Source organism: Bidens hawaiensis, unplaced genomic scaffold (assembly GCF_021521415.1).
Source record: "Bidens hawaiensis isolate Kalapana, Puna unplaced genomic scaffold, B.hawaiensis_p1.1 tig00006781_1, whole genome shotgun sequence".
In the NCBI taxonomy this organism is placed as follows: Eukaryota; Viridiplantae; Streptophyta; class Magnoliopsida; order Asterales; family Asteraceae; genus Bidens; species Bidens hawaiensis.
This window is the reverse complement of record NW_027491463.1, coordinates 621,978-694,066: the sequence shown is the minus strand read 5'-3', so window position 1 is coordinate 694,066 and position 72,089 is coordinate 621,978. Positions and strand designations below refer to the sequence as shown.

The 72,089-nt window shown below is 35.9% G+C and overlaps 3 protein-coding genes and 2 pseudogenes across 3 annotated transcripts in view; 2 read left to right on the top strand and 3 right to left on the bottom strand.

Annotated features, from left to right (window-relative positions):
* Window positions 1–621, top strand: part of LOC143633546 (NAC domain-containing protein 43-like) — a 1,473-nt gene extending 852 nt beyond the window's left edge. The window contains exons 2-3 of the mRNA XM_077101826.1: window positions 1–36; window positions 121–621. The exon at window positions 1–36 is cut by the window's left edge and continues 245 nt beyond it. Coding sequence (XP_076957941.1) covers window positions 1–36; window positions 121–621 — 537 coding nt within the window. The remainder of the gene's footprint in view (window positions 37–120) is intronic.
* A 14,240-nt stretch (window positions 622–14,861) lies between these two features.
* On the top strand, window positions 14,862–15,843 carry LOC143633545 (cytosolic sulfotransferase 18 pseudogene; annotated as a pseudogene).
* Window positions 15,844–22,308: 6,465 nt separating this feature from the next.
* LOC143633544 (uncharacterized protein At3g28850-like) lies at window positions 22,309–23,172 on the bottom strand. The gene has a single exon (XM_077101824.1). It carries the CDS (start codon window positions 23,170–23,172, stop codon window positions 22,315–22,317), a length of 858 nt encoding a protein of 285 aa, XP_076957939.1. The 3' UTR covers window positions 22,309–22,314.
* An 11,244-nt stretch (window positions 23,173–34,416) lies between these two features.
* On the bottom strand, window positions 34,417–35,974 carry LOC143633560 (growth-regulating factor 8-like). Its single transcript, XM_077101837.1, has 3 exons — window positions 35,752–35,974; window positions 35,144–35,354; window positions 34,417–35,052 (listed from the first exon to the last, which is right to left on the bottom strand). Exons 1-3 carry the CDS (start codon window positions 35,972–35,974, stop codon window positions 34,509–34,511), a joined length of 978 nt encoding a protein of 325 aa, XP_076957952.1. The 3' UTR covers window positions 34,417–34,508.
* Window positions 35,975–49,715: 13,741 nt separating this feature from the next.
* On the bottom strand, window positions 49,716–51,156 carry LOC143633543 (protein CANDIDATE G-PROTEIN COUPLED RECEPTOR 7 pseudogene; annotated as a pseudogene).
* Between the last annotated feature and the right edge of the window lie 20,933 nt (window positions 51,157–72,089).

Here is a 72,089-nt window from a genome sequence, read left to right as displayed (position 1 = left end):
GATGATAACACAATTACCACCCAAGACTATACTTATGTAAGTTACCGTCATATAAATTTAATGGTTTACCTTTAAAACCACTTTTTATAAACAAAAGCAACAAACTTGTTCTTGATTTAGGCTTTAAACTCATGTGACTCTACTCAAGAAGATGGGTGGGTTGTATGCCGTGTGTTCAAAAAGAAAAACTACCATAAATCAGTTGATTCAATAGCTCAAATGCAATCTTTAAAGAAAGATGGAAGTGTTCATCAATTTCTAGCGTACATAAATGATATATCCTGCAAGCAAGAAATTCATTCACTTGACAATAACATGCAACAAGTCATGAATCCGATCAACGACAGATTCCTTCACATGCCAAGACTTGAACCGCCTAGAGATCATGAACATCTCGACAGTTGGGCTGATGTCGATCGACTTGTGGCCTCCCAGCTCAATGGCCAGCCGCCATCTCGACAGTATGGTTGCTACGATGAACCAAACGAAGACGTATGTTTCCCACTTGACCATGATGATCAAGAACCGCCACAGTCAGCATCAATGATGGATCTTTGGAGCTTTGCACAATCTTCCTCACAGTCATCATCTCCTAATCCATTTTACCATTTATCGGTATAGTCCAAATTTATCGAAAAGTTTAAAACATTAATTTAGGGAAAACACATGTGAAATAAACACTTAAATATGGAAGTATAAAAATAAGTAGAAAAGTACGTGTGGTTTGAATATAGTGTGTTTATTTAGGTAGGTTGTTGATGTTGATCTCAATTTCAAGTGTATCATTGTATTGTGATTGATGTATACATATGTATATATAGGCAAGATATAGAATGAAAACTCACTTGAGATGTGAAAACTCGCCAAAACCCTATGTAACATCGTTTTTTTTTTCTTTGTTACATGTAATATATGTTGTAACATTTAATACAAAACATCGAAACATTAAAAAAAATTGTTTTGCTATTTTTTAACATTTTTTTACTAATTTTTTTATATGTTTTTAGGAGAGAGAAAAAAGTTATATTTATGTTAACATTTTTTATTAACTTTAATTATGTACCACAAGATTTAATCTTTAATTAAAAACATGTGGTTGAGAATGGGTTTTTAGAATTTTCACAACTCAAGTGGGTTTTTATTGTAACCTAACCCTATATATATATATATATATATATATATATTAGGCAAAGTATAGAATGAAAACCCATTTGAGTTGTGAAAACCCGCAAAAACCCTATGTAACATCGTTTTTTTTTTTTTACATGTAATATATGTTGTAACATTTAATACAAAACATCGAAACATTAAAAAAAATTGTTTTGCTATTTTTTTAACATTTTTTTACTAATTTTTTTATATGTTTTTAGGAAAGAGAAAAAATTATATTTATGTTAACATTTTTTATTAATTTTAATTGTAGACTACAAGATTTAATCTTTAATTAAAAACATGTTGTTGAAAATGGGTTTCTAGAGTTTTCACAACTCAAGTTGGTTTTTATTTTAACCTAACCCTATATATATATATATATATATCAAAACTTCTCGTCATAGATACTCTATCTTTACTTAGTTGAATATTTTATTTGAAGTTAAGTCTTATCTGCTTGCGGTCCGCGCATATAAGGTATATATGTGTGAACTCTCGAATTGACAAAAGTGAAATTGCACTAATTTAGACGTTATTTTATTAATTTCGTGAAAATAACGTTAAAAGTGGCGGAAGGTTAATCAGGCATCATGTGGTGGCGTTGATAGTCGAAAGACGAGGGTACATGCACCAATCGACCGGTGTCCCGATGGTTGTGTGCTATGTACCTTAGTCCAAGACTTTAATGCAAAACTACTATCGAGTCGGGGGTCTCACCGGAAGCAGCCTCTCTATTCCCACAGGGTAGAGGTACGTAAGGCTGTCTACATCTTACCCTCCTCAGACCCTACCATAGCTTTGCTATTGGTGGGATATACTGAGTACGATGATGATAATGATTTTTTTTTTAAATATATAATCATGAAGTATCATTCAATATATAACATCAATATGTTTGTGAAGATATAAAAGGATATGACATTACTTTCTTGTTTAGGGTAGTCACCATCACTAACTCGTTTGTGTTGTTCAGTTTGGTAAACTTTTGTGATGTTAATTAACTGTTCGACGTTGTTTGTAAAACACAGACACGTTTCTTTTTCTATCCTACTCCATTTCTACCCTTGTATATATGTTTATATGTATATATACTTATACATGCCTATATGTGTGGATTATCATAATTGCGCCTTGTGTCATCATGCACATGGCTTAATTATAAGCATGGCAAAGGTGGCCTTTTGAGAACTTGTCCGTATGTATGAACTATGCAGTAATCATATAACAATTTAACATATATATATAGATATATATGGTTGATGATGTGCATGATAGATATGTATTTATAATAAAGTAATAAACTATTCAGTTGGCTGTGTTAGATTGATCGGTCCCATTTGAAAAAGTGATAGAAGATGAGTACGATGGTCCAACCGACTAACCAACAAGATAATGCATGAATGTAACTGTCGAAAAGTTGGTACGTTGAGAGATTGAAAGCTACAACACCTTTTCATATTACAAAAAAGAACGCATCCAATAATATCATAACTTTACAGTTAAGCAATGATCTTAAAAAGAGTAGTTACAGGAATAGGTAAGGTGATTCGATATACAGTAGTAAAAGCAAATTCAAGCATTCAAGCAAGATTCACCAATTTAGATAGCAGGTGGAGCGAATATTTCAATTTTGTAGGATGCTGGAAAATTTCTAAATAGACATTTTTGAACCAAAACTCTTCAAATTAATAGGCAAAGATAAAAAAACACAACCAACATAACAAATAAAATTTCGACACATAATTCACTTGGGTACCTCTAGGCACCAAGATAACCAATTTCATGCATAAGTGAGTTGACACCTCTTTATAATGAACAATTAATGTCTCAATGAAGCTACACATTGTGTATATATAACGTGAATAACGCTACACAAAAAATTTATCTTCATATTGGCACTAGAATATATGTACACGCACGACAACTATGGTTTCAAATTGTTGAGTATCCATAATAATTTACCAGGTGATAATTCAAACCAGGATTGAAAGAAGGGATATATATTAAGATCATTGAAGGTTTATCACATGCAAATTTGTTGAGGTCTGGTCCTACAGGCTTGTATTGATGCATGGAAAGCTAACAAGCATAAATGTTTATTGATCAGGGAAGGGTGCTGTGTGTTTAGTTATTGTCATTTGAGTGTGATTACATAGCTTTTACTGTTTAGAGAAGAAGTCCACCACAACTACCACCTCTATATATGGAAGTCACAAGGGGGTATGAATGTCTACCAATTATAATTGATGATTATGTACAGATATTAATTAGTTTTTATTATGCTAGATTTGTGTTCAAATGAACCCATTCACTTTTTCGTTTTGTATGTTACGTGTAGTATCGAAAAACGAAACAAACCCATAGAGTTTTCAAATCTGAACCCAATAAAAATCATGTAAGGCCCCGAGCCCGGGTGCCCTACTTTAATGTTGGATTTACTCATAAACTCAGTTTGTTACAGCGGAAGTCTATACAAATCGCAGCGGAAAATTTAAACTTTTATATAACAACCTTATTCTCTAACTATTCTTCAATATGGATAGTCTCGTATACGCCTCAAGTTTGCCACGTCACCAATAATATCTGCATGCATACTAAAAGTCAGCTACACGCTAAGTGAATTCTAGCATTTTTTCTTTTAATTACATTTCGAATTATAACTAAATCACATTCTTTATTTATACGTGACGTAACACTCGTCTATAACTAGTCCTGCACGTACTTGCTCATAATTGAGCCTTCTATTCTTACTCATAATCGACCATATCAAATTAAAAGGATTTGCCATCCTAACTTGCTGTGCGTGCATGAGGCCCGAAGGCTCTACGCACGAACATGCAATCATTCATTCACATCAATATCCATATTATTATTCTACGCATGTATTTGATAGGACTTGTCCCCTACCTTCTTTCTGTTCTATCCACTGACTTTTACCCGTACAATTAGTATCCATAGCTGGACCATACATTCACACAACATATATCCATGCATTTGAATTTATCATGCCATGCAATCGTGCTACATATACACACATAACTAATAGCTACTGTACTTAGTATTCACAACTAGACCACCTATTCATTGTATCCATAACTGAACCAGCCATTCATTGTATCCATAGTTGGACCACCTATTCGTTGTATCCATAACTGAACCACCTATTCATTGTATTCATAACTGAACCAGCTATTCATTGTATCCATAACTGGACCACCTATTCATTATATCCATAACTGAACCACATAATCATTGTATCCATAACTTGACCACCTTACCATAGTATCCATAACTGGACCATATTATACATATTATTCTAATCAATCAATTCGTTGTATCTATAACTAAACCACATTACTATCACAACACGTGCCCAAACACAATATAGGCTTTTAGTCCTTTATTGTATTCGTGCTTGTGCTTTCCCGTTTATAGAACTCTGTTGTTTCCACAATTAAAGCATCTGTCTATCGCGTACGTATCTGCATATCGCTCACGAGTACTCGTGATGTGGACAAATATAAGGTACTACGCCCCCCCTAGTGTCCACATCATGACTTACTCACGTTCATAATACATTCTTAACATTCGTAGTTAAATAATTTTATTACTAATCTACGCATTTACTTTCTCTTTTACACATATCCCGTTCGTCTTTATCTTCTTTCTTGAGTACATATGCATACAGCCCCAAAACGTTTTAAAGGAAAAGGGGGGCTAGAACTCACCTGTAGACGATTCCTTTCTGATTTAATCATAATGCCTTTCTTCGACGGAGCTCGACTAACTGTTAATAACGTACACATATTAATCCTCTACATTTGTTTACTACTTATATTCTTAAGTTAACGGAGTTAACTTTTAAGTTAGTTGAACCGACATGTAACCTTCTTAAACCGATCTTATTAATTTATTATACTTGACTTTATTTATTATTTATATTATACTTACATTTATTATATTTGTTTCCTTATTTTCAATTCACGTTCTTATTATTACATTATATTCATTTATATATTTTACCAGTCGCTTTTCGCTCATACCTTCCTTGCAATTCTTTCCATTGATATAACGAGTTTTTGTTCAAGTGTTACTGAGCGGGTCCCATAAGTCGTTGGTTTAGTACAGGGCAGGTTACGGGTTCTAGACAAGTTGGGTCTTGCTGAACTATGTAAACACCGATTTATTATTATTATTTACATTTTGTCAACTCTTTGATTATTGTTATTATTGCTGGATTTGTTTGGATTTCCCTTATGTCGGTTTCGTGTTCGTTTCTCAAAAATCCTTTGTTCATTTATAATTGTCTTAACTGTCTTAATGAAAATAGAATGAAATGAGAAGGAAACGAAAGGATGATTTAATCTTAAAGTATAACGTTTACCTTTAGATGCGATTAACTAGATCTTGAATGAACGGAATTGGATTTGGAATGTTTGGTGTACAGGGGGTTTGTGTGTATGGGTGTGATAATGATTGGAAGAATGATGACTGAGTGATGAGGATAAGGATGGACTTAGGGTTTTAGGGTTTAAATAGGCAAAGCCCAAAGGCTTTTAGGTCCAAAATATGTCTAAGTCCATTAACCACAATAATCTTATCTTATCTTATTATTTAATTTTTTTAATTGACGTATCTCGACGACAACTAAAATAACCCGGAATATTTATTTATTTATTTAACGAAACTAGGACGTTACAAGTCTTCCTTCCTTAAAAGGTTCCGTCCCCGAACCTGCTTAATCATTGTAAAACGAACGCTCCTTGCATTCACTCCCTTTCTTGAACCGTACTAACCTTCTAGCTCACCGGTTTACCCTTCTTTCTCCCGAACTTGTAGTCACCAAGTGATGTTCACGAGTGTTAGCTGTTTAAGGTAGCTTGCCCATGAAGCCCTCGATGATATGCCTCTTGTCTTAACTTAACAAGTCTCATCTCGTCTCTTTAAGAGGCATCGTATTATACTATCCTAATTCTACCGCTTACTTTAAATTCTAAGGTCACGCATCACGTGACTGCCATTCACAAGAATTCATTCATATCATAATTCCATCCATAAACATCACATTCAAACATGATTCTAAATTTTAAACTTAACAGTAAGCACGAAATCTTTAAATTCAAACATAACATAATACTTAAACAAAATAACTCATTCTTCTAGAATGCTCCCTCTTCTACTGTGATCAGGTAACCAGTGAGCTCTAGGCATCCTTCTTACCTCCATTTCCTGTCTTCGGCTTCTTACATTCCTTCGCTTCATGACCACCAGCTCCACAATTGAAACATTTATGGTTGTTCTTTCATTCCCAGGAGAAATGTCCCGTTTTCCCGCATCTGTAGCACGCGTTTGAACCAGCCTTGCACTCTCCAAGATGCATTTTGCCACACACCTTGCATTCCTCTTTCCCCTCTGTCCGATGTCTCTTTTCCCCCGCTTTATCCACATCATCTATAAGCCGTTTAGCGGGAGCGGTTCCTTTCTTTTCTTTCTTCTCTTCCACCGCCACCTCATTCACTGCCACGTCATTATAAACCATTTCCGCAAGCTCGACCGCAGAATCAAAAGTATATATTCGCCTTGACCAGTGTGCGGACATTCTGTGGGAGTCCTCTGATGTAACACTTGATTCTCTTTGCTTCGGTATTCACCATTTCAGGCACTAGTCTTGACATTCGGTTAAACTCAGTAGTGCACTCCCGGTGTGTCATCTTTCCCGCTTTCAAGTTCAGGAACTTCATCTCCGCTCTCTCGACCTCAGTATCAGCACAAAACTTTTTCATTACCATCTCCTTCAAATCTTCCCACTTCATGGCCTTAATTTTAGCAGCAGTCTTTCTTTGCTAAAAGGTTTCCCACTAGAACATAGCTTCATCACCAAATGACTGAGTAGCGAAGCCCACAGCTTGGTTGGGACGGCACTCGCTAATGCGAATAACCTTATCCATTGCGGTTATCCACTGAAGAGTAGCGATTGCGTCACCAGTACCAGTTAGCTTAGGTGGGTCACAATCTTTGAAGGTTCTGTAGTTGCAACCACCTCGGCCCCGCTTACCACCATTAACCTCCACAAGAGGAGCTTCACTTGATGCCTCATCCTCAGTCTCGGTATCCTTCTTACTATTCTCACCAGTCTTCTCATCAGTCTCAGTACGGCTTCAAGTAGTCTTGTCTGATTGGAGATTCTTCACTACAGCAGCAACAGCTTGAGTAATCGCGGCTTGAATAGTAGGATCTAGCTGATACTCTTCTTCTCTCACAGTCATACTTCTTTCTACACTGGGCTCAGTAGTCGGTTCTTCGGAGGGTACTCGGTTAGCACGTGGCCCACCATAGCGTCCCTTGCGTCCTCCATGTCTAGCAGTCTTAGCACAAGCCATCTATTCTAAAAGAAAAAACACAGACATCATCACGCGAGAAACTATTTAGTACAAGGATAGTAAGGCTGCAGGTAATAACAGTGGCCAGCTGGGATTAGCTGCTTACATTACTTTCCGTGTCCTATACACTTCCTTTCGTGAGTCTACTTGTGCTTGGTTCTACTTAAAGCAGTTAGAAAATCAAGCCTTTCAAATATAAGCAAGCAATCTTACATCTAACAATTTCATATAAGTTGCTTACTTTTCCCTACGTTATACGTAAGGAAGTTTAGGTATTTAGCTTGCTTGAGTGGCATACAGCTATCCATAACGTCTTTCTTCTTTGCTCCCATTCTCTGTTTGAGTCTAAGCATGTAAGGATGCTTAAATCTCTCAAACTTTTGATCTGATACCAACTTGTAAGGCCCCGAGCCCGTGCCCTACTTTAGCGTTGGATTTACTCATAAACTCAGTTTTTTACAGCGGAAGCCTACACAAATCGCAGCGGGAAATTTAAACTTTTATATAACAACCTTATTCTCTGACTATTCTACAATATGGATAGCCTCGTATGCGCCTCAAGTTTGCCACGTCACCAATAATACCTGCATGCATACTAAAAGTCAGCTACACGCTGAGTGAGTTCTAGCACTCTTTCTTTTAATTACATTTCGAATTATAATTAAATCCCATTCTTTATTTATACGTGACGTAACACTCGTCTATAACTAGTCTCGCACGTACTTGCTCATAATTGAGCCTTCTATTCTTACTCGTAATCGACCATATCAAATTAATGGGATTTGCCATCCTAACTTGCTGCGCGTGCATGAGGCCCGAAGGCTCTACGCACGAACATGCAATCATTCATTAACATCAATATCCATATTATTATTCTACGCATGTATTTGATAGGACTTGTCCCCTACCTTCTTTCTGTTCTATCCATTAACTTTTACCCGTACAATTAGTATCCATAGCTGGACCATACATTCACACAACATATATCTATGCATTTAAATTTATCATGACATGCAAACGTACTACATATACACACATAACTAATAGCTACTGTACTTAGTATCCACAACTGGACCACCTATTCATTGTATCCATAACTGGACCAACCATTCATTGTATTCATAGCTGGACCACCTATTCGTTGTATCCATAACTAGACCACCTATTCATTGTATCCATAACTGAACCAGCTATTCATTGTATCTATAACTGGACCAGTGATTCATTGTATCCATAATTGGACCACTTATTCGTTGTATCCAAAACTGGACCACTTAATCATTGTATCCATAACTGGACCACCTTACGATAGTATCCATAAGTGGACCATATTATACATATTATTCTAATCAATCAATTTGTTGTATCTATAACGAGACCACATTACTATCACAACACGTGCCCAAATACAGTATAGGCTTTTAGTCCTCTATTGTATTCGTGCCTGTGCTTTCCCATTATAGAACTCTGTTGTTTCCTCAATTAGAGCATCTGTCTATCGCGTACGTGTCTGCATATCGCTCACGAGTACTCGTGATGTGGAAAGGTATAAGGTACTACGACCCCCCTAGTGTCCACATCATGACTTACTCACGTTCATAATACATTCTTAATATTTGTAGTTAAATAATTTTATTACTAATCTACACATTTACTTTCTCTTTTACACATATCTCGTTCGTCTTTATCTTCTTTCTTGAGTATGCATACAGCCCCAAAACGTTTTAAAGGAAAAGGGGGCTAGAACTCACCTATAGACAATTCCTTTCTGATTTAATCGTAATGCCTTTCTTCGACAGAGCTCGACTAACTGTTAACAACGTATACATATTAATCATCTACATTTGTTTACTATTTATATTCTTAAGTTAACGGAGTTAACATTTAAGTTAGTTGAACCGACATGTAACCTTCTTAAACCGATCTTATTAATTTATTATACTTGACTTTATTTATTATTTATATTATACTTACATTTATTATACTTGTTTCCATATTCTCAATTCACGTTCTTATTATTATATTATATTCATTTATATATTTTACCAGTCGCTTTTCGCTCATACCTTCCTTACAATTCTTTCGATTGATATAACAAGCTTTATGTTCAAGTGTTGCTGAGCGGGTCCCATAAATCGTTGTTTTAGTACAGGGCGGGTTACGGGTTCTAAACAAGTTGGGTCTTGGATTCTGGTTTCGTTGAGTCCTCATATCCATATTGTTCTTTATTAAAACTATGGTATATTTATTAAAGTTTTATTATTATTATTATTATTATTATTATTATATAAATACCTCCCCCAACCCTATATCTAACCTTACCCCCCCCCCCCGGTCATTCTTCTTCCTTCTTCATTCTTTTCTTAATCACGGCCATTGCCGCCGCCGGCCACCTTCATCAGCCACCACCGGCCTCACTTCCTTCAGCCAACATACATCCGGTCACCGTCCCTCTCTCTTCTCCTTCCTACACTGCCGCCGGCCTCACGGTTTCCCCGCGACCTTCACAACGGGGGTATGGGGCTGGGTTGGGTTTAATTGCTGGCTAAATGAGTCGCATACAAGAATTCGAGTCGCATAGGAGAATTCGCACGGCCATTCGCGTGAGGAAATTCGCATCGGGATGCGAATCCGACGAGTTTGCACAGTATGCGAATCAAACATTTCGCATGAAGGTTCGCTCACTAAGGTTCGCACGTGCGAATTATTCGATTCGCTTTGGATAAGTTTAGCATTAGATGCGAATTTAGTAGTTCGCATAAGGGAGATTCGCACGCCGGAATTCACACAGCCGGATTTCTCAGATCCAGTGTCTACTTCGGGTTTTGGTTTCCCACCTCCGGTTTCGCGCAGCTTTTCCATTCACCATAGACGGACATACAAGTTTGGGTTTGGGTTTGGGTTTGGGTTTGGGTTTTAAGGATTCGGTTGTTCGAGCCTCCATCTTGTAAATCTGGTTCGGGTTCTTAGTCTTGACCGAACTGTTGGGATTCGGGTCACGCTGAACTATGTTTACACCGATTTATTATTATTATTTACATGTTGTCAACTCTCTGATTATTGTTATTATTGGTGGATTTGTTTGGATTTCGCTTATGTCGGTTTCATGTTCGTTTCTCAAAAATCCTTTGTTCATTTATAAGTGTCTTAACTGTCTTAACGAAAACAGAATAAAATGAGAAGGAAACGAAAGGATGATTTAATCTTAAAATATAACGTTTACCTTTAGATGTGATTAAATAGATCTTGAGTGAACGGAATTGAATTTGGAATGTTTGGTGTATAGGTGTGATAATGATTTGAAGAATGATGATGGAGTGATAAAGATAAGGATGGATTTAGGGTTTTAGGGTTTAAATAGGCAAAGCCTAAAGGTTTTTAGACCCAAAATATGTCTAAATCCATTAACCACAATAATCTTATCCTATCTTATTATTTAATTTATTTAATTGACGTATCTCGACACGACAACTAAAATAACACGGAATATTTATTTATTTATTTAACGAAACTAGGACGTTACAAATCAATACAGAGTATAAAACAAAAATGTTTAAAGGTGGAGTGGTAAGCGTCCTTTTCTTTATTTCAAAGTCACGAATTTGGATCTCGGCTATCCCGTTATCAACCTTTTTTTCTCCATTTTCGCTTTCTTTATTTGGATTGTGTTTTTTCCCTAGTCTGTTTCACAATAAATTAGTGTTTTCCCTGTAATGATACTCTTTAAAAGAAAGTGAAGGGCAGCCGACCCTTCCAGATTTGACTAAAGAAAATTCGTGTTTTGTAATTGTAAACAGGAAAACTAGTGGATTGACCGTTCATATTCATAGTTAAGATGAATGAGATATATACTAGGGATGCCAATTAAACCTGAACCCGATTGAAAAACCTGAAGGATGAAACATTTGGGATGGGTAATGCCCGTCCATTAAGGTATGGGACGGGTTTGGGAGTACTTTTGAATTTCTTTGCGCGTTTATGACGGGTCTATGATTTGTAATATGCCGATTATCTTATTATATACCCGATTTAGCCAACAAATAATAAACCTTAAAACAAAGTGTTTGATGGAATTGCTTTTTTTACGCCCTATTTGCGGTCCGCGGATAATGTATATATGTGTGAACCCTTGGGTGTGCAAAAGTGAAATTGCACTAATTTTGATGTTATTTTACTTATCTCGTGGAAATTATGTTAAAAGTGGCGGAAGCTTAATCAAACATCATGTGGTGGCGTTGATATCCGAAAGACAAGGGTACATGCATCAATCGACCGGTGTGCCGATGGTTGAGTGTTATGTGTCTTATGTCCAAGGCTTGATACAAAACTACTATCGAACCGGAGGTCTCACCGGAAGCAGCCTCTCTACGGGGTATAGGTAAGGGTGTCTGCATCTTACCTTCCTCAGACCCTACCATAGCTTTGCTATTGCTGGGATATATTGAGTACGATAATGATGATGATGATGATGGATGGATCATATGAAACATGAAGCAAGCTTATTCGTCAAAACTTGTTAATAACAATTAGTTATTGTAATTGATTAGTTATAGTTATTTACAACATTTTATAATGCCTAAACCCCAAACCCAACCTATTGTCATCCGTAATTGATACTCAAAAGTAGTGTATTTGAAATGTAACTTGAGATGAGAAAATACGCAGCATTGTATCAGATAACGTCCATACGTGGGCTAGCAAAGTTTAAAATTAAGGAGCCAACATGCTTGGTAGTTTGTCCCCTTGGGTTTTATATATAGACATCACATATTTATGTGTGCCCGTAACTAAACTCAGATACATCCTGTCAGAACAAATTAGGAAGGTCTACTTTGACCTCTAAAGTCTAAACTAAATCATTCTTCACGCTAACCACATTTGATGTGTTGGGTGATCATCATTCTAATAATTTCTATTAAGGAAATATTAATTTCTTTTGTTGTCATTAAGTAGGTTTGTCACATTTTAGAAATTATTTAGCTGCAACCAAAAATTGTTAACTTTAAAGTATTTTTGGGTTGAGTTATAATAATGAACTTATTTAATATACACATTCAAAAATATAAAGGGAACTCCCTTTGGCCTCTACTTTGTTTCCTTCCAGAAAACAAGAAAGTAAGCATTGAAAACTCGATGCTATCACAGAATAAGGTCGAGGGATGGTGTTAGACCTACTTTAAGATAGTCAATCTCCAAGATAAAGTGAGTAAAGAGAAGAACAAGACGACTTTTGGGAAGATTAAAATGATTTTGAAAAGATTTGAAAATAACCACTACTCTACGTACCTGAACTTTATTTGCAAAAGCAAATGGAAAATGTGGATTACTCCTACTTGCATGCTTGTTGCCATGTTGGTGTAATGGTGTCAATCGTCATGAAAGAGTCACACTGCTTAAAAAATATCTGAAAATAAAGTACATTTTGTTGGCAAAATGTAAAGGACAATGTTGACTACTCTTAGTTGCATGAACGATGGAGTCAACCATCAAGGAACTGGTCAACGTCTCCACTTCTTAGTTTCTTCTAGAATTTGAAACTATCTTTAATACCTGACTGAGTCTTTCTAAAAGAGGATGTCAACCGTTCATACTGATTTTAACGTTCCAAGCCTGACTTACCCAAAATCATCATCAAGGAGGAAGTCCACCACTGTCAGAAAACCTTCCTGAGTCAGATCCCAAACCTTAAATCATAAAAGTAGTCTCAACCATCATCCTAATATCATTAGACCAAAAGGCCAATTATCCACGACCCATAATGCTTAAGTTTGGCAGGTATTATTTTGATTCTTGTGGGCCTTTCGATAGGATAGTCTATTGGGCTCCATAAAAATAGACATTTACCTAGAAGTTCAAAGCCTCCAAAAATTTCAAAGTTACTCCAGTTTTATATATCGTTTTGTTTCATGTAAACAAGCTAGAGGTTAGATTGTTAGTGGTCACGTGTAGAAAAATGTGGCCTGACAAAAACCAGACCAAAAATCATAAATCGAACGGTAATATCTGAATACCGATAAATTCCCATGGAGAAACTTTTTGAGCCCACTACTAGTTTTAAGGACCTTTTGCAAAACAGTCTATGTTTTAAAACAAGTTGTTATTTGAATGTTAAAATTTAATTTTGGGATGAAGATGGTTTACTAATAACGAAAAAATAATGAAGGGAGATGTTGATTACCATGTAAAAAATTTTCGAAGGAGTAGTTTTTGAGAAAAATAAAAATGTAGTAATTTTTTATGTAATTTTGGATTTGAAGACAAATGAAGGGATGCGAATGCTCTCACTTCTATAACCCTAAAACTTTTGTCAATTTCATCTTCTAATTTCATTTGGTTCTTTTTCCATTTAATTGTTACCTTTGATCTGAATTATGATAACCTAGTTTTTCTAGTTTTTTAATCGGAGAAATTGTCACGGTAGAATAATAATATGAGCAATTCACTAATAGAAGAAAATGTTGAAGAAGTAATAAAGCAGATGTGCTGAATAGTTATAATATCTCGTAAGCGAAAGGTTTACCTTTTTAATATCTTATGGTTAAAATAATATTAAAAAAAAAACTAAACAAATCCGCGTAATACGCGGGCTAAAATCTAGTATTTAATATACTAATATCGGTATGAATATTTCATTTTTAAACTAAATCAAACACCAAAGTTCGGTTTGCAACTTAAAATTAACAGTATATAAATATATCAAAAACTTATTAAAAGTCATAAATAAAAATTATTATTTGAAATTATTGAATTTACGTTTTTAATATGAATATTTTTTTTATTATAATTATGCTTTACATCCACGTGAAACACTGACTCTAAGTTAGCTTCCATTTTGAAAGGAATAGGAAAGGGGGGAAAACTCTAACTTAGCTTCCATTTTGAAAGGAATAGGAAAGGGGGGTAAAAAGGAAAAGAGAATAATAGAAATGAAAGGAAAACATATCCTTTCCTTTTACTCAGTTAAGTGAACTCGAAAACTCCTAAATGAATAGATTATATATACAAAGAGGAGATAGAAAAGAAATAAAAAGAAAAATGATACAACTAACCTTATGACTATTTTCTTATATTATGAAGTGGGTTGTTCATGTTGGATTATATTATAAGTCTCGTGGCTGGCATTTCAATTATAAAACTCACACTAAATCTTAATGATTATAAACCATATCAATTTATCTTAAAAATATATATTTGTTCATATTTAAAATGCATGACAATGAAAGGGTAACTAAGTGACTATGTACCACCAGCCTGTCAACGATTGCAGTGCACATTAAAAGGGATGATCCACTAGTTGATTTCACATTTTTTACATCATTTGATTTCATCATGTCAAATGAACAGGAAGACGCCGAGTATACCAAGATGTGCGAGAAGCACCAACACTTGATAGAAACGCTAGCTGAAGGTAAAGGATGGTGGACACAACATTTGCATAACTACAATGGCTTCTGGTTAAACCCTTTGATCCTCAAAACCAACCTGCTTCTGAATACCTATTTCAAATTTCAACCCACCGACATCGTCTTGGCCTCCTTCATGAAGTCCGGCACCACTTGGCTCAAAGCCCTCATGTTCTCTACCCTACACCGTGACCGCTACAGCTTCTCTAACCACCATCTGCACAAACACAGCCCACAAGGTGTCTTTCCGACACTCGACCGTGAATCCTACCCTATTACCGACTTCACCAGCTTCTCGGCTCCTCGACTTTTTTCTACCCATTTTGCTCGCACTCTGTTGCCATCTTGCATGAATGGTTGCAAGTTCGTCTATGTCTGGAGGGACCCGAAAGACGTATTCATTTCCCTGTGGCATTTCATGAGCAAACTTATACCCAAAGATCTGCCTCCCCTTTCTTTGGATGAAGCGTTTGAGCTTTTCTGCCTTGGGGTGTCGGACTACGGGCCATTCTGGGAACATGTTCTGTCATACTGGAGAGCTAGTTTGGAATGCCCGGACAAGGTTCTGTTCGAAGTACGAGGAGATGAAGAAACAGCCTGAGGAGGTGGTGAGAAGGTTGGCTGATTTCATGGGGAAGCCGATAACCGCAGAGGAAGAGGAGGAAGGGGTGGTGGTGAGGGAGATAGTTAAGTTGTGTAGCTTTGAGAATTTGAGTAATCTTGAGGTGAACAAGACGGGGGCCGAGAAGTTTGGCAAGATAGGGGAGATGGAGAATCGGGTTTTCTTTAGAAAAGGAGAGACCGGAGATTGGAAAAACTATTTGAGTGAGGAGATAAAAGAACGTATTGATGGAATCACTGCTGAGAAGTTCAAAGGTTCAGGTTTGATCTTTGATGCATCCGTTTGAGCTCATAAATAGTAATATATACTAAGAGTGTGTGTCTTTGGATTACTTTGTTATTTGCTAATTTGCAGCTTGTTTCCTTTTCTAGTTATGCCAGCATTATTTGTAATTCAATTTGGAAGATTGTAATCACATTCTTGTAATTCATTGTTTGTTTAGTTTGTTCTTATGCCAACATTCACGTATTTAATATGTATGTATGTATCAGTATGTATGAGCGTTCTTCATGTGAATCGTTCGGTTAATGAAGTCATACTACCACATCTAAGGGTGGCAAAACATACCCAAATGGGTTGTTTTTGGTCAATTTGGATAACTTTGAAAATTGAGATGGGTTATGATGGATCAAAAGAATTTTACAAGAATGTCAAGATGGGTTGGGAAAATGCTATTGACTTTTGGGTATAGGTTAGAATGAGTTTGTTTATGAGTTGAATGGACTAAAACAAGCTTTATCGAATTTTGTTTCAAACAAAACCCACGGAACCGAATAGAAACCGAGAAATCGAAACCGAAATCATTGAAACCGAACATATACCGAAACCAACTGAAATGAAAAAAAGCAAAGCCGAAGCAAAAATACTGAAAAAAAACGAACCTGATTTTTTTTTAATAAACGAGGAAGACGGGGGGGAAACATTTTAGTTATTTTATATTTTGCTTTTTTGATTTATATTTTGAGTTATTATTTTTTAATTAATTTTTTGGATATTTTTTTGAGGGATTTTTGAAACCTCTTGTATTTTAACCTTTACTTAGTTCAAGATGGGTTAACTTTACCCATCTTGACCCATACTCATCCTAAACCGAATAAAACCGAGAAATCAAAACCGAACAAAAACCGAAAACATTGAAATCGAATAGATACTAAACAAAAAAAAACAAAAATGAACCCAAAAAAACGGAACCTGAACTAAGACGAAACCGAGTTTTTTTTTTGAACGAGGACGAAGGGTAAGACATTTTAGTTATTTTAGTTTTTGCGTTTTTGATTTATATTTTGAGTTATTAATTTTTTATTAAATTTTTTGAATATTTTTTAGGGGTTTTTGAAACCCTTTACATTTTAACCTTTGCTTGGGTCAAGATGTAATACTTTACCCATCTTGGCCCATACACATCTTAACCCTCTATTTAAAAACTCATCCTGACCCATACCCGTCCTGACCCAAACCCATTCTAACCCATCACCCAAATCCAACTCAGCCCACTCAAATTGTCATCTCTAACCACATCTTTGTATTTGTGTTTCGATTACATATATGTGTTCATCCAATTTACTGATTATTGTAATCGAATCAAGCTCTCTCTCTCTCTCTCTCTCTCAGTATCATTCATCCGTCCATTATTATCTTTCAAGAGTGAATACGAGTACGATTCGATACCGAGATCTGAGCTCGTTTATCACCGTTTTACACGCTTCCGCACCGGGGCTCGGATATGTCAATTGATATCAGAGCTGGTTACCGAATTATTCAAACTAACCACTGAACCGGATTCATTACACTCTTGAATCCACCATGGACGTTAAACTATGAAGTTCATTGAATTTTTTTTTAATTATTTGAAATTATTGATGATTTGGGTAACATTTAGGTGAATACGAGTGCCATTCTATCCTGAGATCCGAGCTTGTTTATCGCCGCTCTACACGCTTCCACACCGAGGCTCGGATCTGTCAACTAATGAATATAAAACTTTCTGTAAAGTAAACAAAATTCATGTATTTATTCAACTAACCCTGGTTGAACCACCTTGTGGACTCAAATGCACGATTTGCTTGATAAAACCCAATGGGGACCATGATTTCCTATGAAAAGTCTCTAACGACAAGCGCACTAACAGAGGATCACTGTTTCATTCTGCAGCTAATTAGCTGTTTCATGGTGTCGAAGCGCATTTGACGGGCTTGTTTCTGGAACATGCCCTTGAGTTGCTCAAGCATCTCATAAGCACTTAAATCTTTTAAGCCCTTAGTGATCTCAAAGGACATGGCAGCTAGCATAATACAGACGGCTTCTACAGAGTCCTCATTATGCTTTTCAAGAGTTTTTCTGGCAGCAACTGTAGCATTTTCAGGCTCGGTTGGAACTGGTCCTTCAAGAATGTAGAGCTTATTTGCCATTACGAGAACAAGTCTCAGATTGCGGTGCCATTCGAGAAAGTTGGTGTCATTCAGCTTTTCATTCTCAAGTATGGACTTAAGAGCAAAAGAGTAGTTCTTATCAGTTGACATCTGCATAATAAGCAAAAGATAAATCATTAGTATTCTGTATTTTCGATGATTTAGTTCCTTTTTATTAATGACACAATTACAAGAATAAAATAGGAGTTTTGAGAATCTAGCTTCCAATTAGTAATGACAACTGTAGCACGCAACATTAGTAAGTAGTTAGGCAGACAGACAACGATTGCCAATGGTAAATAAGCACAACTCTCGAATATGAGACCTTTTAAAACAACACTTGGCTAAATAGTTATGTTTAGCCTCATCTATAACCTTAGTCTCTCAGACGGCTGTGGCACATAACAGAAGAGTATAGTAATAGTCGCCTTAGTATAGCTACTTTTGAAAGAGCCGGATGCGTCAACGAAACCCTTTCGCCTTGAACGGATAGGCTAAAAATCAAGTGCGATGTTGTGGCTCCAAACACTTGAATTTTCGCAGTATGCCTTAGTTGCAGCTTATAGTAGGATAGCATAGAATGTTGATATAAAATTTGGGATTTAATTTTAATATTTACCAAATAGAGAAAAATCCAATTTTATTGTATTTAATCGGGACAAAATGATGAACCCTTTCATCTCTCAGGACACTTGGTTTTAATAACCTATTAATAATAAGTTTGTCGCGATCTATATATATAACCAATTTTATTGTATTTAATCGGGACAAAATGATGAACCCTTTCATCTCTCAGGACACTTGGTTTTAATAACCTATTAATACTAAGTTTGTCGCGATCTATATATATAACCAATTTTAAGTTAATAGAAAATCTATTAAGTTATAAGATTTTGAAAATTTAGTTTAATTTGCAAAAACATAATTGGTTATTATTTGTTTTAAAACAAAATTTAACAAGTTGTAAAATTACTCCTTTTAGACCTTGTTATAAAATGATTGTTTTAATATTTTAAAACTCCTTTTAAAATATATATTGGTATGAGGTCGGTTATGATATAACATTTATAAAATACAAAGCTACAAGCAACCACAAAAGCAATAGAAATATGTAAATCTATATGGCCAAAAGTTGTTCGATCTTGCTAGAGCCTATTAGCAAGACCGAACTGGTCACGGGGTCACAACACACAAACAACCATAAGGATGAACTTGAATGCATCCAATTGTCGTCTTAAGCAACTCCCACTGACTTCGTGATTCCTGTTTAGTTTCCTTGGTCTTTGTCTTCGGATCTTCGTTTATTACACTATTTAAAAAAGAAATACAATATTTACAAAAATAAATACAATAAAGTAAAAAAACTTAACTATAAGAACTTTGAACCATCAATATAGCCAAAACCATAAAAACCAAATCAACACAAACAACCACAAAACAGGTCGTGCCAGAATTACATATTTAATAACAATTACACAAAATCGGGCAAGCCTTTTGGTCAAACAAAACAAATAAAATTTTGATCAAAATACGAAGTTTCCCTAAAATCAATTAGATCATAAACTTTAATACCACTTAAAGTTTGTGTTCTAATTTCGGTTAAAAAACCGGTACCAACTCGACGTTGTAACCAAGACTCTGATACCACTGTTGGGTTTCAATGTTGATCAGCCAAACTTTATTATCAAAAACTGATTTCGATAATAATTACTAAATTAATTAATCCAGATAATTAATATATAAAACGCATCGGAATGAAAACAAGTAATCAACACCAAAACAAAACCCGACAGGATCTGGTTACAAACAATACGAGCTCAGTAAGAAAATAATACAGAAAATAATAAACAATTTATTATACTAACTACTGATGAGAAAATTCATACCATGGTAATTGATTAACCGGTTGAGACACCGAGGGCTAAAAAGCTTTGCTATGTAACAATAATACGAGACCCGATGGTGGCGGTGCGTGGAGGTAGCCGACAGCAGCGGTAGTGGTGGCTGTACAACGGTAGTGAGTAGCAACAGCGAGAGCGATGGCTAGACAGAGGCAGCGACATTAGCAGCGATCTTCTTGCGACGGGCAAGCGCTGGCCGGCGACGGTTTTCCGACAAACAGTAGCTGGCCGGCGGCGGTGGTAGAGGAAGAGAAGAGATAGAGAGCTTTGGTGGCTAGGGTTAATCTCTTGATTAGTTTTTCATTAGGTTCACTAGTTAAAATAATAAACTAGTTAATCCAAACCGTGTCACCAGGCCCATCTCTAACTCAAAAGGCCGGCCCATGTTTATTTGAATAAACATCACTATCTCGTTATTATATGTGAATACTGGTTAACTAACTTAAGTGAGTTTCATGCTCGTTACCCAAGGTGTCACTCTCTCAGGTCATACCTTAGTCGGCTGCGTTGACTTAACTGAACCGGTCCACAATATCCAACATCCACTTCTCAGTTTCTTCTAGAATAACCCTTGCACCACTCGACCATCCACGACCCATTTTTTTTAACCACGTTTGAAACTGTCTTCAATACCTGACTGAGCCTTCCTGAAAGGGGATGTCAACTGTTCACACTGATTTTAGCACTCCAAAACTGACTTACCCAGAAACATCATCAAGGAGGAAATCCACCACTTTCAGAATCACCCAGAAACAACATCAAGGAGGAAATCCACCACTGTCAGAAAACTTCCCTGAGTCAGGTACCGAACCTTAGACCATAAGATTTTAAGTCTCAACCATCATCCTAATGTCATTTGACAAAAGGCCAATTATCCACGACCATAATGCTTAAGTTTGGCCAGTATTTTGATTCTTGTGGGCCTTTCAGTAGGATGGTCTGTTGGGCTCCATAAAAATATACGTTTACCTAGAAGTTCGAACACTTCAAAAATTTCAAAGTTACTCCAGTTTTAAATTTTGTTTGTTTCTTGTAAGCAAGCTAGAGGTTAGATTTTAAGTGGTAACGTGTAGAAAAATGTGACCCGACACGAACCAGACCAAACAATCAAAAATCGAGCGATAAACATCTGAATACCGAAAAATTCCCATGGAGTCATGGAGGAACTTTTGAGCCCGCCACTAGGCCCACTAGTTTCAAGGACCTTTTGCAAAACAGTCTATGTTTTAAAAACAAGTTGTTCTTTGAATGTTAAAATATAAATTTGGGATGAAAATGGTTCACTAATAACGAAAAAATAATGAAGGGAGATGTTTACCATGTAAAAAATTTTCGAAGGAGCAGTTTTTTTTTTTTTTGAACGGTCAACAAACATTGAATGCCTAGGTATTTCGTACGGGGTGACCCAATGGCAAAAGGCCACCGCCCGAAGGCCTACTGGTGGTAAAACCTGGATGTCCTCAGGATCGAACTGAAAATCACAAAGATCTCAGTCTTCCTTCATAGAGCCACCCATATCCCCCCAAAGTTGTGAGTGGAAATTGAACTTGAGTCTCCATTGAGAAACTCAAGCTCCCTACCACTACACCACATTGGATGGATCGAAGGAGTAGCTTTTGAGAAAAAATTAAAATACATTGTTGGATTTTTAAATAAGTTTAACCGAAAACAAGTAGCTAATCAAGAGAAATGGTTTGCTGTACAAACAAATCTATTATTTTAGATGTGGTTTTTTTATAAAATAGGGGTGCAAATGAGTCGAGTCGAGCCCAAGCCTTATACTAACCAAGCTCGACTCATTAAGCTTTCCAGAGTCTCGAACACGGGTCAATTGGAGCCTATGTTTTTAAGCTAGAGTGCGGCTTGTACACATAAATTGAAGCTCGAGATCGACTTGTATATACAAGACTAAGCTCAGCCCAAGCTCAAGTGTGCAATGTGAAATCTGCAAAATAATTAAAACTTCAAAATACACAAAACTCATGAAGGCTCGACAGGTCTAAACATTTTTTATATACAGACTCGAGCTCGATAACTATACAAGCTTTATTTGAGGCTTAGGCTCGAGCTCTACAAAGCTTAGCTCGTTTCGAACTTTTATTGATCCAATCTTGAGTTGCTTGCGAGTGGCTTGATTTGTTTGCACCCATAGGAAAAATGGGGACGACACCCTCCTATCCGGGAAAAACTAGGGAAAAGGTGGATAAAGCTTATGTGACACTGACTTGACCGCCAAGAAAATATGAGAAAAACGGGACGACCCCTTTCTAAACAAAGGATTTCCGTGCATTTCTGCATATACATCAGATTAAGAATTCTTATCCCAGATTGCCATCCTAAAAACAAAGGATTTTGTCATCCTAACTAGACTAAACCCATTCATAAATATTCTCTGGATTTTATTTATAGATTATCAACCTAAATACAAACTTTTGTAACTAAAGAACATCAACTACAAACCGGACAACAAACAAGTCCATTCTCATTACAATCCCCACATTTCACATTCACACTTTTCCCCAATTGCTTCCCATCAACTCCTTTCCTCAAAACCCTCACAATCTTACAACTCCCATTACAAACAACACAAGGCAAGAACCTTGCACCACCACAAACCTCACACACATAACCCACTTTCGATCTCGGCAAACCTTCAAGCAATCGACCCAAACACCCGTCTTCGAATATCTTCAAAACCTCATCGAACCCACCGGCATACCTCCCCTTCACAAACACCCTAGGTGGGACCAATTCAAGCTTATCTTTCCCCTTCATTAACCCCCAAAGATCTTCCTTAAACCCTCGGTCCATCGACACATCTCGCTCAATAAAAGACACCCCGAACCCCTCGAGAACCGCCCGAACCGCATTACACTCCTCAAACGTCTTCCGAACCCCTCGCAACGTCGTCGTATAGATCACAATCCTATTTTCCCCCTTTGGAGGGCAAATTTCTTCAAACCCGTTTAAGAAATCCGGTTTATAATTCATGGGTTTGGTAAAGATTGGATTTTTATGATCTGGGTTTGGGTTATCTTGATGTTTTTCAAGATCGGCCATGAGCTCGAACGAGTCGATGATTTCGGGTGGTGGTTCGGTTGCGGGTGGGTCGGAGAGTGAGGATTTGAAGAGTGAGGCTAGGGTGAAGCGGCGTGGGGGTGTGGGGCGTAATGTGGTTGGTGAGGATGATGGGTCAAGGGTTAAGAGGCCGTAGGTGGTGGAGGTGAGTGAGACGATGTGGTGGCTGAAATTGGATTGGGTGAAGTCGTCGTCTTGGTTGAGTAGATGTGATGAAACACAGCCCATAGTCAGTGATTGAAGGTGAGGGAAGAAAGGGTTTGTTGGGTTGAATTTGATTTCAAATGGAGTTTGGTGCTTGGTTTTAGCGCCTGAGTTGTTTATTTTATGTTTGAATTTAGATTTGGATGTGAGAATGGTAACAGTGAAAGTGAAGGGTTGGTGTTGTAATAAATGTGGAATGAATCAAGTTATGTGTATTTAATTCACATTTATTTAACAACCGTTAATGGCAAAAACTTTATGACCTAAAAAAATCACATTTATTTATATTTGTTAAAGACTTAAAGTCTAAGAGCATCCACACCCATAAACCGATTTCCACCTCATCGTCACATCATACTCTAACAATTTCTTTAAAAAACCCCACTTTTTACTCAACTCATAAACTAAAAAAAACCTTCACCTCATCTTCCACATAACATTAGAATATAATAAATAAATATATATATATATATATATATATGATTTGTGTGTAGTGGTTGTGGTGGGGCCACTACAAACTCCCCTTTCAAACGTTTGAGAATACAAACAAAAACCTACACAAACGTTTGTCTCCATCCGTAAACTTTGTTTACACCATTCCATGTCAACAAAAACCTCCACAAACACACGGGTGGAGATGCTTTTATGGGTTGCTGAATTTAAAGAATCTTAACTTTCACTTTTTGAACGGAAACATTCTCAAAAAGAATCGCTATTCGTCACTTCCGTTTTCATATTAATTCCTCCCAACTAACTTCTCAAGTTTTCTAGCTGAAGTTGACCATTTTTTACACACGTGACATGCTTATGATGCTGAAAAGTTATGGGGCCACATCATTCTTCTCATTTAAACCATGGCCTCAATACACAGCCACCAACACCCACCTCGCCGCCTCGACCACCGTCATCACTACTCACATCCACCATCCCCTATTCATCCTCTAAGAGATCAGTTCACTACTTATAACGTTTTAATTTCAATTTTGTTCATCATCAGGCCACTAAATTCATAAAAGTATCATAAAAAATCCAATAAAAAAATGATCAAATAGTGTGTGCAATTTTTAAATATCATTAAATCAAGAAGAAACACAATCAAAATCTCAAAGTACATCCAAATTGAAATTAATAAAACATGTTTTGGGCAATCAAAATCAATTTATCAAATCAAAACATAAAAATCATATTTGGCGATGGATACAGCCAGAAACCCTAGAGTTTAATGGAGCTGCAGATGCAATTAAGTATTTAAGGTTTAGCAAAATGAGAGAGAAAGGGGTTAAAGATAAATTCGGTGAAGGAGTGAGGTCAGCCCATGTTTCTAGATGACCCCTTTAGAGGCAAAAGCATATGGTAGTGGTCTTATGACGAAGGAGGTGATCTGCGGCATGGGGTCGTCAACGCTTGATATGACGACGATAGCCCTGTACATCTAGCGGTGTTAATTATGATACCAAGGCACGTTTATCCAACGCGACGTCGATTAGGGCTTGGTGAAATTGAATTGTCACCACTCGAGGTGGTGGTGGAGCCATGGAGGTGGTGGTTAGTGTAGGTGGGTGGTAGCCGACCGTTGGTAAATTAGGGCTTGAAATTGAAGATATGTGGTAAATGAAACGGTGGTTTGTTATACGTAATTAGGTGTTTTTTAAGTGTATTTCCACATAACATGTCATGTGTGTAAACAATGGTCTATGTTAGCAAAAAAACCGACAGGGTTAGGGTCTGTGAAATTCGAAGGCGTATTAGCCATTACACATTGATAGGCATGGGAATTTTCTATAATAATGTCATACATGGCATGAAGTTGTAATAATTGGAGGGATATTAGCCGTTATACTTGTTTTTCGCTACTAAGATGATGATTTAGTATATCTGCCACTTACTATGATCAAAATATTGTATTTTGCCCGTATTAGTATGGTTTAAATGATGTTCCTAAGAATAGATTACGGTTTTTTTGCATTCATATTTTGAATTATGTCTTAGACTAAGTGATACGAGCACCGAGATGTCATTTGAATTGTTGAGGTGGTGGTAGGAATAGCGATGATCATCACCTCACCCTCCCACCCCACCCTCTCTTATTTGTCGCTCAACAAATGTCATTAGTGACATTCTCTATGCAATGGTTAAGTGAATAAATTAAAAAAAAAAATAATTGTTTTAAATGCTTTTTAACGACTATTTTGGATCACGACGAGCTAGTAACCCACCCTCCATCTAACATCCTACTTTTCTAATAATAAATAAAAGGATGTCAATTATTTAAATGGTGTAACATCCTGCTTTTCTAATAATAAATAAAAGGATGTCAATTATTTAAATGGTGTGTTATTATTTAGTTAAGTAAATAATAATAAGTCGAGTTGTGGGCTTGGAAAATAAAAGATGGATTAGGGGATGGTTATGAGCCTTAAAGTCCATGGGCTTATACTATATAAACCCTTAAAACCTTCCATAAACCCTAAAACCCTCATTTCCACCATCTTGCCTCTTTATACACTAAAAAAAACACACAAACACTCTCCTTCCAACCCGGATCTAGATCTGAGTGAGAAAGAGGGTGGTTTGCAGCTGGTTTCCATAGACAAATAAATTCATAGCCAGATCCGACTGGTGAATCATATCCGAGTTTAGATCTGCATCTTGGCTCGAACCCGAATCGGAAAAAGGTCTTTTTTTAGTTAAAAGGGTGAGGTCGGATAGCTATGAAACTCGGTAAGATAGTGAAACGGACCTTAGAGTTAGGGTGTAGGAAAAACGTAAACTTGATCATAAACAAGTTGTTTCGAATGAATTGGGATGAGCAGGTGGCGTTTGGACCGCGTAAAAATGAGTAGATAAGGTTGTTAAGGCCGCAACTCGTTAAAAATGATAAAACGGTCCTAGGAGGAATGAAAGAAAACGATTATAACTGAAAGGCATGAAAACCATATTTGAATCTCATTTACAAGAATGCGATTCAATTGCTTTAAGAGCGCGATTCAAGTCATTTAAAATACTCAATTCGATTCGTTTGGGATTCGATTCAATTCATTTTGGAATTCGATTCGGTTCATTTTGGAATTCGATTCGTTTTCGAATTTGATTCGATTCGTCTTATCCCCACCCAGGGGCTCTGCCCCTTGGACCCTGCTAGGGTTGCCGCCCCCAAGACCCCGCTACCAGTGGCGCTACCCCTGGACCCGCGTTCATTAGGGGCTCCACTAACCTAGAAATATAATCTGATTAGGAATAGTTAAGTAATGCTTGTAATTTGTTACATAGTTAGTCGTGCCCCAGCTGAAAAGAAGTGTTACCATTAACTCTGAGAGAAACAGGATCCATGTGAGTTTCTAGTTCCTTTTCTCTGTTATGTTTTCGGGGCTGTGTGCATACTCCTATGTGATTAGTCAATACACTTACCTTAAGTGGTAGGTGTATGTTATATGAATGTTTTGTGAATAATATAGTAATATGGAATGTATGAAGGAAAGGTTAGGAGTATGTATGTAGATATACATACATGTGTAAAGGAAATGTATGTATGGTTGTGTGACATTCATGACAAAACCAAATACACCTTAGTACTTACAAAATCGAATAAGCGTTTAACCGCTTATTCCGTAACAAACAAACGAATAACCGAACGGGTCTGGTTATGACCCGGATATCCTGGGGGGGCCATCTATAAGTGATATATGTTTAATATAGGTCAATATATTAATATTATGGCCTTAGTTCGATAGCAAACCAGTTAAACGAAAACATGCTCGTTTAACTACCCGCTATAGATTTAAACGCGAAAAATAGTTCCGAAAAAAGCATTGTATCATTTGTTAACCCGAAAAAGATCTACAAAAAACTTGTTGGGGATGTTTTAAGCGATCCGTGAAAATATTTTCGATTTTACAAACGTAAAGTATGTTTTTATAAATTTACACAAAAAATGGCCGAAAAACATTCGTTTTCGCACTATTTGTCATACCCGATTTATTTTTCGCGTCAAAAACCAAGTCTGAAATAAATTTAGGCTCGGGATTTCACATTGGGGCACGCAAATTGAGAAAGTTGGGCCAAAATGGGCCCAAGGGGGGCCTTTCCTTTGTCCGGCCGCTAGTTAAGACCAATACCCCCTTTATATATTTTTTTTCATTTCCACATATTCTAAAAGGTTCCAAAAGATCACTTTGAACATCCTTGCAGCTGCTTTAACTAAGTTCATGAAAGTCCAGCCAAAACTCTAGGTAATAACCCTTATTTTGATCATTTAGGGGTGTTTGGGATTCCTTATTTTACCTCCTTATAACTTTTTATTAAGTTAATAAGTTACAATATTGTAACTTATGAAAGTTTTTCTCTCATAATATAAGCAATCCAAACACCTTATTAATTTTCAAAAAGTTAATAAATTATAAGTTGGTGAAAATAAGCAATCCCAAACACCCCCTTAAACAAGAATTAAACATGATTTATACATAAATATTGAACTATGATTATCAAAAATCACTCCTAGCCATTCAAAAACCCTAAAAATAGTTCATAAATATGTTTTGATCCTACACATGGTTATAAACACGGATTATAGGGTTGAAACTACGTTTTTATAAACACGGATTATAAACACGGAATCTGAATTGATATTTTTTTTTGCCATAAACACGGATTATAGGGTTGAAACTACGTTTTTACGATTCAAAAGTTCGGTTTAGAACCCAAACTGAAACCCTAACTTTCATGGCTGGTATCTTGATGATACATGTTTGGTTTGTGATATAGGACTTGTATTTAGCATATATAGAAGCACAAGAACCCGGAAATTAGATTAAGAGAGCGAAAACGGGCTAAATCCGCAAAAGTAATACCGAAATGCTCGATTACGGGCTGTTTAGGTTAAGATTTGTTATGTGCATATTTTTTGGTTATGAAATTTTTCAGGGACATCAGAGACCATATCATTGAGTCCCTGTTCAAATTTGGTAATTTTTCAACCATCAGAGAATATTTCGCGAATTTATTACCGAATTGGGGATTTTATTTGGGACAAATAGTTAAAATTATTGAAAAATTATGAAATTTTGTGAACTCAGATTTGGTATATTATGATCACATATGAAATTTGGAGTCATTTAGAAAACCCTAAATATGTTTTGTGCATTCGCGCTTATTTGAATTTTCATAGTCGTTTTTTGCTCGAAAATGGTAATTGGCAAGATTGTTAGCTTCTAGAATTGCTACAGGTTATTTTGGGAAGTGTTTTGATCACTCAAGAATTTTGGCGGATTTTTCAGAAATCATTTGGTATAAACGAACGATTTTCGGGCTAAATATAGCATATAAAATGATTTTTTATAAATTTATAAATTAGTAAATAATTCCAGAAATATTTTTATAAAAATATAAATATTTTAATTGATAATTGGCTAAATTTTCATAATTTAAAAATTAACAGATAATTAATTGTGCTAATCTGAAGATTAAACAAATTCAATTCTGATAAAAGCCGACGAGTTTGTGATTAACGAACCTGTTGAAATATCAGAACATTAAGAGTGGTCAAAAACCATATTTTTGGACTAATTAAGTAAAAACAAACTTTTTGTTAGAAATGCAGACAATTTGGATGAATTGTGCGCGTTTTTTTCCAAACCAAATTGAATAAACGAAAATGAGTCTCGTAGCGAATCTAGACCCCTAATTTGTGATCTTTCTTTATAACTTAATCATTTTATCAACCAACACGTTTACCCAAGTTTACATCCCCATACTGTTTTCCAAACGCGTAAACGAGCAACTTGGACCAGCTGGTGAAACGGGGAAGCTGAGCCAAGTTCGATTTTAAACATCAGACATTGAACAACCTCACAATCTAAGTCTGTCGACACTTTCTGGGTGTTACAGCCATACCCAGACTAGCTATACAGCCCAGCTTAGTATAAAGATTATAATAATATTAAAATATTAATATTATTATAAAATTGACTATAGGGACTAAATGATAGCAAGGGAAACGAACCCCAAGCTGACCTCGTACTGAGTGCCTTCAAAACCGTGAGTTTCATAACCCCACTCTTTAAACTATTTTACGAACTTTTGGGGTGAAAAACATGTTTATACACGTTATCTATCTGAAAACGGTTCAAGATATAAATTATCTGAACATTTATATATGAAAAGTCCCTATAAACATAATGATTGACTACGTGCTAATGAAAGGTGATTAGTATCGTTGATTGATATATTAAGTGAAGATAGTATGAATGACAATACATAATGAAATTACACGTGACAACATGTTTATACAAACATGTAATGTTAAACATAACTAATCTAGGAAACAACGTGGTCTGTAATGGCCATGGGAATAACGTGGTCTGTGATGATCTTGGGGCTATTGTGGGCGGAAGAGGGGGCATAATAGTACCAAACTAAAGTTGAGTATGGCCTATGAGCCAAGTTCTACTGCAACTTAATAAACTAAAGTTGAATATGGCATATGAGCCAAGTTCTAATGCAACTTAATAAACTAAAGTGGAGTATGGCCTATGAGCCAAGTTCTACTGCAACTTAATAAACTAAAGTTGAGTATGACCTATGAGCCAAGTTCTGCTGTAACTTAATAAACTAAAGTTGAGTATGGCCTATGGGCCAAGTTCTACTGCAACTTAGTAAACTAAAGTTGAGTATTATGAGCCAAGTTCTGCTGCAACTTAATAAACTACAGTTAAGTATGGCCTATGAGCCAAGTTCGACTGCAACTAAACAAACTAACTTGATTATGGCATGAATGCCAAGAAAATAATGTGATTCTGCATATTATGGGCGGAAAGGGAGCCACAGTGATTACGTGAGATATACTATACGTGTATATGTGTGTGTGTGTATATATATATATATGCATACTATGTGGATAGGCTTAGGAAATACTATAGCGCATGAAATACTATATATATATACACATATATAAATTATGTGTAATGGTTTACCTTAAGTGGAACCAATGTGGGCGGAAGGGGAGCCATAGTGGTTTGTTTTACATGGAAAATAAAGGAACATAGTACGAACGAACAGTCACGATTTTATCGTAATTTCAAATTTTTATCATAAACTTATACACATACATATGTACATACAAAGAAACAGATGTACATATATAAACATAAATACATTTTCTTGCATACGCGCGTACATATAAACTATGACTGTGTGGTACGCAGAAATGATTTCGTTAAAACTTATGAAACTCACCAACTATTCGTAGTTGACCTGTTTTTAACATGCTTTCAGGTGTTCAGAAAAGTGAAGTAAAGCGCTTATGTGCTATTTGTTTGGGTTGTGATCGATGGTATGTAATCTGGTACAAGCATTCGAGTTAGAAGTAAAGTAGTTGAAGACCTAGTTTGGATTGTATCACCTAGTTTGTAAAAGATGTTAGAACAATGTAAAATATTGTAAATTAGTTAATAATGTTTCTTTATGAACAATGTATTTGATACCAGTTATGTCTGTTACATTACCGTTTTACGCTTTCGCAAATCACCTAACGGGGTGTGACAAGTTGTATGGTTGTACGGAATGAAGGGAACATACCCTAATAATATCTGCGAATGTAGGGATAGACCCTAATAATATATGCGAATGTAGGGAACATAGCTTAATAATATCTGCGAATGTAAGGACCAGGCCCTAATAACATCTGTGAGGTTATAAAGCGAAAGGCTATTTAAAACGTAGAGATAATTATGTATGTATTACGTAAGCTAAAACAAGAAAGTATGAAAATATTAAAGTATGAATGTATGAAAGTATGAAGGTAAGAATGTATGTATGTATTAAAGAAAGGTAAACAGGTTAACTATGTAATGCGCATCTTCGGATACATATATGAAGCATGTGAATGTAATGTATGTTGCCTGATTAACTAGAACTCACTCAGCGTAGCTGACTTTTAGTATGCACTCAGGTAAATAGGTTGAAGCAGCTAGTTTGAGGGAGACACATGGCATGGACTGAAGAGGCTAACATCTATAAAGAAATGACATGATGTTCTTATTTATGATGTTTATGTTAAGACAATTTGAATGTTTAAAACGAGGATTAATGTTTGGTAATATATTGTTTGAAGTTTTCATTTTTCACGAAAAGTTTTAATTCACTCGGATATTTAGTACTATGTTTATGAATAAATCTATCACCTAATTTAGGGCATCGGGATCGGGACTTACACTCCAGCCTCAGGAGGAACCCACCGTATGTAAGAAAATCATTGCCCAACCTGAAACACTCTATGTTTTATCGCATATGGGATTTGAACAGAATACCTTTCTGCTTTTATAGTGAAGTATTTGAGTGTCTCATCTCAACCACTTAGGTTGAGAATCATTGGCTATGCATTTGTTTGAATAACAACTAGTTCCCAAAAATAAATAATTAATATGAGCAAAAATCGGTATGGTACCGGTACCGATTTGGTACCGTCGGTACCAAGGTTTTGAGTTTTCGGGACCGGTACCGGTAAGGTACGGTACCCGTATTTCCCGAATTTTACCTTAAATACCGATACCGTACCGGTACCGAACCGAATATTTCGGTACCGGTACCGGTACCAAAAATTTGCGATTTTCGGGATCGGGATTTTCGGTACCGGTATTGTACTGAGCTCATCCCTACTAGTTAACCACTTTAACACTTTCGTGGATCCAACCGATCCCACAGCTTGTTATAAGTAACTCATTCTAGTTCACCTTATGTTATTCTCATTTCTTAGACACTCTCGTTGATCCAAACCGATTCCACAACTCCTTATAAGACAAATGGCATCGACAATTCAACCATCCGATTAGGTTGCGAGTCCCACCATCTCAGTTTTTACCACCACCACCTGGTTCCCAACCATTTCCTAACTCGCAACCATTTATTATAGCATTTTTGTTTGTAACTTTTATGTAGTTTATATCAACTAGTTTTCATTTGTTAGTTATTGTTTTTATTAAATAAAAAGAGAATGGAGTAGAACGGGAGTGGGAGTGATCTATTATCTTGGTTGAGTAAAAAGGGAGTGAGGTGTGATGGGATGCTATGGTGAAACATAGTGAAATTTAGAAGAGAGCAATTCATGCTCCTCACACTTAGCTATTAACCTGTAACAATTTTTTGAGGGTTAATTTTACATAAGAGCTCATTCAATGGGAGAGAGAAAGCATCTTCGTGATTAACCGTGGCGCCCTCTTTAACAATGGAGTCTACGGATTTGCAAGGAGGGGGGAGGGGGTGTTGATTTCCATTGCTAGGGAAGTACGGAAGAGAATGAGAGTGACATATACGAACTTCGATAGAGGGGGAGAGAGGGGTTGTCTATAACAATCTCCGACGTAGCACTCATCATTTAGATAGACCATTAAAGATTACGTAAGAGCATTCCCGGTGGATTCTTCAAATTGTGTGAGGGGGTTCTCCAATTTGTAGAGATGGTTAAAAATGGTTATCAGAGGAGGAGGGAGAAAATGTTACTGTTCATGGTTAAATTTGGAGAAACGTATTGTTCATCTCTATAATTTTTTAATGTTTTTGAAAGTGGTTGTGAGTGAATGATAGAGAAAATGTAATGATAAAAGTATAAAAAAGTATTATTTAATTGAAAATGGGAGAGAAAAGATAGTGTTTTTAGTGTAATTATAGAGATAAAGATGGAGAATTGAATAAGAATGCTCTAAGACTATGCACTATGGGCGCGGTGGATGGGATGATGAGGGCGCGGAACACCGTCGCGGGGCGCCGTTGGTGGGGACACGGAAGGGGTTCCGATGGTCATGAAGATGGGCGCAGAAAGGGGGCTCTCTCTCTCTCTCTCACACACACACATATATATACATACATATATATATATATATTGGGGCGCCCAAGGGGCATTAACCATAGCGGGACGGGCTTCGATGCACCGTTTTTTACGAGGCGATGACGTGGTGTTGACGTGGCACCGTGGAGGGGCTTCGATGCCCCTCACCATAGCATACAGCCTAAGGGTATTAACTAAGGGAAAATTCCCAAAATGTCCCCTTAATAGAAAGAGATTTCAATTTTATCACTCCTAATTCAAGTTTCCAGATTTGTCCCTCACCTATCTCGTTGCCGACGATGAGTTTGTTACTCCTGCCGACGTTTTTAAAGGTTAAACATATTGGCCCAAATTTGGTAAATAACAAAAGGAAGAGGGGACCAATGGAAGCTGAAAAATTGGGTGAGAGTTTGAATTTTTGAACGTGCTGGAGAAAAAGGATGTGGAAACGATGGGATATGATATAAAAAGGGGGTCGACGATACGTTATAAACCCAAACATGTCGTCAAAACCTTAAAATGTAGGGTGGCTGACGAGTTAGGATTAATATTCTATTTATTTTTGTTTTTTCACAATCAAACAACTCTTTTAAATTTCATTTTATAAGAATTATATTAAATAATAAATTTTGTTATATAAGAACTTGTCCCTGTATCGAGTAACAAATCACCACTCACTCGCTTATTATCAAGCACTCATAAATCATAATATGATTTTCTTTTTCTATTGATCTTGATTTCTACTTATTTGCTGCATTTGAGAGAGTAAAAAAAAACTTATGAACAATTATTTTATTATAGGTTACTAAAAGCACTTACATAAAAATTATTTAAGCTAGATTCTTTTTATCACACAAATAACATTTGAGGGAGTGTGTTAGCCAAGTAAAGAAAATATGGATGGCATGAAATTCACTAAGCATTTGGCATTGAATCTCTATTTGTCAAGGACGACTTTCTCTTACACACTCAATTACTCAAATAGTCATATTTAAAAGGTCCTTCAGTTTTTTTAATTAGCGACTACTGACTAGGGCATACATTCGTTCTTGTACGAGGCGATATCTTTGAATCAGAATTTAAGATCAGACCGTATAGGGGGTCATTTTGGACGTTGGAAAACATCAAGTCATCCATCCATATTTGAAGTTAATGGAAAAAGTATACGGAAACATGAGTACATTCTCACCCATCATGGATCGCCTATATAAGTTTGTTATCTTTATCTTTGCTTTATTCGTTATGAATGATAAGAGGATTTGCCCTTAAAGTTCAAAGACGACATGTGCCACCTAAGACTTGACTCCACAAGCGCGTGTGGCAAGTGTTACCACCAACCAAACTATCCACAAGGATGACCAAGAACCGGTTTAGGTAAATATCAGTGGTCATTTCTAGGCTTGTTAAGTCAGTCATGTTGTAATCAAATCATCATATAGATCGGTAACAACATATAGGCTAACTAACATAAACAAACAAATAAGACTCTTTAACATTATCAGTAACATTTCTAAAATCATCCAACAAAAGCACCCATTACAGCTCAACCATCATGTGGGTTCACAAAATTGAAATCAAGCCCATTACCACCATCACCAACACACGAGCCACTCGTAGTTGTGCTATAGCTATAGCCGTGAGAATACGACTCACTTTGACTACTAGCCATCCCGAGACACAATGCTTCACCTAACGGTCCACCAGGCGCCCCACCCGACCCCGCCCAAGAAACCTGGTTCAGCCACGGGTGGCCCGGTTTGAACCCATCTCCACACCCTTCTTTATCACCACGCAACATTCCAACCGCCATCTGAAAGCTTTCATGATCAAAGTCAATATCGTTCGCACCCGATTGCATCGATAAAGTAAGAGAACACCCGTCTCCACTTCCTATTCTTGACCAATCAGTACCAACACTGGTGTTTAGGAAATGACTATTGCGGTCTAAACATGAGCTTTGTAGATGATTTCCCTTAAACTCTTGTTTGATAATACGGTCCTTTCTTGAACCCCCACTTGCTGATTGCAATGGCAGCTGAAATTGGTTGTTCAATTGCGACAGGGGGATCGTTCCATTCTTCATAAACCTTCAACCATAAGTCCATAATAAATTAATAACCAAATTACACAACGAACAATCAAGAACAGACAATTGATAAGATTAAGGAACACACTCACCTGGTTTGTTGATTATGATGTTCTTTAATGTTATGCAATTGGGATTCCACAGGCTTTCTTGAACGGGATCGGGTCTTGTGGGCGTGGCGCTCACAGTACTTCTGGTCAGGAGCCACATCCTTGGCACATCTCCATTTCTTCCCGTCTGTTCTTCTACACCGCCACGGCTCCGGATCCGACCCGTTTGAAAATCTCAAACCAGTACTCACCCCTACCAATATACAGCACTGATATTCAAAAATCATTTCTATCTTAATAGAGGTGTGGCTTATAAATTGAAAATATAAACATGAACTTAAAAACCTCAAATCCCAATAATAAATTCTCAACATATAGAAATAAAAAATAAGCATTTCATCAATCATCAAACAGCTGGTGGGCATACCAAAACACAACACTAATATTGAAGAATTAAATCTAGTTTAATGGAGGTGAGGCTTAAAGCATGAAACATAAACCCCCCAAATCCCAATATTAAATTCTAAACATTTAACATCATTAAGAAGCACATCCTTTTAGAAAATTGAAGCAAGCATTTCATCAAACAGTTGGTGTGCAAAGAGAACAAGAAGAAGCTTTTAAACTGAAAGTGAGAGATGAGAAAGTACTGTTTGATTGAACAGACGAAGGCGAAAGAAGCTGAGGTGGAATAGGAACAGAAGCCATTATATACATATAGATCTTATTCTGCCTCTCGAGTTCTTGCCACTGATTCGCTGTAAAAAGCACTTTCCCAGAAGCACCCATAACCCCACCTTGATAATACTGAGTTGACTCAGAGTTCAACCCCAACCCAACATCACAGTTTACCACCGGTTTCACATCACCCATTTTTAAAGTTCTGATAATAATAATTATTATTATGAAGAAGAAGAAGAAGAAGAAGAGGGTTGTATTTATAAATGCTTGTTGGTGAGGTTACAACATTCGGGAGTGTTAGAGAAGCAACAAACAGAAAGTCCAAAATACGGTCCCCTCTGTCTTACCCTTTTCAATAAAAACGTGGATCGATACACCAAAAAGATAAGAACCAAGTTAAATCTTGTTGGGTAATTTTTGCAGATAAAGTTGGTTTTAATGCTTGTACCCTATGGAGTGTTCATGTCACAACGCTTTATTAGACATCACTAGGTCCGGTATGGTACAAGTTTTAGTTATGGGTATTGGATATGGTACAGCTTCTTAGTTATAAGGTATTCGGTATGGTCACCTCGGGTTGACATGTTCATGTGGTGTCCGGGGGAACCTTGAGGTGACGGTGGGCGGGATGAATGTTAAGAGTGGTATAAAAAATGTTGACTGGCGAAAGATAAGTAACTATGGTTGTAAAGATCAGGGCCGGCTCAACGTTTTTCGAAGGCCTGAAACTAACAAAAAGGTTGAGGCATTTTTCTTTTCTTTCTTTATGCGTATAACGCTAGAGGGTATACAAGAATTATAGAATAGGGATCATACGCAATGATAATGGATATGAATCAATCATCTTTAGCTTGCGGCCTATCAATGACTTACAAATTCTAAAATAATTCTACTTTCAAAATCTCATAAACATATATAACTCCCGCTTAAAATTGAGGCCTTTAAAAAGTTGGAGGTCTAAAGCCCTTGCCTTATTTAGTTTACCCACGAGACGATCCTGATAAAGATTGAATGAAAGAAGAAGACAGGTGATATTGTGACGTTAAGGTAACAAAGAATGATTAACTGTGAGTAATAGTTACACGCTATTACATTTTATTTTATCATAAAAATGGTATTTAATACTTAACCTCATACATGTTGGTTTAGTGGTTTAAAGATGATATTAACCGTGAGTAATTGTGACGCTGAGGTAACATAAAAATAGTATTTAAGATGATATTGTGACGCTGAGGTAACATAAAAATAGTATTTAAGATGATATTGTGACGCTAAGGTAACATAGAATGATTAAGTGTTAGTAATAGTTACACGCTATTCATTTTATTTTATCATAAAAATGGTATTTAATACTTAGTCTTATACATGTGGTTTAGTGGTTTAAAGATGATAGTAAAAGCATTAGAGGTTCACAAATTAAAGTTTCAATTTCAAATACTAATATGTGATTCTAAGCATTTATATTTTTCAAATTTTAGAGTGTTAAAGCAACTTCTAAATTCTATAGATTATATTTTTTAAATCTTAAATATATATAAACTAAACTTTAAAAATTTCTCTGGTTGTTCCATATATTCTCTCAAACCACCATATTATTTTATTTGTAAATGAAGGTTTTTTATGTATTTGAGCCGAATTTATGGGTATGAGTCTCACCCAAATAGCCCTTAAATGGGTTATAACATCTTATTAAATTAAAATTTAACCTCAAATATTTTGATATGAAAAAATTCTATAAAATAGGGATATATACTAAAAATTAATATCCGATTTTTATAAAAAAATATATTATTTATAATGAAGAAACAACTTTATAGTAAATATAATATATCTGCGAGTCATGGGTTTCACCAAACCCAGATAGCTTTTAAACCGGTTTATAACACCTCGCTTATTTCCGAAATTCCTTTATCATCAAATCCTAAGTATATTATTAACTTTTTTTATAATAAATAAAATTAAAATCTAAAAATATTTAAATATTAAAAACGAATATGTAAAACAACCTCACAATGCGAAGGATAAAAACTAGTTAGTAGTATATTAGGCATCATCCTTACATACTCGTCTAGAACGTTTTATGTTTCAATTTTCATCGTTTTCAAGTTTTTTTTTTCTTTTAATTTATCCTGTATCTATCTTCTATTATTTCAATCAACTCTTTTACGTTTATCTTTACCCCTATACTTTAAAATAGTAACATAATTTTCAAGTGAAACCTAGAGTAAAATAAATTTATTCTTAATGATAAAGTAATTTTATAAGGAAAAAAACGACGTTTTTAACCAACTGGGAGAGAATTAACAGATTCCTTCTTAGGGGCAATTCATCCTTCCCAACCACAACATACAACTTTCTGCTGTACTGCACTCTCTAAGTGTGCATGTTACCCTCTTCTTCCTTACCATGGCAAATCTTAATTTGAACTATATAGAGCGAGAAGTTGGATGCTTGGGGCCAGCAAGAGTAGAGGCCCAATGCATGGGAAAATCTTTAACCAATCAATGTTTAGTTTTTCTGAAAATTTTAGGGTGTGTTGTATCATTATTAGTTTATTTAATTTGTTATTGCTTGTGTATTATGATTATTATAATTGCTAGTTTATTGTATTACAATTCTTATTATTATTATTATTATTATTACATCGTTTTTATTATTATTATTACTATTAACATAGTTTTACTAATTTAAAATTAAAAAATGTTTATAAGAATGGGAGTGATGAGAATATACATATTTTTATGGTCTAGGACAAGAGAGAATGGATGAAAATAGTATGATATGGCGTAAATTTAGAAAGAGGAAGATTTAAGAATAAAAGAGAGTACAATTTGTCTTTATACCAAAACGATGGTACCTTTCACCTTCAAGACTTGGTTAACTTGGTTCAAATTATGGTTTCGTTCAAATTATGATTCATCATATCATGCTTAATTGTCTATTTAGTGAAGCTATGATATTTTCAAATATTTATAATTAATAAATAAACAAAGGCTACCAGCCTAACGCAACCATTTGTAACTCATTCTTGTGTAAATAAATAATAATGCTTAATTTTATATATAAGTAAGAGAATTCGTAAATACAAAAATCAGTGTAATAAAAGTGACCTATTTGTTATTATGAAAGTCAATGCTATATAGAGGTGACGGTGTAGGATACAACAAGAGGATGTGACAAGGTTGACTTCTTTATTTATGTGTATTGGTTGGCGAGGCTATGAATCTATGCTAGTATATTGTTTCAGCCGAAAGCATTTCTGACAAATCTTTTTTCCTTTTAAACTTTCCTGTCTCATTTATTTATTTTTATAATACATATTTAATATTTAATATGTACCATCACATTATTATTATTATTATATTATTATTATTGTTATCTATAACAAGTAAAGTTGAACTTTGGTGTTGCTTAACCTTTATTGGACTAAGTAACAGTCCATCGTTGATTGTATTTCTTTTGTTTTTTTTAAGTTATAGTATTGTAATGAATGCGACTGATTGAACGTCAGTTTTATTTTTAAATTTTTTGTTGTTTTAATATATAGAGTTCGTGTAGGCGCACCATTTTAATGCCCGGGACCAACAACGGTCTTGTTTAACTAACACCAGGGTTTTACTGACCGACGTCACCCCATTGGTCCATGTAAATTTTAATATATTTTGATTTAGTTCCAGTATCATGAAGAACATAACTGAATGAGTTTTTTATAGTTTCGGTACTGTAAACAAACCGACGCCACCCTATTGGTCCATTTAAATTTTTATATATTTTGATTTAGTTCCAGCATCATGGAGAACATAATAGAACGAGTTTTTTATAGTTTCAGTACTGTAAACAAACATGAAGTAAGCCGGTTGAATTCCCTTAGATTCACCGCCTCAAAAACTGGGACAGACAACGCTTGGATTTTACCAACGCTGCATATACTGTAACGAACATAACCGACACTGAGTACCGAATTCACGTCGACTCGCCGTTTTAATGCTCGGGCACCACCAACCCGGTTTTGCCAACTGAATAAATATGTTAATTTTTTTATAATACGTTACGCGAGGGCAACTTTTTTTTTATTAGTTTATTTTGAACATGTTAATTTAACAAACTTTTTTTAGATTTAGTTCCGATATTCTAACTAACATGACTAATATTCATCAAATACGCGTTGACTCTCCGCTACCATGCCCGGGTTTTACCGACTTATTTCTTCGCACAATGCACGGGTAGTTTACTAGTTATTGTTATTATTAGGGTAGTTTACTAGTTATTGTTATTATTAGGGTGATCGACGATATCATACCATGCTACGATACATTCAAATATAGTTCAGTTTTTCTTTTCTTTTTTTTTTTTTGAAATCAATAAAGAAAAGCCGGGCCAAATGCAAGCGGTAAAAGCCCGAAATGTACAAGCAGTAAAGAAAAACTGAAAAATGTCAAACATTTTTCATTAAATGATATATTGAACCATATATGTGGATCTGATTTGAGTCGGAACAAACTTGTCATTCCCACCATAGCTAAACAATGTGGGTATTGTATTTGTTTGTTTGTTTTGTTATGATTATTGGTTTTTATTTTGTTTTGTTTATTTACAAACCACCTTTAATGAATATCGAATCCTTGACCATTGTAACATCCAACTTTTTGTTAAATAATAAATGACGGAAAGTTTTGTTATTAATTGTGTTTCGTTAAGTTAGTCGTGTGTTAAGTGTTTGGATAATATTTGGATTTGGAATTGTGAGTGGGTTGTGGGGCCTATTGCCCCCTATATAAGCCTAACCTCTCCACTCTCTCACCATTTTGTTACCTTTCATCACACACACACACACTTAAGAATACACACATTTTCTCTCTACATTCCGGATCCAAATCCGAGTAAAAGAGGAAGAATCTCGTGTGTAGACATCATCAAATAACAAGAATCACGTCCAGATCTACGTATTGTCCGGATCTGAACTCGAACCCGAAGCAAAAGGTAGGTTTCAGTTTAAATGATTAAGTTTTATGGTTAGAATCGGCATGCAAAGAGATATAATGATAGATCGGGTTGTGAAATGTAAGAAAAATATAAACTTGATAAGTTATAACTACTTGGGTGCACTTTAAGGTAAAAAGGTGGCGTTTGGACTTTGAGAAGATGGGTTCAGGATCAGGTGCATGGTGTCAGAATGTGTCGAAAGTTGAGAAAGAGTAAAAATCAGGTCATGAGGAAGAGCCACGAAGTAAAATGGCTTTAAAATGTAAAAAACGAAGAAAGGAAGGCATTTCGATTCGCTCAGCCATGAGAAGCGAAACAGGCATTTCGCTTCGCTCAGCCTTGAGAAGCGAAACAGGTTATGCGAAGCGAAATTCCTCCCATGCAAAATTATTTAAGTTGTTATTAAAATGTGACCCGATTCATTTTCTGATGGTTTTTGTTAAAGGACCTATTAACGAAAATAAAATTTTTCCGAGCTGACTTGGCAGCTCAACCCCAGCCAGGGGCTCTGCCTCTTGGACCCTGCTAGGGGCTGCCGCCCCTAGACCCCGCTATCAGGGGCGCTGCCCCCGGACCCCCGTTAGTTGAGAGTTTCATTAACTTAGATGTAGGAAGTAATAGTAATGGATAATTGACACGCGTAATGTGTTGTACAGTTAGCCGTGCACAACTAAGGAAGGGCATTACCATTAACAGCGAGAGAAACCGACTCCAGGTGAGTTCTAGCCCCATTTCCTAGTTATGTTTTCAGGGCTGTGTGCATACTCCTATGTGGCAGTTAAAATGCTTATATTAAGTGATAGGTATATGATACATGTATGATCGTGCATTGAATGTTATTACTATATGATGGTTATGTGCATGAATGTGTATGTAAATATTATATACATAAGACAAGTAAAGTATGCGCTTATGATAGGGACCAGACCCTTATAATATCTGAGATGATAGGGACTAGACCCTCCTAATATTGAGATGATAAGGACCAGACCCTTATAATATCTGAGATGATAGGGACCAGACCCTTATAATATCTGAGATGATAGGGACCGGACCCTTATAATATCTGAGATGTTAGGGATCAAACCATTATAATATCTGAGATGTTTAAGATAGAATAGCTTATGGTATACCATAGGGTTTTATGAAAGAAAGTATGTAAGTACGTATGCATGTATATAAAGTATGTGTGAAAGAAGTAATAGCAAAGTAAGGTATGAATACGTATCTTCGGACGCGTATGAGTAAGGATAGGAAGGATAGGAATGTATTGTATGTTGAATTGATTAACTTGAACTCACTCAGCGTAGCTGACTTTTAGTATGCACGCAGACAGATAGGTTGAGGCAGCTGGCTTGAGGAGGGACACATGACACGAGCTAAAAAGACTGGCATCTATGAAGAAGTGTTATAATTATTTTATGTTATGTTATGAAAAGACAATTTGTATGTTAAGACAAAAATGAATGTTTGTAATGTGATGTTTGAAGTTTTAAATTATTCTGCGAAAGTTTAAATTAACTCTGATTTAAGAACTGTGTTTATGAGTAAATCCAACACCAAAGTAGGGTTACCGGGAACGGGGCCTTACAACCATTTTAAAAGTAAACCACCTAAGCCACCACACCACACCACACCAAAATTGTGTGAGGTTATGCAAACTCTATTAGTTTGCGGTATAAAACAATGTCAACATTACATAAATAATTTTTCTACTTCAAAAACAATTCAGTTATAATAGAAAGAACAACAAGCTGCATCACAACCCTCTTTTAAATAGCAACATCAATATTACCGAAAACAAAGCTATGGTTCTTCGAAATCGATGAGAAACTTTACATGACCCGCTGAACTGTTTTCAGGAAAGCAACTGCTTCGCGAGACAATGAACCCAAATGTATCAAAAGCATAGAGAACAAAAGCATGTTAATTCAAGAGACAAACTTTCTTGTGCTTAGAAATTTTCTTAACTCTGCCTTCTAACATTATATGAGATTGTAGCAAGGCTAAATTGGAATGAAATAGTTTGAATTATATGGTAATATAAGTGACAAAGTAAGAAATGATCAGTATGTATAGATGGTGAAAAGGGGAGACCACACCACACAACCTAATGCTTTGTGTGGTCCATTTTAGAATGTCAAGAGCAGAGGGTATGGACCAAAATTAATAATTAACACTGAAACGTGGGCATTTAAATAAAGAAAATTGTTACGAGTAGTGATAATATGACATGATTACTAGGTTTCTGTAGTCATGCATACTTTAAGTAAAAGTGGAAATATTGTAAGATATGCCATATGTTTGATGACAAAAGTTAAATATAATACAGGTATATGGTGATCAAAAGTTAAATATAATACAGGTATATGGTGATACGAAACATTAAGTGAGGGGTCATGACAACGTTACTAGAAAGATATTGGTGGTGTTGTAATTATACTAGATATCTATGTAATTGTGAAATGGTGGTGATGTAGCGGAACAATGTTTGTCATGAATAAAATTTAAGTGCTGAGAGTAGAGACGGATGTGACGAGGTCACTTTTGATTTGTGATCTATATTAAAGCGATGAAGAGTGGTAAAATATATATGATGATAATATCAATTGGACTGTTCATAAGCACTAGCTGAATGTAGTTACTCATTGTTATCGCATAAACCCATACATAATTTGGATTTGATAGATGGATTTTACCAAAAGATGCAGCGACCTAAAGTGAAATAAGTGTGAAAATACAAGAATACATGGGAAATGGGAATACAACATTGGCATATTAAGGCGTAACATTTCAAATAATACTTCAAGTATGACTGTTTATGATGCTAAACAATTTAGTAGGAATGAACGTCATTTCATTAGATTAACGCGACCTTGATAAGTCCGGATATCACACACTAAGACATTGAAGGATGTGATGCCCAATAAGTCAATGTTCGAATAGTATGACTAGAAGATAGTCCAGAAGGTATATGCCTATGTGTTCCTTAATATGTCATGATATATTGGTATGTTGTAGAAAGGTACGTGTGAGTTACGAGACAAGAAAGTGTGACAAGTTGTGAAGTAAAATAAGAGACGTGCCAACCTTAATAACACTCATGTTATGAAAGGAAGACAAAAGTATTTTAGCCGAGTGTTTAAATATTCTTTAAAGAGAATGTGATAATTTTAATTTCCACCTATTCTTTTTGTAACTGTGAAGTAAGAACCAAATCATTTTTTGCCGACAATATCAATATCAATATTAATAATAAGACGTTTGCGCTTATTGGTTTGAACGTGATACACAACACGGTAATACATTTCTTTATTTCTTCATCTTGTTACTTCTAATAATTTTTCTCACCATTTCATCATATACAAGTACATTATTTGATTTACAACATTCCATTGGTTTTGAAATGAACATTATAGATAGCATGAGTGACGGATGCCTTTGTCGGGCTACTTGTTGATTCATAAAAAAACAATTATATACATTTTAATTTATGTACTACTTTTAGCCTAATCCTAATTCATATCCATTTGTCAATATTAAGTCTAAAAGACTAAAGATGGTCTTTAGCTTGCTTGAAAAAAGCTTAAAAAGAAACATGTTTGAGATTTGCTCAATTACATACCAAGCCAAATTGGATCGATTTGTTTACTAAATGAGCCAACTTGGCTAAACTATAAACGACACGGCCCTGGCTCAACTTTGTTCGGATAATGAACAACACTAATGGAACTAGGGGCATGTGAATGGGTTTTAAGCTTGGTTTTATAAAGCGTGCTTAAGCGCAAGGTACGTAAGGTGTGGCCCATTGTGTTTGTGTAGGCAAGGTGATTGTTATACATAAAGCGTGGCGAGGCGCGCTTTTTAGACAAAAAAAATTGGCATAAAGCACATATATGAGGCTATGGGTGCAAACGAGCCGAGCTACTCGAGATCGGGTAGTGAAAAAGCTCGATCGAGCAAAGCTTAAACGAGTATGAGTCCGAGCTCAAGCCTAAAAGTAAGCTCGTTTAATAAACGAGCCCGAGCTTCACTTATCGAGCTCGAGCTGGTTCGCGAGCTTATCATTAACATAATTTCTATAATATATATTTATTAATTATTAATTAATCTATTTAATATTAGCAAAAAATAACTAAATAATATATTCTTATATATAAAGTTATAACTGAAAAAAAATATATAAAATAATAATTATAAATATTAAAAAATAAATTAAGAAATAGTAAACGAACCGAGCTCGAGCTTAAAAAGAATACTCACAAGCCGAGCTCGACCTAGCTCGACCTCGACTAGGCTCGAGCTCTGTGTAAGTTAAACGAGCCGAGCTAGCTCGGCTCAGCTCGTTTGCACCCCTATCTGAGGCCCACTTTTCTTATATTGACAAGTCTCGTGTATCATGACATTGTATAACGGTTTTTTAAGTTATTCACATAGATAATTTATGTCAAAAAAAATCATATATAAAGGTTATTTATAGCTAAATTTAAAATAGCATTGCTAGAACTCTATGAAAAATATATAAGGAAAAAACAAATTACATAAACATGTTCTACCTTACGTACGAAAATAAGGCATTTTTAGGCTTTGCGCCTTGATTGTAGACCTTTTCACCTCGGTGGGCTTCTCAATTCTTGCTTTATACACTACAACCGAGGTTTAAAGTACACAAATAATTGAAAAGGTAATGAAAGGTATTATTGATTAGTTTATTTTCAGTGGCAAATCCTTGAAAAAGAAACACTGGAAGACCAAATCTTTAATCTTGGTTACCAGGTTTTCCAAGGGGGGAAATAACATGGGACCATGAGCAATCTAAGTATGGTCCTTTGTTGATTATTAAAGACAAAACCAAGTCTTGAAGCTCTTCTGTGAAAACCAACTTTACCCCCAAGTGAATCAAAAATGTTTCTGCCTTGAAACTGTCTGAATGAAAAATACTTTGTTTCAAAACGAGGTCTGAATTGGGTGGACATGGACTTGGTGCCCCCCGATTAGGGGAGGAGTGAAAGAGGAGCATTTTGAGTTCAACAATAATCAAGGGTTTGGAATTTCGATGTTGATGACACGTTTTCTAGTCAAAAGCATTAAGAAGCATGCTAACTATATATGTCTTGCTGATCGAGACAGTGGCGAATTAAGCTTGAGCTTAGTCACAGCGGTGACCGAAGTAATGGACCTAAAAGTTTCGGCTCGATGATTTGGTTCGGGTCGGGCCGGTGATTCGGTTCAGGTCGCCGATAGGGTTTGGGTCGGGTCAAACAATATGATATCTAAATATCTAGTTTTTCTTCATTCATTCAAATGATTATTCTTATAATAAAAAAATAATAATAATAAAAACTAGATACTTTTTTAACCAACAAAGGCCTAAAATATTCATGATAATGCGAGAGGAAGGGTGCGATTACTTGATGCTGCGGCGTGTGTGGTGTCTCCAAGGTTGAAGGCAGTGAATTTAAGTTCTGAATCGAATGAATGGTAGATGGTTTCCAAACCCTAACCCAATGACAATCCCGTTGTGTTTTTTTTCCGTTGTTGTTTAAACAAGCGCATCATTATTATGAATAGCCCCCTTCAATAAGTTTATAAAAACAAAGCTTTTAGTATTCGATTAGTATTTGTTTATAAAAATGCGAAGTTTTATATATATAAAAAATCAAATGCTAGGATATTATAAAAAAATAAAGTTTAGTGGTGACCGGTAGCTTTTTGAAGAAATACCTCGGGGGTGATCGCGCTCAATACCTATACAAATTTTCGGACAAAAATCGCGAAATTTACCTATTAATCAAAAAAACGGCAGTGGCCGGGGTCACCCCCGGTCCCCATAAACCTTCGCCATTGGATCGAGAGGAAGCTACTCGTTGGAACAGGTTGGTGCCCAAAAAGGGAAACATTTTACGATGGTGAATATGTCTCCGCTTTGCACTAGTTTAGCAAATAAGAGTAGTGATGTCCCATCGGTCCTTTACCCTTTATGCTCAAACCCGGAGGTGCATTTGGATCACCTCTTTGGAAATCGTGGGATTGCGCGTAGAGTATGGAGCTGTATAAAAACTCTGCTAGTAGCCCGACTTACCCCCGCCCGCAAGTATGCTTTCTGTTTCACGTATTCTCATTTGGATCGACATATTATCAATTACATATAGGAAGATAAAGTTATTTCATGACATCATCCTATCAGCTTAGTGGATCATTAGACAAGCTTGTAATGAGACGGTTTTTTTAAAGCAAAGATAGAAGAAATGATTTCATTGCTTGATTATATATTTACTAACTCGTTTCCGTGGATAACGAATAGAGAGAAAACATAGTATTAACTGATCGAGTGGATAAAAAAAATCCTCGTCTTGTAATCATTCGTTTTCAGTTTAATAGATTTTGCTAGTTTGTAATACATACATTTCAAATTGTTTCCCATACTTGATTAAAACAAACGACAAATCAAAAGTTGACCATAACATTTGGAGTACGGCATTGTTGTGCGATTATCAGTTGAACAAATTCACGGGTCAACAGATATAATTCTCCTAATCGACACTTACATCATGAACGTAAAAAAGAATTATATAGTCATGATTATGCATCAAATTAATAATCAGAAATGAATGTGATTAAAACACAATATAGCTCATTAGAGCATCTCCACCGGTGTGTTTGTGGAGGTTTTTGTTGACATGGAATGATGCAAACAAAGTTTACGGGTGGAGACAAACGTTTGTGTAGGTTTTTGTTTGTATTTTCAAACGTTTGAAAGGTGGGTTTTTAGTGGCCCCACCATAACCACTACACACAAATCATATATATATATACACATATATATACATATTTATTATATTCTAATGTTATGTGGAAGATGAGGTGAGGGTTTTTATTGGTTTATGGATAGAGTAAAAAGTGGGGGTTTTTTAAAGAAATGGTTAGAGTATGATGTGACGATGAGGTGAATGCTTGAATTGGTTTATGGGTGTAGATGCTCTTAGCATTATATAATTCCAATCATGTATTTCCTTGCTAAGAACTTACTGTTTTCGTTTTAAAACACTTATATAATATCCAATCTCATCTCAAACGATCTAAATCCAAATAGCAAAATATGCAAAATTATCATTCACCTATATGACGAAATCCATATCCCACAATTCTGTACACCTGTAAAAGATCGCATAAAGAACAAGAATCAATACTAGGTTTTGTTTACTATAATAATGAAACCCATGGCCGTGAAGTATTATAAAATAAAAGTACTATGAATTGTTAAACAACTATATATAAGAATACAATGAAGGGTAATCACAAAAGATACCCAAGCTATGCAGTTAAGGCGGTAAAAAATCAGATTTCGGTCAAGGACGGGTATTTGAGATATAGGTTGTCGCAATGAGATATTGCTAATTTTAATAACATGCATAATTTATAGAGTAAAGTGTCAAAGTCGTCCATGAGATTTGACCAATTTTGCGACTTTCGTCCAAAAAGTTTGTTTTTTACAACTAGACCATTGAGGTTTCTAATTCTTGCCAATTACATCTAAATCGTTAACTCCGTTAGATATTTAATGTTAAGTTAGGGTTACCATTGTCTATTTCAATATATTCATTTTTTCAATTCTACGATCTTTATACCTAAACCATATCTTTTTTAACATAATTCTGAACCATACACTAGACCTTCCTCGTTCAAAAACACCATCACCATCAATAGCTTAATTTCCACCGAACACTTGAATTTATCCCACACTTTAATCGGGAACTTGCAATGGCGATGGCCATCTGAACATCCAGTTCAAATTTGCACCGAGGATCTATGTCGGCGGCCTTAACTAATCGTGTTTCTATCCATCGTCTAATTTCCGGCCACACTCGCCGACCATCGAATCTAGCACCATTCCGGATAAGTTTTATGTCAATCTAATTGTCTTGTTCCACCAAATAAAAGCCATAAGGTTAAAAGTTTTAAAAGAGATGAAAGAACACAAATTTTTTTTATTGAAATTGGTGGAAATTTTAGGGTTTAATGGGAGAAGATGATGATCTGAACCTGGTAAATGTTGAGATGTTAAATACCGACGATTCAGATGGTTGCGGCGGCCCTATCTTTGTGTGGCGGAAAGTGGCCGGAGTGGTGGTGTTGTGGCAGGTTAGGATGGGATAAATGATGAATTGATGAAAGATGAAGAACCAGGATGTGAGGACTAGTGAGGGTGTGTAGTGGTTAAAATATAATAACAAACTGAAAAGACCGCCTTACCCCTGACTTAACGTTAACAATCTAACAGAGTTAATGATTAGGACGTAATTGGCAAGAAGTAGAAAACCTTGATGGCCCAATTGCAAAAAAAATTATTTTTGGATGAAATTCTCAAAATTCAGCAAACCTGAAGGATGGTTTTGGCACTTTAATTTATATATATAGCAATTTAACACTAACAATTCAGTATAATACTATACTCTCCTACCATAAACAAATAAACCTTTTGCAACTTGCAAAACACTAACAATTGTAGCAAGCAGAAGCTGATTAAGACTTAAAAAACACTAACATTAAACACTAACAATTGGTAGTTAAGACTTAAAACACTGATAGCAGCAATAAGAAGAAAGATGAATGGAAAAACTAAAAATAAAGTTACTGATATAGAAAAAGTCAGTGATATATCAGTCAAATTTCGGCCAGTATCGCTGATATTATTGGAACCGATATTCTGGGAATGAAAACTGATATAGCACCGATATTAACTGCATATCTTCCAATCAGAGAACTAGCGATAATTACAACAAACCCACCCTAAGTATTACATTATCCTAAGTCCTAACTCCAAACTATTACATTCTATCTAATATGTTTCATGGGATGTATGCAATCAAAACAATATTTGAAAACAAACTAACAAGAAATTAAAACATTAAGTGATCAAGTTAAATGAAACAATTTGTAATATAATGTGACAAAGAACATTATACTGATAACTACTTACAAAACTGTATCATGATTCATGGTTACATAAATGGATTTAACAATCAACTATAAACTTCTTATTTCTATAAATCTGTCACAAACACACCTGACACGAAGATATATCACAGCTCAAATTCATCTTCAAGCTTCAACTGCTCGGATGCAGCCTCCTCATCATCATCATCAATCGCAAAGTACGGATTATGCGCTTCCGGTTTGAAATTATACCCAGTAAACACATAGAAAGCAAGAGTCGCCACCTCAGCAGCCACCACACTAGTCCAAAGATACTTATACGAAGTAATCGTCTCCAACGCATAAACCACAACCCTCGTAAAATAAATGTAACATATAACCACCACATAATACTGTCTAAACAACGTCAACTTCATCAAATTCACCGCTGCTTTCCCGTCCGTCCTAGCCGCTTCCCTCAAATTCTTAATTGACCACACAATCGGGAACAAAACCGCACAACAACATATCACATCCACCAACAAAAACACCTGCTTCCACGTCACCCAATCTTGCCCATACGGACCCGACTCATCAATTACAACTTGAGCAATATTCGCAACCACTTGCAACGGAATCACAATCATCAAAACCTTCTTTTCTTTATCTTGCAAATACGGCTTCAAAAACGACCACCCGGTCCCGATCAACACAATCAATGTAAACAATGTAATCCCTTTCAAAAAGCTAAAAATGTAAAACAAAATATCCCAACCGTGCGCGCTTCCGGTCCGCTTAATGTACGACTTATCCTCAGCCTCACATAACAAGTTCAACGCCTTAAGAATAATAACAGCAAGCATAAAGAAATGAATTCCAAACACTGTCAATCTCTTCTTATACAACAAATAAACCCAAACACCCACTAAAGTAAAATAAACCAACGACAGTAGAAAATAAACCCGGGGTAAAACGGTAATTCCGGCGGAAAGATAATCACGGGTTTTGGATTTACCGTCGAGGTTATACATTGCGGATCTGACATCCATGGATACCTTTAACTGCGGGAGGCAATTAGCGAAAACTAAAGTGTACTGGTCGGCATCGGATTGGGTGTAGAACTGGTTGAAAGATGTGGCGTTTGGGTCGAGTGAATTGAAAGTGAAGACGGGTTTAATGATGTTGGATTGAAGTGCGCAGGTGATGTCGTTGTCTTCGATTTGTTGGAGGACTTGGAGCCATGAGTCGCGTGTGCAGAGGAAGAAGCCTAGTTTGGATGGCTCGGGATCCGGTGGGGTGAATTGGAGTTTGGAGACGTGGAGTTCGAGTCGGCCAGTGTGGGTGAACCCGAATTCGTCGAAGGGGATGATGGGGCGTGGGTCGGATCGGATCTCGGTGAATCGGATCTCCGCGGTGGTGGTGGAGATGAAGATGAAGAGGAGGATGACGGTAACGGTGACGGAGGAGGAAGACATTGGGGGAGATCTGAGTGAGATGGTCAGATAGATAGATAGATCTGTGGCGGTTAAGTTTGGAGTTTGGGATGGGATCAAAGAGTGTTGGTGAAATATGGGTGATGAAGAAAAATAATAATAATTTTTTATTACGGTTGAGATCTGAGGGCGTCGGTGGAGTTGGAAGGTGATTGTCGTGAAAGGAACGTTATTTCTCTCGGTTGTGTTAACCCCCCCTCTATTTTCTCCTTATTGGAATACTTTTCTCTCTTATTTGTTTATTATAACCACTTTTAATAAATATTAAAAAATTATAAATGATAAATAGTAACTTTCAAATTTACGGAAAAAATTTGCATCTCTCCCTTTTATATCATAACATCATAAATTATTCTCTATATTATAAAAACATCACTCACTAAATATGGTGGACAAGATATTAATGCTCTTAGACTAGCCTTTATGGAGGGACGTTGCCCCTACATAGTGTCACATCACTGTTACGTAGAAAATGTGGCTTTGAGACCCTTCTCTATAACGTCCCAATGTGGGTTATCGCTCATTTGTTACCCCTATTATATGTGAGAGAGAGAGAGAGAGAGAGACGCAACCCCCCATTAACCCTTCTTCACAATATCAAACCCCTAAATCGTTCCATATTGGTGTTGCTCCCAAATTTACCCCATCTCAACCTATCCCCTAAAAGTATGTGAGGGTAGTTTGTAAATTATAAGGTGAAGTTTTGAGTGGTTGTTATAGTAAATTATAAGGTGGAGAGTGAAAATGTAGTGATTTTTTGTAAATTTGAGGAAACTTTGTTTGGCCCTATTTATTTTTTAATATTTGTTGAATTGGTTGTGAGTACAGGAGAAAGAAAACCGTAATTATAAATGTAAAAAATATTATTTAATTAAACATGAGAGAAAATGTAGTGTTATTTAGTGTGATTATGAGATGGGATAGGAAACGGGCTGAGAATGCTCTAACACCCACAGTGAAGGGTCTTAGAGCATTCCCAGCAGCTTCTCTATCTCTGTCTCTATAATTATACTAAAAAACATTACATTCTCTCTTTTATATACAATTAAATGATATTTTTTTACATTTTTATCATTATCTTTTTTTTTCTTCACAACTCACAACCACTTTGAAATATATTAAAAAATAAATAAAGAATAACAGTTTTACTCCAAATTTACTCACCACTTTAAAATTTTCTCATTTCTTCACTCACAACAACTTACAAACCTCAAAAAAAAAAAAATTGAGATTTCTCTCACATAATTATAGAGGAGTTGCTAAGAATGCTTTTAGTCTTTCAATTTCTTTAATAATTTTATTTGAGATGTTCTTCTACTTTAACTTTTTTTTTCATTTTACAGTCTTCCGATACAATTCTAAATCAAAAACTATAAAGATTTTATTTTTATTTGTTTTACTCTCTTTGTGTGTATTGTCCTCGATCATAATGATAATAATTTATTATTATCAGTGTCGATGCATTATTATATTTATATATATAGATGTGTGTGAGAGAGAGAGAGAGTGTGTGTGTGATATACATATTGATACTATATATATATATATATATATATATATATATATAAATTAATGATTATCAATATTTATAATGATAGAAATAAATTAATAATACAACTTCATAGTTTTTAAGTTGATTGTTTAGTGGAGACTATTAAATGAGAAAAATGTTATAGACCAATACTAGGTTATTGACCCGTGAGCGACACAGGTGAAAATATAGAAATTCTTCAATAAACACATATAATTTCAAACGACAATATTGGCCGTTCTTGTAAGTAAGTTCATTGAACTTTTCTAGAATCGAAGAATAGACATCGTCTGTTAAATAAGATATTGCATATAATGAAGTGTTAATTAGAAGATTGGGAATTTGTAGATTCATTCGCCGTCCAATAGCCCATCCGCAAATTGTTTTATTTCTTCAGCATGTAAGGATTGACATCCAATTGTGAGCCTCATGTTTTTTATTTGTTTAAGTACTTTGCACTTTGATCAGCTACATGAAATACTAATTGAAACATAATTTAAAATAAATTGAACAAAACTCCACACAATTTAACTATTTATTTTACAAAAGTGTCATAAATTAGTATTTACAACTTCCTAAATACTTCCTTGTATACAAGGTTTATACTTTAATTCGTAGAATTTCGTTGTTGTCAAATATTATAAAAGAAACAAATTGGTTTTTTCTAATAGCTAATAACTAAACACTTAGAAAAGTCAACTGGCTTATATAACCTATTTAACGATTTGAATGACAATAAGTTCTAATTTCAACTCTTCAAACCATTTCTAACATGGCGATTGGATCAAACGTAATGATAGATGCCAAATGTTCTTATCCTAACATAATTCAACAATAACACAAAACATCAATATTAATCGACGTGATTCTTTTATTAATTGTTGATGTGTATGGTTGTGTGAATATGAACAAATGCAATATTAAAATAGAAATCTAAAATAGAAATCTGTTAAGAAATAGTAACCTTAAAATGTCTCACAACCGTATTAAGTATTTGGAAGAGCACTTGTACGAAAACTCATCTGACATCCGGTTTAAGCGAATTCCAATAACTCAAACCCATTTATATGATACAAGATGAAAAAAAAGAGACATCCGCATAACAGTATCTGAGTTCCTAAGCATACTACATCTAATTCTGACATTCGGTTAAGTTCAATTTCACTTAGAATAAGAAACCTACTCCTCAAATACAAATAAGATCAATGATGATTTGTAGTAATTTTATAAAAGCACGTATACAACAAAATACACCATCATCGAAAAGCGGGTCAAGATGGAGATTAGACTTATGATACAGAGGACACAAAAGAACAAAAATACAAACATTGGAGCTGCAATATACATATGAAAATCTCACACCATTAATCAAAAAGTGGGTTATTTTAAGTCCACAAAGAAAACTTCTATACAGTTTAGCTTGTTTCAACTTAAATTAGGCAACGGGGTTAAGATGGGCCGAACAACTCATTTCAAACCAAACCAATTTCACATTTAGTAAAATGGTCTGATTTGACCTGAACTCACTTATATCATAACCCATTTTAATAATAACCCTATTAATAGTAACTTAATTGATAGAATTTTTTAAATGACTTATTTTATTCATATGAATTCATTTATTAATTTATGATTATGATTGGTTAATAATGGTTACATATGATTATATTGTCATCAAATGGCATTTAAATTACTTGTTATCTATATCTTGTATTAAACTAAAACAATATGCCGCATTCATATTGGATGAGTTTCATATTTTCTATAAATAACAGTCTTTTATCAAACACATTAATGTGGTTAATTTTAGAATTTCTTTTAGAATTATTTTATTAGTTAGAAATTCTAAGAGGCTTTGTTATTTATAGAAAATAGGAAAGTTATCCAATAGGAAGTGGGCAAATTGTATTGTTTTAATATAATACTAGGTTATTGACTCGTGTACGACACGGGCGGAAACATAGAAATCGTCAAGTACATACATATACAACTTTAAACAACAAGATATTTTTTAATGTGTTTTTTGTGACGGCAACATGATTTATAATAGTAATTCTTATTCGTACGAGAATAAAGTACTAAAAGACATAAACTTACAATAAATGAAGTTACATAGTACAATGTTTACAAACAAAATTTATAACTTTAAAACAAAATCTTCATAAACTACTTAATATTTCCTTATAAACCATATTTGTTGTTTTGTTTGTAGCTTTACCTTGATTATCTAAAATAAGCATTTTAAGTTCATCTCTACTCCACTCTTGATAAAGCTCCATAAAGTTGACCATGTGTAAAAAAAGGGCCCTTCAAGTGTAAGCCAACTCTTGCTAGTGACTGGTCTTGATTTTTGTCGATGATCTTTGCAAAACAAACTACAATGGGAAATCGTCTTCTCTTGAACTTAAAACAGATGTTTCTTATCTGAAGGCATTAGACTACTACGAGTAATAGTGTGATAACCAATTATAGTACCTAAAACTACTTTTACTTCGATAAGGCGTCTACTCAAATTAATTACTTGAAGTCTACACTCCATTGCACATTCCGTTCTTCTAGACATTATTCCTTAGTAACATTATTGGCACATTAACTTTAAGAACCAATTTGTGGTTTGGCATTCCAGATTCCATACTGATCTATACTATCAGAATTTAGGTATACACAGCTCGTTGCTAATTCGTAATGAAAGAAAAAGACGTTGAAGTTTATCTTCGTATCATAAGATAGCTCCTCAAACTTGAACCGTTTGGTTGATGCCGATATATACTCCTCGTTAGGGAAAGGCATGGTAGGAAAACTATGAAGAGTTGAATTATTTTGAAGAATAAATTTTGTATTTTAAGTAATGCCAGGTTCGTTAGTTATGTCTTAGAAAGTAACAAATTTGTAACGCATAAGAACATGCTTAAAATACATTATACAAAATGTATTAAAGTTAAATTTATTTATATAAATTTAAGTAAAAATGTTAAATAAATACTTATGTAAAAATCAAGAAAACAGAATAAATTCATACCTTTATTTTTTTGATTTTTTTGTTGTTTGTAAACAATGTCGACTAAATACTCCCAGGTCTTTTCCCATACATCTTTTGGTCTAGACAAACTATGCGTGATTAACATGGTGGTAAATATAATTCGTAGGTAATAACCACTTGTTGTATGACTTGCTTCTTGAATAGCCTCTATAGGTTCATTGTCATCATCTAAGAGAAGAGACCTCTTTTATAACATGCATTTTGAAACATGACACAAACATCACCATCAACCATACGAATATTTTCAAAGCATATAGTGCCTTTCACCTTGTTTAGAAATTTTAAACAGCATGCTTCATTGAAAGAATGAGGAACAACATGAATTGTTCCAATAATTATAGAAATCAAAGGAATATTTAAGATATATATGTTGTATATTTGATGAAAATCTAAATTATGTATTGATATTAATGGGTGAACAGAAGAGTTACGTGTTAAGAATTTTAATAAGTTACAGAAACTTAGAAGAAGAAGAATACTAATGATTGAACAATTTTTTTTCCTTTTTAATATAATTAGGGAGTTGTATAAATTTATAATATGTAATATGCTTGAAAGTTCAAAAAATTCTCTAAATAACCTATTAATGTGTATTATTAAAATACACTTAATGAAACTATTAAAGCTTAAAAGAATCATATAGAAATGATCATAAATATTACATTTTATTTTTCATTTTATTAAATTAGAAGGAAATTATAAGAATGATTGTTATAAATGAAAATGAGTAATTTGAACCAATAGAAATAGGAGAAACATATTGCTTTAATATATATATAGATATAGATGTATGTAAATAATGTTAAGGAAGAATAGTAATTAGTTTGATAAGTTCAAGAGATGAGTGCATTCAGTAAAATTAACATGGAATGGAGGTGTATGTTTAGCAACACCCATCAAAATATTTCTCAATAGTGAGTCATATTCTCTTGATATTAAACTCTTTATTAAATATACTTGGTTATAAACACGTGTACCACACAGGGTTGGGTATAAAAAAACTGAACTTAACATCATCAATTTTGTTTAACACGCACTAACAAAAGCAGATAATCAAATAACAGGATCGAATAATAACGTAAGTAAAATATTTATATAAATAAAACCGTTTAATAATGTTGAAAAAACCAGATTATCGTAGTCCAATTCACTCCGATTATGTTAATTCTATTATTAAAATCAACATAAAATTATCTTATAAGCGATTCCTGTAACACCGTGAAAATACCTCATCTAATTTTGGCTAAAAATGTCAATTCTGAAAGTTAAAGGACTGAAAATGAAAAATTTAAGTTTTGAGACCCATCGTGCTACGCGATGGTCTCCTGACTAACTCCGTCGCGCTACGCGACAGAGAATCACACAATTCAAGAAAAAGGGGGGCGCCGCGCTACGCGACGACCAAACCTAACAGGTCCATCGCGCTACGCGATGACCAGGTTAAGTAACCCGGGACACGTGGCCAATCACGTGTTAACACGTGGCAGCTTCTGATTACATGCGACGTCGCGCTACGCGACGGCTTTGGGGAAAAGGCCATCGCGCTACGCGATGGTCTGCAAAACTCGCCTATAAAAGGGCAGCTACGGGTTCAAGCTAATGCATCTCATTTTCACCTTCATTTCACACACATAACCTAGGAAATCGTGCCAAGGTTGTTCCGGGGTTCCGAGGGCTGTTCTTGCCAAGAAACGAGGAGTCGTTACGCTGTTAACGAGCTGTTGATCACGTAAACGAAGTACAAGCTGAATTGCTGCTGATTTCTTAAGTTCTTAAGTCCCATCAAGCCGATTAAGGTAGGATTAAGGTTAAGTTATTTTACTAGTTACTTAAATATCTAGTTACAACTTAGTTAAGGGTATAGTCGTTAAACTGTTAATATTTTCCAAGTAATGTTTTACAAAGCAAAGACGTTGCTTCCACGTGAAGTAATGTTACCAAAACTATTATTTTGACGGGAATGTAGTAACTGGAAGGGGGTATCATTAGTAGATTCTTCTTGCCTAAGGAAAGCAATTCGTACAAATCCCAATCAACCGCGGGACCCGTTTGCTTACCTGGAGAAGTTTACCAACGTGATATCCTTTGTTAGGCCAAAGCGTGCTATTCCAAACGTCATATGTAAATTCAATGTATTTTCATAAAACGACTATAACTATATTAAGGTTAGGTCAAACCTAAGAGTTTGCTGATCAGACCTTGAGTCTGTTGAACTGAATCAGACTTCAAGTCTGCTGATCAGACCTCGAGTCCGCTGAAACAGACTTAAAGTCTGCTGGATAATACCAACTAGGTACTTATGCATACCTATTATGAATATAGGTTAATAGCATACTGAAGCCAAGGAGGTTGATATTTCCTACTGATAAGATAAGGTGAACACGTTAACCTTTTGCTGTCTGAACTAATTTTTTACTCTTGTAATAGACTGGTTGTTTATTACGAAGAGCCTGATAAATGTTTGCATGAGATATAATCTCTAAAATCGTTATAATTGAAAATAGATAATAAAAAGCAACTCAGACCGAATACACATGTGTCTGGATCCAAACATAACTGATAATTGGCATACAAAACCAAGTCAGTCATAACCAGTTCTCCATAAGGGTTACATAGCCTAGGGAAAGGTTGTCTCTGAACAGGGGCTATGTATTCGGGGAACCTTTGAATTGTATGTGTAGGGCAGTGGTACAAATCCCGGGAATGGACATGCATTCCTGCTGAGTTTGTGAAACAGAAAACTATGTTTGTATTTAACGACTGTTATAAATGTTTTATCGAGTCAACGTTTCACTAGCATATAGCCGATGTGTTTTTCCCCACCCTTGCAGGTAATTAGATGACAATAGATGGTATACAAGGATTGGATTCATAGAAGATCGCTCGAGATGGCTCGTTTTTGAATATTATAAATCCTTGTATTAATCATATCACTGTTTGTAAAACTGCAAACTCGGGTGTTTAATTCCCAAGAAGTAGGGATAAGTTAGTACCTTAGCTTTAACCATTTATCTGATAAGTAGGGATAAGTTATGATTGGTAGTCTGCCTATCCCTAAGTTATTCTATATGCAGATGTCATACACTAACTATTATGGACAAAAACGTCGGTTGCAAGGCGATCCAACCCTGCCCCCGATGCTGAGCCATCTGATCGAGTTAGTACAAATTTTGGTCCTAGGTGGCCAACTATTTCGAAAAGTCCGACTGAACCGGTACACGTGAACCCGGCTGATCTGAACAATTTTAATTAATGGAATCCAAACCAGTCAAACCCTGTTGATCAAATCGATCCTTACTTGGCTTACGGAAGCCAACCAATTTATGCTCCTGGAAGTCCAGAAATGCCAATCGAAATATCCAGCGACACTTCCGAAAGTGTTCCAATGACCGGTACCCCGAACTATTACCCATATGATCTGGAAGTTCAAAGTAGAGTTAAATAAGAAACCAGTACTGAATCCTCGAGTTGGATGAACTGTCATTCCAACAAGAGTTTATGGAATTTTGGATCACCCCCACCAGGTGCTCAAACTTTAGCTGAACCAAGTTAAAGATCGGTTTATTATTTTGATAATCCTAATTTTCCACCGTATCACAGACCTGTACCAACCATAGCTGAACAAGCAAATGAGATACGGGAAGAAGCCCGCTTGATTGAAGAATTTTATACAACCAACCTTCCTGATGAGGAAATGCTGACTTATATAGCTAATCCTCACATGTATCCGAGAGAAAACGTTTATCTTTTTCCTTCGGCATCCGCACCGGTAGGGTATCCCAACCCACCCAACTCGGTGATGGATGAATTAAGAAACGAAAGGATTAAGAATAAAAATATGGGCGATAAGATCATAAAAAAATGTGATAAGATGAAGAAGATGGTTAAGAAATGGGCTAAAGATTAGGATTATATAACTACTGTTGTTGTATTTCTATCTTTTTGTAATACTATGAATAAAAGTTTGCGTGTTGTGTTTTAAATTCATCTATTCATATGATTTACAGAATGTTTGAACAACGAGAAACCCAAGTCAGTTAAGGGAGTCAAGCTGACAAAGCAAAGACCCCTGAAAATAATAATTCACTTCCTGAAGTATATATTGGAGGAATACGTGATATGATAAAAGAAACGGTTTCCTCACTAATCAAGGAAGCTGTAACTCCTCTAATAAAGATGGTACAAGATCACACGATAAATTCTAAAAGTTTAGCCAAGTCAAAATCGGTTAAACAAACGCAACCAAGCCTTAGTATATCAGTGCATTCAAAAAGAAAAGAAACTGAAAAGACAAAAGATGAGAAAGAAAAGAAACAAGATGGTTGTGAAAGTTCCACTGCTGAACACGTTCCGAGCAAAACAAAAAGAGCAAAAGTTAGCAAGGGATGTACCTTCAAAGATTTTCAAGTGTATAAACCAAAAGAGTTCTATGGGGATAAGGGGGCAATAACAATGCTCCGTTGGATTGAGGAAATGGAATCCATTGTGATTATAAGCAAATGCACTGAGGAGGAAGCATCCAGTACTCTTCTCAAATGTTTAAAGGAGAGGCACTGGAATGGTGGAACACGTTGATTGAAATCAAGGGAAGAAGTAATATGTACAATCTGGAATGGAAGACTTTCAAAGAACTGGTCAAAGCAAGGTTTTTCCCGATACATGAAGTTGATCAAATTCAGACCAAGTTATGGAATCACAAAGTCATAGGAACCAATATTAAGGAGTAAAATACTAAATTCTTGGAGTATTGTAGACTTGTACCACATTTGGTCACGCCCGAATACAACAAAGTGACCAGTTACATTTATGGGTTGCCAAAGGAAATTCGTGATCATGTAAGATCACATGTGCCTGCTAGCATTGAGTCTGCAATTGAATTAGCAGGATATCTGATGGAAAGTATGATTTGAAATAAGGATGAAGAGAAAAAGATGGTGGTAGAAAGGAAGAGAGAGAATGATGGTAGGCAAAAGTTTGGAAAAGGTAGAGTAGGGTCAAGTGTGTTTAATTGACCACTGTGTAAGAATTGTGGTAAAAAGCATGATGGTAGATGTTTGAAACCCACCCCCAAAGTTGATGTTCGCAAGTTTGATCCGTATTCAACTTGCAACTTTTGTAAACGACCAGGACACAAGGAGGAGGATTGTAGGAAGAAGTTAATCGTTTGTTTTGATTGTGGTGAGAAAGGGCACTTTAGTGCGGAATGCATTAAGAAGAAACCGACAGTTGGAGGCGCCAGCGGTAGTGGTGCTAGAAACAAAGTGAAGAAAGGGAATGCACGAGCTTTCATGCTTAACACTCAAAAAGCTGGAGAATTACCAGATGTGATTACTGGTACGTTCCCTATTAATAACGTTTATGCTAGAGTTTTATTTGATTTAGGAGCTAATCAGAGTTTTATAGATTATAAATTATGTAATTTATTAAATGAACCTCTAGCTAACGTAAGAAAGCAAAATGAAGTAGAGACGGCTAATGGGTCATTAATCAAAATATCTGAGGTATTAAATAGTTATATTACCTTAGCCGGATATGAAATGCCAGTGCAATTGTTACCAATGGAGTTAGCTGTATTTGATGTTATTTTAGGGATGGACTGGTTAGCCACCAACCAAGCCCGAATACAATGTATCGAAAAGGCTATTGAAATTTTAACTCCAAATAATAAAATGATGCGAATAGCTGGCGATAAAGAATCTGGTAAGATAGGAATCATTTCAAAAATAAAAGCTAGTCATTGTTTGGGAAAAGGTTGCTTAGCTTTCATGGCTTACGTAACCAAGGAGCCCGAGCCTAAGAAACTAGAAGAGGTCCCAATTGTTGCTGAATTCAAGGATGTATTTCCTGATGAATTGCTTGAAATTCCGCCCGATCGAGAAGTTGAGTTTAGAATCGACTTAGTTCCGGGAACAGCTCCAATTGCTAAATCTCCTTATAGATTAGCACCAACTGAGATGAAGGAACTGAAAAAGCAGTTGGATGAGTTATTGGAAAAAGGATTTATACGACCGAGTTCTTCACCCTGGGGAGCTCCAATATTGTTTGTCAAGAAGAAAGACGGATCAATGAGGATGTGTATTGATTACCGAGAATTGAATAAAGTCACGATCAAGAATCGATATCCGTTGCCAAGGATTGATGATCTTTTCGATCAATTACAAGGAGCAAGTTGTTTTTCAAAATTGATCTAAGATCCGGGTATCATCAATTGAAGGTTCGAGAAGAAGATATATCCAAGACTGCATTTAGAACCCGATACGGACATTATGAGTTCACTGTTATGCCTTTTGGACTCACTAATGCTCCGGCAACTTTTATGGATATGAGGAATCGAATCTGCAAACCTTACTTGGATAAGTTTGTTATTGTCTTTATTGATGACATTCTTATCTATTCCAAGACGAAAGAAGAACACCAAGATCATTTGAAAACCATACTCGAAACATTAAGGAAAGAAGAGCTTTATGCCAAATTCTCGAAATGTGAATTCTGGTTATCCGAAGTATAGTTTCTTGGACATAATGTTAATGAGAAAGGTATTCAAGTAGATTCGACAAAGATTGAAGCTATTACCAAATGGGAGAAACCCAAGACTCCGACTCAAGTAAGAAGTTTTCTGGGGTTAGCTGGCTACTATTGGAGATTTATACAAAATTTCTCACGAATAGCGTTTCCATTGACATCATTGACCTGCAAATCTGTTAAATTTGAATGGGGACCGAAGCAAGAAAAGACATTTGAAACTCTTAAACAGAAACTAACAAATGCACCTGTCTTAGCCTTGCCTGAAGGACAAGATAACTTCATTGTATATTGTGATGCTTCGCATACAGGAATGGGATGTGTTCTAATGCAAGAAAAGAAAGTAATTGCTTATGCTTCACGACAATTAAAGGTTCACGAGAAAAATTACACCACCCATGATCTGGAGTTGGGAGCTATAATTTTTGCATTAAAGTTATGGCGACACTATTTATATGGCGTAAAGTTGACAGTTTATACTGATCACAAAAGTCTGAAGCACATATTTGATCATAAAGAATTGAACATGAGACAGAGGCGATGGATGGAGACGTTGAATGATTATGATTGTGAGATACTTTACCATGAAGGTAAAGCTAATGTGGTAGATGATGCATTAAGTAGAAAAGAGCACGAAAAGCCAAAAAGAGTACGAGATTTGAGGTTAGAACTCAAAATTGATCTATTAACTGAAATCAAGGAAGCTCAGAAGTTGCCACTAGAAGAAAATAACATAAAGGCTGAAAAAGAAAATGGAACAATAGATCAATTAGATAAGGGTGACGATGATATACTCAGATTAGGGAAGAGAATCTGGGTGCCGATGGTTGGAAATCTACGAGAGAAAATATTAGAAGAAGCTCACAAATCCAAGTATATGATGCATCCGGTTAATGATAAGATGTATCATAATCTCAAGGATGATTATTGGTGGATCGGAATGAAAAAAGAAATTGCCCTGTATATAGCAAAATGTTTAACATGTTCAAAGGTTAAAGCCGAGCATCAAAAGCCTATGGGATTGTTAACACAACCCGAGATTCCGATATGGAAATGGGATATGATTACCATGGATTTTATTGTGAAATTACCTAAGACGTCCCGACAAAATGATGCTGTCTGGGTCATTGTTGATAGACTGACCAAATCAGCCCATTTCATTCCAATTCAAGAAACATATAGCATGGATAAATTGGTACAACTATATGTGGAAAACATTGTATCATTGCATGGTGTGCCATTGTCAATCATATCTGATAGAGATAGTCGTTTCACTTCCAACTTCTGGAGAAGTTTTCAAAAAGCAATGGATACGCGGTTAAATTTAAGTACTGCTTATCACCTACAGACAGATGGACAAAGTGAAAGAACAATTCAAACATTGGAAGATATGCTTCGCGCTTATGTTATAGATCTAGGTGGAAGCTGGGATACTCACCTAGCATTGATGGAATTCTCGTATAACAATAGCTATCACACAAACATACAAATGGCTCCATATGAAGCACTATATGGATGGAAATGTAGAACACTTGTATGTTGGTTTGAAATTGGTGATAACCAGTTATTAGGTCCCGAGATTGTTCAAAGAACAACTGACCAAGTGATACAAATCCGAGAAAGATTGAAAGCAGCACGTGACAGACAGAAGAGTTATGCCGATGTAAGACGAAAACCGTTAGAATTCAAAGAAGGAGACAAAGTGTTGCTCAAAGTATCACCTTGGAAAGGTGTGGTTCGTTTTGGAAAGAAAGGGAGGTTAAGTCCGCGTTTTGTTGGACCATTCAAAATTGTTGAAAGAATAGGTCATGTAGCTTATCGACTTGAGTTACTCGAAGAAATGAAAGGAATCCATGACGTATTTCACGTATCGAATCTATGGAAATGTTTAGCTGATGAGACACTTGCTATGCCTTTAAAAGATGTACAAGTGAATGAGAAACTCAAGTTTGTAGAGGAGCCGATACAGATTGAAGACAGGCAAACCAAGTTTTTAAAGCGCAAAAGGTTGAAATTGGTAAAAGCAAGATGGAATTCCCAACGTGATCCGGAATTCACTTGGGAACTTGAGTCTGAGATGAAACGAAAGTATCCACATCTCTTTGCATAAATCTCGAGGACAAGATTTTTCTAAAGGTGGGGAGGATGTAACACCGTGAAAATACCCCATCTAATTTTGGCTAAAAATGTCAATTCTGAAAGTTAAAGGACTGAAAATGAAAAATTTGTATTTTGAGACCCATCGCGCTATGCGATGGTCTCCCGACTAACTCCGTCGGGCTACGCGATAGAGAATCACATAATTCAAGAAAAAAGGGGTCTCCGCGCTACGCGACGGCCAAACCTAAGTAGTCCATCGCGCTACGCGATGACCAGGTTAAGTAACCCGGGACACGTGGCCAACCACGTGTCAAGACGTGGCAGCTTCTGATTAATTGCGGCAACGCGCTATGCGAAGGCCTTGGGGAAAAGGCCATCGCGCTACGCGATGGTCTGTAAAACTCGCCTATAAAAGGGCAGCTACGGGTTCAAGCCAACGCATCTCATTTTCACCTTCATTTCACACACACAACCTAGGAAATCGTGCCAAGGTTGTTCTGGGGTTCCGAGGGCTGTTCTTGTGAAGAAACGAGGAGTCGTTACGCTGTTAACGAGCTGTTGATCACGTAAACGAAGTACAAGCTGAATTGCTGTTGATTTCTTAAGTTCTTAAGTCCCATCAAGCCAATTAAGGTAGGATTAAGGTTAAGTTATTTTACTAGTTACTTTAATATCTAGTTACAACTTAGTTAAAGCGTGCTATTTCAAATGTCATATGTAAATTCAAAGTATTTTCATAAAAATGACTATAACTATACTAAGGTTAGGTCAGACCTAAGAGTCTGCTGATCAGACCTCGAGTTTGCTGAACTGAATCAGACTTCAAGTCTGCTGATCAGACCTCGAGTCTGCTGAAACTGAAACAGACTTAAAGTCTGCTGGATAATACCAACTAGGTACTTATGCATACCTATTATGAATATAGGTGAATAGCATACTGAAGCCAAGGAGGTTGATATTTCCTACTGATAATATAAGGTGAATGATGGCGTCGGATAACCCTCACAACTAAGCTTTAATATTAAAACGAAAATCCTAAAACCACATACAACCGGCAAGTGTACCGATCGCAAGTAGTATAGACCTAGGAAGTCCGAGTATCGAACACGTGGACACGTAAGAACGCTAATGATCACTAACCCTAGACAAGACCTACCTAAGAATAATATTTAATTGATTTTTGATTTCTTTTAACTTAACTGAACTAACGAGACTGACTGACAAAAGTTACCTAAAATAGAAAGCTTAACGACAAACTAACTGTGTTAACTTAGGATGGAGAAAAAACGTCTACCTAGGTCTGAATCAAATTGTAGGCCTAACAAGCTAATGGATTGGATGATATCAAGACACCGGTCCCTAAAGATGACACGACTAAGGATCGCTCGGGCTCACTGGATTACCTCTCGGTCTCACTCAACAAGCCTAAACTAATCAAAATCGGCTAAAACGACCAAACCGAGAAACAATTGCTAACGTGTTCTAATGATAGATCACCTCTCGGTCTCACCAACACTCGACCCTACACAACCAAGATAGAGGAACAATTCAACTTAAACTAAAATTGATCAACTAGTCGCTTAAAACACCTAAACCTAACAAGAAACGAACTCGTTCTCACGCAATCCTTATTCTAGCATGCAAAGGCAATGAGACAACCCTAACTTCTTATCACCTCTCGGTCTCAAAGAAGGTGTCTAACTGCTGTACTTAATCCAATAAATCATGCAACAAAACCCTACGGCTGTACCTACCGCAAATAAACCATAAACACAAAGTGTAGAATCAAACAATGCACCGATCAATCAATACAAAACTAATTAACCGACACACGGGGTTTATGCAATGAATCACCAAAATTTCCAGCCCTTAAACACAACCTATTTCATGTCTAAATCAAACTTTACATTAACAAATCAAGTCTATCAATCAAACAATCCATAAAACTCATCAAACACTAACAATTAACATCATTCCTAGGTAGAACAAACAAGATTAGCCGAGAATCATAATTAGACAGCAGCAAATACTCATTAAAATCACCATAAAACTTATACCAATCATCTCAAAAATCATTCAAAAATCAATACTAATCAATAACAAGTCAATCCTTAAAACAATTGCAAAACTAGTTAACAATTCAACAAGTATAAGAAAGATTGATGAACAATAGTTTAAAGAAAGGATATGAGATGGTTTTCCGGGCTGTTCTTGGCTGCTACAACTGATGAGAAATGTCCACGAGGCTTGGTTCTTGTGTCTTCTACCTTTCCTAGCCGTCACACGATCAAACCCTAAGCCGGAAAAACTTTTTTCTTTTTCTCCTTGCTGCTCCCTGTTGCAATCGGCCAGACCAGCTCACATTAGGGTTTTTTTTTTCTTTTTTTATTATAATATTAACAAGAGGCTTGGGCTTTTCCATGATGTAAACGGGCCGGGCTTTGAGTTTTACTTGAAAACGTATGCGTAAAAGGCTCGTAAACTGCTCAAAAGGTCTGGTTTTTCTTCCTTTCCACCCTTTGCCTACAAGATAAATAAAAATATGTAAAACCTATCTAAAATAAGTTAAAATACATAAGATGTAATATAATACATAGATAAAAGGTGCAGAAAATACGTGTGTTTTACAACACATCAGTGATCACGTTAACCTTTTACTGTCTGAACTGATTTTTACTCTTGTAATAGACTGGTTGTTTATTACGAAGAGTCTGATAAATGTTTGCATGAGATATAATCTCTAAAATCGTTATAATACAAAATAGATAATAAAAAGCAACTCAGACCGAATACACATGTGTCTGGATCCAAACATAACTGATAATTGGCGTACAAACCCAAACAGGGGCTATGTACTCGGGGAACCTTTGAATTGTGTGTGTAGGGCAGTGGTACAAATCCCGGGAATGGACATGCATTCCTACTGAGTTTGTGAAACAGAAAACTATTTTTGTATTTAACGACTGTTATAAATGTTTTAACAAGTCAATGTTTCACCAGCATATAGCCGACGTGTTTTTCCCACCCTTGCAGCTAATTAGATGACAATAGATGGTATACAAGGATTAGAGTCATAGAAGATCGCTCGAGATGGCTCGTTTTTGAATATTACAAATCCTTGTATTAATCATATCACTGTTTGTAAAACTGCAAACTCGGGTGTTTAATTCTCGAGAAATTTTGATAATGTAAATTAATATTTTAATATTTAAAGACTTTCGCTAAATTGAACCCGCTACTCTGATATATTTACAAAACAGGTACCAACTGCTGGTCACACCTTTTGGCCCTGGACCGGGGTGTGACAATTCCATAGCCAAACCCAGTGGGTTGAGTAGAGATTCCATAGTCTGATCTACGATCCATGAAGCTCATAAGTTAAAAGGGATCTATGAGGCCCAATTAAGCGAACAACTGGGCTTGACCAGATTCTAGGGGAGTGAGTTGGGTCTGGATCACCTGTTTGGGCCTATACCATGAGTATCTAGCCGACCTAAGTTAAATATGTTGGGTTTTAACAAGATTATCAAAGTGATAAAATCCCAATTTTACCAAAAACGCAGCGGAAATTAGTTTTAAATCTTGTTAATTTCATATGTATTAAACCGATTTTACACATGCAAAACCCAAGCCCGGATCCAAATACGAAATACATACTATCAAACACATGCATGACACTAAACATTCATGCATGTCAAACTACCTTTCAAGAGAACAAATCCGGGTGAAGAAGGAGATGATGGAAGGGCAAGAACTTTAAAGGGAAGGTCCTCAAGCTTGCATACCCCAAGCCTCCGACAATACACCACTTCTAGCTAGGATTTTCTCTTGAAAAACTCCTCTTCCTTGCCTTTGATCTTGGCCGAATCCAAGAGAGAAGAGAGGAAGAGTTGAGAGAGATTTTGTTACTTGTGTTTGTGTTATGTGATGCAAGAGAGAGAGATAGGAAAGTTATGAAAGGCACCACCCTTGGCAACCAATCACCACCCTTGCATGTACCCACTATCTTAAAATTAATAATAAAATAAGACAAGGGTGAGGGGGGGGGGGGGGGGGCTTCTTTCATTTCTTGTTTTTATTATTTGCAAGGTTTCCATTTATATACCTTGCATTGTGTCATACACAATGCTTTGTGTTATATAACTTGGATTGTGCCATAACTTGTATTGTGTTATACACAATGCCACATTATAGGTAACATGCTTAATATATTGTTACTTAACCATTTTAAATAACAATATGGAATGCTCTTTCTCAAAGTATAAATCATCCATATGATTTATTTAATTCACAAGTATATTTTATTTAGAAACCCCTTTCCAAATAACTCAAGTGTTAATATTCATTTGTTATGATCATATCATATATAAACAAATTTTATTGGTGTTTGTCTAGCTTGTTATTGAGTATGACCCGACTTGGATCATGACATACTAGCCACATCAATTATAATATGTGTCTTGGGCATACCGAGTCCAACTATCTCCCACTTGCACAAGATACATAGAAGATTGATGCAAGTAGCAAATACCGCCTAACTACGGTTTACTACCCCTAATACGCATGACGAAGTGCCATTCAATAACATCATCCCCTTCAAGTCCCTTACTTGAAATGATTTAGGTACATCTATCATTTATCCTTTTGCCACATATGTCATGTCAGATCCAGAGACACAGAGTGATCATTCTCTGTTGATTTAACTTTTCAGGCCTTAGACATCTCACTCTCAACGAATAAGAGGGACAAATCCCCTCTTGACTACATACGTCTCTTACAATCACCTTGTACCAGACCTGATCTTAGGCTTATGTACTGTCATGTTTCAGAGCAGTGAAGAACTAAGTCAAAGTATAATACTTGGTGAATATCAAGACCCAATATGTATCTCAGGTCGGAGGATACTATGATATTCGCCTTTACTCAAATTTACTTATGATCAATCACAAGGACTCCATGTAGTAACATTTGAGAGCGGGTCAGTCCAATATTTATAACCCATAAATATCTATGAACCTTGGCAGCAACCCTTGCTCTATATTCATATCCCATGAATTTCCACCAATCCAAGTTCATAATAGTCTTACCTTCATATTTGTTCCCACAAATATGAGCGATTACGGACATTTAGAATAAGTAACTTATTCATAGATTTAAACATGCTAAAATGGAACATAACTCAAAATGTCATGATCATAAACCATAATCATATGAATGAGTCAAAATAACAATTGTTCCGATATCCAAATGCAAAATTCGATCATATCCAATCACTAGAATATAAGTATGACCCTCATGCTTTGGCCTTTCAAGGAGCTTCGTGAGTGGATCCGCAATGTTTTGATCGGTGTGAACTTTTTGAATACATATATTTCCTTTTTCAACTTCATCCCTTATGTAGTTGAACCTCCGCTCAATGTGCCTCATATTTTGATGTGCACGAGGTTCCTTGATTTGAGCAATCGCACCTTCATTGTCACAAAAGATCTCTAGAGGGTCTTGAATGGTACAGACTACCCCTAGGTCGGCCATGAATTTTCTAATCCACACAGCTTCTTAAGCTGCCAATGAGGCGGCGATGTATTCCGATTCCGTGGTGGATAATGCTACCACGTCTTGCTTTGTGCTCTTCCAAGAGATTGCCCCACCATTCATAACGAAAACATATCCCGATTGTGATCTAGAAGCATCTCGATCGGTTTGGAAACTCACATCCGTGTAACCCTTTACAACGAGTTCCTCCTCACCGGAACCGTATATTAGAAACATATCCTTAGTTCTTCTAAGGTATTTCAATATACTCTTAACCGCCATCCAATGGCTACTTCCCGGATTATGTTGGAATCTACTTGTCATGCTTAAAGCGCATGACACATCCGGTCTAGTGCATACCATTGCGTACATGATGGATCCAATAGCTGATGCGTATGGGATTCTATTCATTTTCTCTTGCTCATCCTTTAAGCTTGGACATTGAGACCTACTCAATATCGTTCCTCTTTGAATAGGTACCAAACCTTTCTTAGAGTTCTCCATCTTGAACCTCTTCAAGATTTTGTCAATGTATGCACTTTGGTTTAAGCCTATCAACCGCCTTGATCTATCCCTATAGATATTTATTCCCAAAATATAGGCGGCTTCACCAAGATCCTTGATTGAAAAACTACTTCCAAGCCATGCTTTTACCCTTTCCATGGTTGGAATGTCATTCCCAAATAGTAGTATGTCATCAACATACAATACTAAGAAGGTAATGATGCTCCCACTAGCTTTCTTATACACACAAGCTTCATCACCATTCTTGATGAACCCAAATTTCTTAACTTCTTCATCAAAACGATGATTCCAACTTCTAGATGCTTGTTTCAATCCATAGATTGATTTCTTTAACTTGCATACTTTGTTAGGATGTTGTGGATCGACAAAACCTTTGGGTTGAACCATATAGACATCTTCCTCAAGATGCCCATTTAGGAAAGCGGTTTTGACATCCATTTGCCATATCTCATATTCATAATGTGCGACTATGGCAAACAATATCCTAATAGACTTTAGCATTGCTACGGGAGAAAAAGTTTCATCATAGTCAACCCCTTGAGTTTGAATGAAACCTTTTGCTACAAGTCTTGCTTTATAAGTATCCAAGTTTCCATGCATATCGGTTTTCTTCTTGAAAACCCACTTACTTCCAACCGGTTTGGAATTAAGAGGTGGTAGAACCAAATCCCATACTTGGTTATCATGCATGGATTGCATCTCTACGTTCATGGTGATGTGCGTCGGATAACCCTATAATAATGACCCTCACAACTGATGTGTGTCTAATAACCCTATAATAATGACCCCTAAAAGTAAGCTTTAATATTAAAACAAAAATCCTAAAACTACACACAACCGGCAAGTGTACCGATCGCAAGTAGTATAGACCTAGGAAGTCCGAGTATCGAACACGTGGACACGTAAGACGCTAACGATTACTAACCATAGGCAAGACCTACCTTAGTATAATATTATATTGATTTTTGCTTTTTAATTACTTAACTGGACTAACCTAACTGACTGACAAAACTTACCAAAAATAGAAAACTTAACGGGGAACTAACTGTGTTAACTTCGGATGGAGAAAAACGTCTACCTAGGTCTGAATCAAATTGTAGGCCTAACAAGCTAATGGATTGAATGATATCAAGACACCGGGCCCTAAAGATGACACGGCTAAGGATCGCTCGGGCTCACTGGATTACCTCTCGGTCTCACACAACAAGCCTAAACTACTCAAAATCGGCTAAAACGACCAAACCGGGAAACAATTGCTAACGTGTTCTAATGAAGGATCATCTCTCGGTCTCACCAACACTCGACCCTAATGGCAATGAATACTACACAACCAAGGATAGAGGAACAATTCAACTTAAACCAAAATAGATCAACTAGTCGCTCAAAACACCTAAACCTGACAAGAAACGAACTCGCTCTCGCACAATCCTTATTCTAGCATGCAAAGGCAATGAGACAACCCTAACTTCTTATCACCTCTCGGTCTCAAAGAAGGTGCCTAACCGCTGTACTTAATCTAATAAATCATGCAACAAAACTGATGTGTGTCTAATAACCCTATAATAATGACCCTCACAACTAAGCTTTAATATTAAAACGAAAATCCTAAAACCACACACAACCGGCAAGTGTACCGATCGCAAGTAGTATAGACTTAGGAAGTCC

What these genes read in the sequence shown, in the direction of transcription:
- LOC143633544 (XM_077101824.1), bottom strand. Translation starts at nt 23,172, where the DNA reads ATGGGCTGTGTTTCATCACATCTACTCAACCAAGACGACGACTTCACC.
- LOC143633560 (XM_077101837.1), bottom strand. Translation starts at nt 35,974, where the DNA reads ATGGGTGATGTGAAACCGGTGGTAAACTGTGATGTTGGGTTGGGGTTG. An exon ending in TTCGTCTGTTCAATCAAACA is followed by an intron (nt 35,355 to 35,751) that starts GTACTTTCTCAT and finishes GTATATTGGTAG; the next exon opens with GGGTGAGTACTGGTTTGAGA. An exon ending in CATCATAATCAACAAACCAG is followed by an intron (nt 35,053 to 35,143) that starts GTGAGTGTGTTC and finishes TTATGGTTGAAG; the next exon opens with GTTTATGAAGAATGGAACGA.